The sequence below is a fragment of the Sebastes umbrosus genome, chromosome 6, assembly GCF_015220745.1.
Source record: "Sebastes umbrosus isolate fSebUmb1 chromosome 6, fSebUmb1.pri, whole genome shotgun sequence".
Lineage (NCBI taxonomy): Eukaryota > Metazoa > Chordata > Actinopteri > Perciformes > Sebastidae > Sebastes > Sebastes umbrosus.
In genome coordinates, this window is record NC_051274.1 from 6254410 (window position 1) to 6326498 (window position 72089).

Consider the following 72089-nt stretch of genomic DNA (forward strand, 5'->3'; position numbering starts at 1 on the left):
CAGAAAAAGATTGTGAACCGCTCATTTAACGAGTTAGGAGTGAGAATTTGTAGGAGTAAGGTATCTTTCCTAGCTGTGTTGCGTCCAGTTTTACTCAGGTTGCTTAGATTCTTTGGTGATTAATGACTAAGCAAAGTGAATCCTCAGAGAGCCCCCTCTCTCTCTGTGCTGAAAGAAAGGTATGAGGGCCTGAGGAATTACAGGCATGCAGCACAGACATGCACTTGTGTCCCTTTCCCCCACCCTTATCTGATTCTATTCCCCATCTATCTCCTACTGTAGGTCTATCAGTCTCACCATCCTTTCTTTTCTACTCTTTCTATGGAATTCCTTGTCTCTCTGGTCTGTCTGCCCAGCTTCTGTCAGCGAGGCCAGAATACGAAGTGTGGGGAGTGACAGAGCCCAGCTACCACAATGGCTCAGAGTGTTAGGGAAGACAGCTTTACGACTTCACCCACAACAAAAGATAGCGAGACTGGGAGGAGACGCTCACAGCAGACATGCACACTTTACACAACAACAGCCGTGGGGCATTCCAAATTGCACTGGAAACTGGCACAAATAAGGAAACCATTGCTGGTTGTAAGATGCAGTTGTGAAACCAGTCTTGATTTGAATCTGGCAGAATGGTTAATGATGCTGTCTGACATTATGATGATGAATGGTGGATTGATTGGTAAAGGTTGAGTTCACGCTGTATAATCATCCCCAACTGTCCAAAAATGTCCCAGCCAATTATCGAAATCTGTCGCTTCCCGCATCTCTAGAACGTATCAAAAGCCTATTAACATAAAGTCATGCGGTGATTCAACTGAGACCAAAAGAGGTCAATTTGTGTCAAACAGCATGCTGGAACTAGACGAACTAATGTGAAAGTAAATAAACAGGAAGCAGCAGACTGCTTGGACGTGGCATGGGAATAGAGGCCTGCTGCTTATTATGGGATAAGGCTAAAGAACGGCAGGTCAGAATGTGAATTTCTCGGAAGCCGGAAGAATTTCCCGCACACACAGCAGACTTGGGGGGGATGATGGCAGGATGCCAGGCAACCATCAGTGTCTCTGTGCATAACAGGGAAGAAGACAAATGATATATGACCATTTTCATCTTTGTTTTTATGCTGTATATTTGTTCCGACCGGTAACACCCACAGAGCAAAAACAGGACTCAACAGCACGACTCAGAGCAAGGCAGGTGCAATCAAACAGTCTTTACTTGCCAAACAGGTTTGGTACACAGGTGAGCAGTCAGATAGGGGCAACCAGAGCCGACAAGGATAAGGTGAAAAACATGGTCATGGTAAAAAAAGGGTGAGTTCAGAAAAACCAAGAACACTAGGAAATCGCTGGAACGCTTGACTCGGGGACAAAGACGAACTGGCACAGAGACAGGGGAGACTAAATACACTGGGGAGGTGAGGCCAATTAGGAGCAAGATGAGAGGTAAGTAACATCAAATAATGTTTAATATTTACAATTTGAGATCGGTGCGGCAAGGATGGACTTCCGAGCTGAACATTCCTGACATACCTCAGACCACGGGAATATCTGGAAAGATCATCTTTAGAACCATCAAAAAATCTGGGTTTTGCTGACGGTCGTCGGGAGGGGGGGGGATTGGGCCTAAAATCGTCTTTATTCTCGTGTAGTGTGTGTCCGGCATTATACTGAAGTATACAGAAAGGTCTAAGTATATTTGGCGGCTTATGCTTACTTTTTGATAGAGTAGCCTATTAGAGGGTGTGATAGTTATTTGGCGTATGGTGGATATTAATTTACTTTAAATCTTCAAGATTTGCAAGTTAATCGTTATTAATCGCATTGTCCATAGTCAATCGCGATTAATCGCAAATTAATCACACATTTTTTATCCTTTTAAAATGTAACTTAAAGGAAGATTTGTCAAGTATTTAATACTCTTATCAACGTGGGAGTGTGTAAATATGCTGCGTTATGCAAATGTATGTACATATTTATTATTGGAAATCATTTAAGAACACAAAACAATGACAAATATTGTCCAGAAACCCTCACAGGTACTGCATTTAAAATTAAAATATGCTCAAATCATGACATGTCAGTGTGTCAGTGTGCTGACTTGACTATGACTTGCCCCAAAACTGCATGTGATTATCATAAAGTGGACATGTCTGTAAAGGGGAGACTCGTGGGTACCCATAGAACCCATTTTGAGGTCAAGGGACCCCTTTCAAAATGGCCATGCAAGTTTTTCCTCGCCAAAATTTTGTGTAATTTGGAGCATTATTTACCCTCCTTCCGACAAGCTAGCATGACATGGTTGGTACCAATGGATTCCTTAGGTTTTTATAGTTTCATATGGTGCCAGTATCTTCACTTTCGCTTTAAAACTGAGCCACCTACAACCTAAAAACCACAAGTTGCGTTAAAGAAATTAGTGGCGTTAAAACGAATTTGCATTATTATCGCTTTAACTTTGACAGCCCTAGATATAATGTTATGTAATATGTTAATTATTGAGCTTAGGCAGGCAGGTAGGCGGGTTTTGTTCCCTTTGGACACAGCTAGGCCAGCCGTTCCCCCCGTTTCCAGTCTTTATGCTAAGCTAAGCTAACTGCTGGCTGTAGCTTCATATGTAATGTAAGGACACAAGAGCTATATCAATATTATCATATAACTCTCGACAAGGAAGTGAATAAGCCTATTTCCAAAAGCGTCTATATATTTCTTTAATGGATTTATGAATTGTGAATATGAAATAATATATGTCCAATAATCAATTTTTCAAAACAAAACCAAAAAAAAAGTCACAGGCATAATGTTACACTTTTGTTGTTAATTTTATTTTTGTTACAAAGGTTTTTTCCTCCAGTGTTTTAATAAGCAGCAGCCTCTTCACTGGATTTGACGTCCTTGCTCTCTGACACCACTTTGCCATCCACCAGAGTCTGAGTGACTGTCACCACTTTGGTCTCGACCTTCTTCGGATCAATTGCATCGCCGAGACTGGAAAAATTAACAAAAGAGTAAAATCAATACAGAGTTGTTCTTTGTAAGGAGTAAAACAAAATGTATTCCTAATTCATACACTTGAATTAGATCCTTTGTGTCACTATATTTGGCATCAAATATAAAGTTATGTGGTATCCACATGCTGAAATGAAGCAGTTGGAATGAAAGTCATGGGAGGAGTATTGTACTGAAGCAGATTAACTACTTTTACTTTCCATATCAAAGTTGATTCGTGTTTGCATGAAGCTAATTTGAATCAAATTTGCAAAAGCTCCCCAGAGACGAACAAAGCTGCACTATCAGTCAGCTCACAATGCAGAGCGACGAATGTTTGGCTTTCAGCAAAGGTACGATCGAGCAGTTGTTTTTTTACCATTTCACCCAAACTTTCTGCCTCCTCTCCTCATACTCACTCGAAGTCTGCCTCGCCGTCCAACAGCCTCCTGTACTCGGCGATCTCGACCTCCAGTTTCACCTTGATGTTGAGCAGGTGCTCGTACTCTCTCGTGCTGTGCTGGATGTCGTTGCGGATCTGAGTGAGCTCCTCCTGCAACCTCAGGATGATCGCGTTGTACTTCTCCACCTCCATGTTGTAACGCATCTCGATGTCGCGCAGGGTGGCCTCCAGGGACGCTTTCTGTCAAGAGGCGAAGAAAAAAGCTTGATTACGCAGTTGATCGATGAAGTAGGGAGACCAAATGTTTTTTCTGGGCTTTCTTGCCGAGTGTTAGGTAACAAGTTTGATGCCAGTCATGTCTGTAGGATAATTATGCACTAATCACTAACACTCTTACCGTACTAAGTGTAGACTGCAGTTCAATGTCCAGTGCCTGACACCTCCTCCTCGTATCAGACATCACAGTCGTGGCTTCCTTCAGAGCTGTTGTGCTCTCAGTCACTTGGCCCTGCACCTCTGTGATCTGGATACATGATACAAATACATATAGTACACATGAAAAGGTTCTTAACAAACACAGCTATGCCCTTACAAAAAAAAACTTAAAATAAGGGAGTATGCCCTCAGTTTACGTTTTATGTACTTATCTGAGATAAACTTAACAAAGCTATACTTAAATATACTTGGCTTATACTGACAAGTATACAGAAAAGTCTAAATGTACTTGGCAAGTATACAGAAGAGTCCGCGTAAACTTGTCTTATACTGAAAAGTATACAGAAAAGTATATATATAAGTATATTTGGTTAATTACTATAAGTTAACTTAAAGAAAACATACAAGTGTACTTCAAAAACTAGTAGTTTACTAGTTGTGTACTCAAAGTTTACTACTCTTACATTTAATATATTTATAGTACTTTTGCTTTCAATACTTAAGCAAATTGAATATCGGAAAATGAATGATGATTGATACTTAGGTACAGAAAATATCAGATGCTTTAAAACTTTAACTCAGGTAATATTCTAATAGGTGACTTTAACTGGTTAGATATCTGTACTTTTACTCAAGTGTGGCTTTCAGGTACTTCATCCACCAAAAGTATACTTAAAAGTATACTTTTATAAACTAAAAAGTGGGCCAATTTAGTCCCAAAAAGTATTGAAGTAGTACACTTACAAATAAACTACTAGTACATTGATATTTACTTATTACATACAGTATACTTGGGAATATATTTTAACTATACTTATGGTTACTTTGTAACTTCTTTTTTGTAAGGGTATTCAACCCAAAATGTATTTGACGAATATTGGCATTGACGAATTACCGGAGCTTCATGCCAGTTTTTGAGGTCCTCCTGGTTCTTCAGTGTTATCTTCTCATACTTAGCCCTCATCTCCTCCATGATCCTGGCCAGGTCGTGTCCTTTAGCAGCGTCGACATCTACGTGAACGTCTTGGGTGATCTGGGCACGCAATTCCTTAACATCCTGTTGAGTGGGGAAATAGTCAGGGAGTGATTTCCTGAACAAGGTTAGAGGGGTTATCCTGTTCAAAGAGGTCCTATATTTACAATAGTATTGGGAATATTGTATATGTTTTTTTCTCTTTATATCGCTCTCCCATCGTTTAGTTGGATTAGGCCAAATGCAGCTGTTTTCATACAAATAATTTCTGATCAGTGCCCCTCACCGCCATGTGGTTCCTCCTCAGAGTGATCAACTCTTCCTTCAGAGACTCAATATCGCTCTCCAGGTGCAGGCGAACAACGTTGGTGTCATCCAGAAGCTTCCTCAGTCCGGCCACATCAGCCTCCACCGTCATACGCATGGACATCTCGTACTCCATCCTAACGATACATACTGTATATCAGATATATGTTGGATGTTGGATGGAGAGCCTGTTTCATTTTTCTACGCGAACCTGAACACTCACTTGACTCTGAAGTCGTCTGAAGCCAGGCTTGCGTTGTCAACAGCGATAGCAAGATGCGAGTTGTCCTTCATCATGTCAAATATCTGAAAGAAGTGAAATCATTTTGTATATATTTCAGTGTGTGAAAGACAAAGAAACTGCAGTCACACTATTCTCCCACAGTCAATTTGATGGACTGCAAACTGTAATTTTCAGTTTGATATGTTGTAAAGATGAAGAACTGACTTTGATAACAAGCTGTCATAAAAGTCATAAAAGAACAAAGAAGTTTATCTCTCATAGCTCGACATGGAGGTAAAGATAAGAGTGAGACTACAGGTAATAAATGTTGTGAAATCAGTCAGTTGGGGAGATCCATGAACACGTTGGAGAGGATGTATGATAATATAAAAAAAAGTGCTTCAGCCTGGAATGATTTTTTCCCCCGACATTACAGTATGTGACATTTTCAAGGGAAGGAAAGTGGACAGAGGATTAAGATCTCGGTCAATAAAAAGTTCTGCATAGAGAGTTCTTTAGAAAAACTACAATTTAACAGACATTTCTGAACATTAGTTTGCTAAAGCTACCTCTCATTATGTAACACATTCTCATCCCAACTTGTTACATACCGCTGCTTTGTCACGCCCCTTGGCGTCACTTTGTTTTTGGGCATCAAAACCACTATAGTTACTCTTGGCTCGCTCGTTAAACTGTCACCACTCTTCCAGCGCACTTTCTATGTGCATTTACTGTTGTCGTAGATGGGTTTACATTTTAGTTAATGGAATGCCCGGTGCGTTTCATACCGGCGCTAAAGGGTACCTTGTCCGGCGGTAATACACACCGACGGCCGTGACAAAGCCGCGGTATTTAATGCCATCGGAATGACAACGGGATGCTATATTAGAAAAATATTTTTTGCATCAGCGTGAAATTACCATTTCCTTTACTTGGAGACAGTAAAATGTTTGTACAAACAGAACACCTAAGGAGACCAAGATTTGTCCCTGGCATTATGTTATTAAATATATGATATAAAGAAATCTTTTCTTTCTGTCTTTTTACTTTTTTTTTTCTATTAAGTGACTAAATAAGACACATCAAGTCTCATTAAAGGTATACGATTTAGGAATTTTCAAAAAAAACATGTATAGACTGATAAAAAAATAATAAAATCTCTCTCAATCATCACTTATGACCCACTAGAAGTGTGTGGTGGTGTCTGTATCTGTGTATGTAGCTTGTATTTCCTCTTTTCTTCTTATTTTGCTGTGTTCAGGACGTTTCTGTGCTTCAACAATAATGTTTTATTTCCATGACTCACTGCTTTGCTTTCACTAACACCGCTCCCTCTCTTCATTCACTCTATAGCTCGCTCGATCATTGCAGCTCTCTCTCCCCATAGAGGAGGGGGCCAACTTTGAATGTGGTGTGTTAACAAACAGCAACCAACAACTGTTACATATTATACCTTTAAGATTTCCTGATTGTTTCATTTACTCACCTTGGCCCTCAGATCCATGATGGTGGCGTTGTACTTGCCGAAGTCCTTCTCATCCAAGGGGCCTCTCTTCTCGATGGTCTCTCTGATCTTGATCTCCAGAATGCCGTTGGCTTTCTCCAGATTCCTCACCGTCTCCAGGTAGCTAGCCAGGCGGTCGTTCAGGTGCTGCATAGTTAACTTCTCGTTGGTGATGGCCAGGGTTCCAGAAGTGGACCCAGACGACGAGGATTGGTAGTCATACCCACCCCCAAAGCCGCTGCCGACCCGTGTGCCGTAGGCCGTGGAGATCCTTATCCCCCGGCCACCTGCCCCTCCGCTGACACTGTGGGCATAGGCCCTGTCCATCGGTAGAGATCTATGAATGGCCCCCGCATTGGTCGAACGGCCACCAAGAATTTGAGAACTCTGGCGTCTAATCAGGGGCTCCATTGCTGATCAATTAGAGGAAGAAGCGATGTGTCCGGGTACAGAGGAGATTGGCAGGTGAGAGTGGAGGACCGAGGCGAGTCTTCTTGTCTTATATACCACTCCGACAGGCAATATTCCTTCCTGCCACTCCTCTCCTATCTATATTACATTTTTACCTTTAGCCTTCTTGCTTAGACTTCGTCCCCAGAACACCCACTGTCAAAGGCAAAAAGGTATGCTGACATTTTCATATTGATAATGTGCAGTCAATGAGCTGTATCTATGGTAACCATGATATAAACAGCAGCTTAAAGCATAAAGCTGGCCGTGTTCAATATCATGTCAACAAATTCCATGAAAAGACTAAGAATAAGAATAAGTAACATATCCAATGCCTGATACCTTATTCCTCTGTGCCATAGAGTCCCATTATTGTCCAAAAACTACAAAAAACGCACCAGTGAGCCACACTGGGTGACATGTTCCGTCAATATACTGAACATGACCATTTTCTTTCAATTTTGAATCGATTCATGCACCGTTTTGATGCTGTAAATACTCACCAGATTACTAAATGTGAATTCATCCGCAGCTGAAAGTAGTCCCCAACAAATGCACTATTTGTTTGAATCATGTTTATTAAAAACTGCAGTGCCCAGTTATTCATTATTTCCCTTCTTTTTTTTTTTTTAAAACAAAGTGCCCCATTTCTTAAGATTTATGTCTTTATGTTATGTTTTTTGTTTTTTTTCTTTCATGGAATTTGTTGACAATAAGAGAAACATAGATTTACACCAGCCTGATCATTTAGCTGGGTATTCAGACCAATGGGTTAACAAAGGTAAGGCCATGTTGCTTCAGGTGCCCGTGAGACGATGAAAAACGAGTAATAAATACGGCTTATCAGATGCTAAAATAGATGCACGGCGGTTTATAATAGTAAGAGGGAGGGATTTTACAACTCTGGAATGTTATCGCGGTCGGCAACAATCATTTTATCCCTCATCTCTACGATCGCAGTAAGCAATAGAATTACCCTGTCCAGGTCACAAAATAATCTACCAGGAATGTGCACTTGCATGGTAACGGTTGGTCCGCTCTACATAGTGAGCCTGCATTGGCGCAACCACTCTACCAAATGTTTTTTCACAGGTTGTTAATGTTGGTCTGAACTCTGCAGTAAGATACCCTTTATGATGTTTTTGACTCTGTACAGTGATTGTAAAGGTACATGTAGCAGTGCACCTTTAAAAATGGAGAGGAGGAAAACTGCAAGCTAAAATTACCAATGGATTAAGAATGAAGGATCTAATGCTCATCATATATAGAGTGCTACAGTAATGAGTCCTTAAACCTGGCAATGAGTTAACACTTTAGCACTTCCGGTTCCCCTCGTCTGGAAGTCAATGTTGTTTTTGAATGGGTTTTTAGTTTGAAGCCTGAAAAAAGGTCTGTGGTTAACACAAGAGATTTTAATGTTTTGTTCTACGATATAAAATACGTCAGTAAATATCCCACTCGTGAATTTTGAATCTTTTACGTGTCTTAAAAAAGTGGCTAAATGAGACTACTAAACGTCATAACGACTTGTCCGCCTTTACAGCCTTGTTGTGTATACTCGCGTTCATGTGACCGTAGTTTAGTTTGTTTATAGCCTTACGTTAGCTTCACCTTCACCTTGATGATATGATATGATATGATATGATAACGTGTAAGTATCATAGAGGTGTGTTTGTCACAAAGCTTATTTTCGGCAATAATCCAAAACCCAATGGAAAAAATCCCATTGGCTTTTTGTCAAGGGATCCCAGGGCGATACCAACTTCCTGGTTGGCCTACAAAAACAGGACATCCCTGAGCACTCCATTACGTGTTTCCTACATATTTATAGTTTAGACACCAGACAGGAGTTCAGTGTGTCATACATTTCATTCCTTTCAAGAATTCATATATTGCTATCGAGAATGAATGAATGGTAAATATTCCTGTCACTGTCTGCTACCGTAATATGCTTGATTTATTCATTTTATGCCTCCCCTGTCATGTTAAGATAATATAATCTGATATATCTGATGTAAATTATTTTCAGTTTCAAACCAAACAACATGTTGACACCATGATAAATTTCTTAAAATGGACTTTATTGAAATGTCTGAACATCACAGCGCAACAGGCCGACTTAACTGGACAGAAAGAAAACCAAAGATGATGACATAAAAACATAAAAAAAAATGTTTTGCATTTATTTGGACTCTTATTACTTTGAAATATGGGATGTCTTTAATTAGTTTGTCTCTGAAAAAAAAAAAACTCTCCAATTCTGAACTTTGTAAACATCTGCAGGTCAACACACAAACATAAATAAATCAAGATGAAATAAATATTTGATGATTTAGTTTTCCTCCGATCCAGTTTTTTTCATTTCATCAACCTGTGGAACAGCTGATTATCCAGGAAGTCAAACTAATTGCAGCGTCAGCTGAGATTACGGTTAGTACTGTGTGACTAAGAAAAAAAGGAGAAAAGGTTTGGGGAAAAAAAGATCAATTTTGGCCAATCATATGTTAGTGTTATGATGCAGTGACAGTGATTGTTGGGAGTGTCGGGTGGTTGCCTCTGCTATTCAAAGGTCTTTGGTATTTGTGCTGGAGGAAACCACCTTGCCGTCCACCAGGGTCTGTGTGACAGTCATCACTTTGGTCTTCACTGTTCTCTGGTCTTCCAGAGCGTCCTGGAGCCTGAATGGAAATATGAAGAACAAATTAATTGTCAGCTAGTTTCTATTGACAGATTTAATGGTTAATTTTGCCTCTGCGGGTTTGATTTGGACAACTCTGTCATTATAGAATCATTAATCCACTCACGTGAAGTCCTCCCCGTCCAGCAGCCGTCTGTATGTGGCGATCTCGGCCTCCAGCTTCATCTTCATGTTGAGCAGGGTCTCGTACTCCTGCGTCTGCATCTGGATGTTGTTACGCAGCTGCGTGAGCTCGGCCTCCAGACCCAGGAGGATGGTGTTCAGAGACTCGATCTCCATGTTGTAACGCATCTCCGTGTCCCTCAGTGTGCCCTCCAGAGAGCCTTTCTGTGAGAATGTGAAAGAAAAGAATGGGTTAAATTTTTTTACAGTGAACCCAACTCGCCGATGACAGCTCCATAGCGAGTCACCGGAGTGTAAAGCTTGTGTCAACAAAGTCGACGTGAGAGCCTTGAAGTGAAAGTGCTGAGTTAGCCTCTGCAGCGTGTGTTGAGATAAATGAAGTGTGTGCTGACTGAATGCTTCTCACCAGGCTCCTCTGTGACTCCAGCTCGATCTCCAGGGTTTGCATCTGTCTGCGCAGGTCGTTCACCTCTGTATGTGCACCCTTCAGGGCCTCTGTGTTCTGGGTGACCTGACTTTGCACTTCTGTTATCTGAAGGAAGGATTTAGATCAACAAGATAAGCAAAACTCAACTTAAGACTCACTCATTTCAACAGGGACTTTGCAGGTGATAGTTTCTTGTTAATCGTTTACCTGAGATTCGTGCCATGCTTTGAGCTCATCCTGGTTCTTCTTTGCCATATTCTCGTACTTGGCCCTTATTTCTGCCATGATCTGAGACAGGTCCTGTCCTTTAGGAGCGTCAACATCCACACGGACTCCTGACTGGGCGATCTGGTTACGAAGCTCCATAACTTCCTAAAGAAATAAAAATGGATAGAGACATAATAACAAATCTAGAGCACTTCAATCAGTTCAAGTGGCTAGAGCAGTACTTGGAAAGAGGCCGGGGTGGATGGATTGGTCAAACAAAGACAGGACTTTCACCCCGGAGACCACTGTTCGTGTCCTGTGTGAAACCAAGTCAACGTTGACCTATTTTAAGTACGTAACGTTACTATACCGCATACGTAATGTAGCCTACTTAACTATGTAGCAATCATACTTATTTTAACCCAAACCATGATCAAACAAACACAGGACTTTCACCCCAGAGACTGCTGTTCATATCCTGTGTGAAACCAAGTCAACGTTGACTTATTATAAGTTCATAACGTTACTATGCTGCATACATAGTGTAGCCTACTTAACTACGTAGCAATCATACTTATTTTAACCCAAACCATGATCAAACAAACAAAGGACTTTCACCACAGAGACTGCTGTTCAAATCCTGTGTGAAACCAAGTCAATGATGACTTATTATAAGTACGTAACGCTACTACGTCATGTACGTAGTGTAGCCTACTTAACTACGTAACAAACATACTTATCCTTAACCCAAACCATGATCTTTTTTTAAACCTAACCAAGTAGTGTTGTTGATTGTATGTATGTAACGATCAGAAATGTACATGTGCAAAACTAACGCTAGAGGGATTCCTAGAATGTCATAGTTTGAAGCGTTGGGTCACTGACCAAGCTGCCGTATTTGACGATTTGGGAGTGAGAATGTGTTGGATAGAGCGGAGCTCAGATCCTATGGAAGCCTTGTTTTATTGAGCTGTGACCCAGCTGTGACTCCTAGCCTCTTTCAACCATAATCACATTATGGTCAGGTAAATATACAGAGGGTGCATCTAAACCATTATCTGGGGCCATAAAGACTTAATTCTTTCAGTAAACAAATGGTTGCGTGTTGGCTTGTGCACTTAAATGATAGTCATTTGAATTCTTTGGTGTTTTCTCTATTGCCAAATATGGATGGGGACCATTTTTTACGATGAGGCTTCCCACAAAATTCACATACAGATATTTCAGATTTCTTAACACACCGCCCTTTTTCCACTGACGTTTTCTCAAGCTTGTTTTCAACAACGCCCTGCAGCCTGTCAGGATGTGTCGGCTGCATGCAGTCGTGGCGTAGTGTGCAACATAGTATACTGTACGGCACCCATGGGGATGATGTTAGAGGGGATTATGGAGAGATAAGCAAATATTTATTCAGGCTTTCTGTGTGGCTGTTTGCTGAAATGATGTCCAGAGGTCTTTTAAACGTGGCTTTTGTTTGGAATTTATTAGACTTTGTTGACAGCAGCACTAAAAAAAGTCAACACTGGCGCAGCATAAATACGACCTTTGACACTCGCAGACAAAATGTACAAAACCAGAGCTTAAGTTTATGTTAAAGGCCCTGGAAACCTATTTTGTAAATCAGGTTGCTAATGTTTTTTTCTTTGGTTATTTCAGAGATTTCTACCTTTCTGTTTTTGTCCTTGCTTTTTTCACTGGTTTGAAGTCGGAAGCTGGAAAAATGTGATGTTACCATGCACCGATTAAAGCTTGGGTAGGTAACGTATTTTAGAAACCTTTTTTGTTATAATTGTTGAATTCTACATCCCAACAGCAATGAATACATGAAGAGCTCTGCCAAAAAAATAAAATAGAATCTGCTATCTGTGGCTGTTGCTTTCATTGGCAACACTGGACTGGGTTTTTCCGTTGGATAACTTTTAAAATCTAGCTTATTCTTGCTGGTTGCTCCATTGTTACCTACCCACGCTTTAAGATGAAACTCAACTTTCAAGTTGAAGTTTGGATTTGAATGCCCCCCCTTCCCAAATAGAAGTTTATTCAAGTGTGTTATTAGTATACTTATTTTAAACTTAAAGTAAGAGAGTATACTTTCAGGTGACTTTGTATGTACTGTACTTATCAGAGATACACTTAACAAAAGTACACTTAAGTATGCTTAGTTTATACAGACAAGTATACAGAAAAGTCTAAGTATACTTGGCCTATACTTGTACTTAATCTTTTGATCGAGGTATACTTAAGAAAAGTATAATTAAGTATTCTTGCCTTATAGGCCTACGGAAAGGTGTACTTGGCTTGTAGTTGTGGTTACTGTTTGATAGAGTAGCCTATTAAAGTGTGTGAGAGTTTGTCAACGAATGTTTTGATATTAATTTACTTCAATTCATCAAGATTTTGCTACGTTTTTTGGATTCTTTGTTCACCGTGCAGGCATGTGAGAAAAATGTATTATTTTTTTTTATCATCACTCATTGGCTAAGTACTATAAGTTAAAGTATACAAAGTGTACTTTCATAAACAAAAAAATGGGCTGCAAGTATATAACTATTAAACTAACAGTATACCTATTCTTTTGTAGTTTAGTTCATAGTATAGTTGCAGTACAAAAGACAACTTAGATGTAAAGTTGTGTACTCAAAATGTACTGTTCTTACACTTAAAGTACACTTAAAAGTATACTTTTATAAAATAAAAAGTGGGCCAATTTAGTCCCAAGAATTAGTACACTTACAAGTATACTAGTTCATTGATAGTAGTTTACTTACTACATAAAGTATACATCGGGGAAATATACTTGAACTTTACTTGAAGTATAGTTCCTAAAATAAATTTGAAGTATACTACTTTTTCGTAAGGGCCATCATACTCACATTTTCATGGTTCTTCTTGAGGTGGATGAGCTCCTCCTTCAGGGATTCAATCTCGCTCTCCAGGTTCATGCGGCTCATGTTGGTGTCGTCGATGAGCTTCCTCAGGCCGATGATGTCGGCTTCCACAGACTGGCGGATGGCCAGCTCAGACTCAAATCTACACAGCACAGGGCAGGACAGTAAGGTACTGTACCTTCAAAGACTGGCACAGCTGCTCACATTCACTTTGTAAATCTACTCATCAGGTCTTAACTGAATAACTCAATGACTAAAGTTACTGAATGGACCTATACTATTTTTTAATTATCTTTTTTAAGCTATCTTTCCTTCAAGGTTAAATATACATGGTCAGCATACAATATTCTATTTGCCAGCTGTGTTTGCTATGACATTTAATTGATGATACAAGTGAAACGCCTCCGCCGGCTATGATGCAAAGGTGATGATTTATGACTACAAGACAGACACCCTGTATTCATCCCACAACCCATTCAGCAGTGAAACGGGTGTGCCCGCAGCTGTCTGGCTTAGTGTTTTACAACCTCTGCGGCACGGTGGGTGGAACTTACTTCACTCTGAAGTCATCGGCCGCCAGGCGAGCGTTGTCGATGTTGAGAACCAGGCGGGCATTGTCAGTGGTGGAATCGAACACCTACAACAGGTCGACAAAAGAAAGAGGTGGTAAGAGGGCCAGCACAGACAACCAACAGAGATGGCAAAACAATGATGAACTATTCATTTAATGAGAGTCCACTAGCTTCTTTAAAATATTGTGAGAATTCTACATAAGAAAGCAATTATATTGAATCTGTTAAAACTGGTTTGAAGAACATTTTAAAATTCAGATTTGGTCAAATGACATTGGGTGTTTATTCTAGTGAGATAAGTAGTAATGTTTTTTTTTTTGGAGAAAGTGTCAATGTCTGTGTGTAAATGAGGACAGTGCCAGTGGGCCGCTTCAAACAAAAAAACAGACAGTTGCAGTATTTTTTTAGCAGTCACGGTATGGTACATAAGGGCTGGGATGGGTGGCAGGGGAGGCATCCAGGTGACAAAGTCCACCAGCCAATCAGCAGCTGCCAGGCAACGGCTGTGCTGTCGCTGCTTAGGAACAGGATCTATCCTGTCAGCAGGAACGAGGCAGGTGATTTGCATGAGGAAGGTGGTGATGTCGGTTGCGGTGGTGCTTGTGTGTGTGTGCGTGCGTGGTCATGTGAGTGCGCATGCATGTGTGTGTGTTTGCACGGGAAGTTGACTGTGCGTGCTTTACCGGACAGGGCTGGTTTAACATTGGCGGGGGAGTCTGTGTTGTTTCAGATGGGGGTGCTGAGGGTGGAGGGCACCATTATAGAGTGATTGTTGCCTCATGCCAAAAGGAAAATGAATCTATTTTGACACTGCGCTGTTTGGATGAACCTCTCAGCTGTTAGTAAAGTTGATAAGATTTTGCGAAATAGATGTTAAACTCCTTCTTCTTCTTCTCCTCTCGTTGCCTCCCCTTTTGTCCAATTTGTTTGTGGCATCATTTCAAATGAGGGTTTGCTGACGTCGATGCTGCTATCTGTGTGACTCCCACAAGGACAAAGTTTAGAAAAAGAAATGCTCTTTGTGGGCACACTTTCCCCATAATGGGAACATGGAAAAGTAACAGTTTTCCCATGCTGAACTGCCACAGTAGACACTCTGTATTTAGGTGTTTATCCAGTTGCTCCATTGGGACCAACTGGAATGTTCCATTTGGAAACTGCACATAATTTGCAAAGGAAAATGTAGCTTTGAATGAAGAGTGGCAGCAGGATGAGGAGGGTTACACAGTCCAGTACTCTTTCAGTTTTTTCTTTCTTTGGCATTCAGTGGTACAAACCCTGGAATAAATAATTTACTAATTTTCCTGGTTGTGTTCACTTTCTTTCTAAAATTCTAGTTCTAAAATCTCTCTGCACTAGTTAGCTGTGCCGGATGTATCTGTATGGGGCGTACAAGGGATGTCTGAAATGAATTGTGTTATCAGATTAATTACTTCTAAAATGCAGAACATAAAGAAACAATAAGCTCCACCTTGAACGTTTTTATTCACATTAAGTGAGTTGACTTTCCTCCTTCCGTCCCTTATCAGCTTCTATTTTATGTATACACAGTAGAAATGACTGTACTGCGTGTTCAGTCCTATTGTCCGACTAACAACACACTGTTTGTGTTACGCTAAACAAAGAGGAAATAGGTAGTTAAAGTCATGATGTATGGGCCTGCAAGTTGACCCTTTACAGCCTGTGAAGTCCCTGGATTCTTGTTTTTTTTTATTGTTTCTCTCTGCTTTCCTGTCTCTCTGACCCGTGATGCTCCAACATTCCACCGCCATACTGTTTCCGGTGCAGCCCTTGGCGCCCGGCACCCGGAGAGACGGCTAGCACTGTGCCAAGCAGTAACCCTGGGTACTGATGGAGTTTCATTTAGGTCAAGGGGCACAGAATATATTTGAATATATTTAAATACGTTTGCAGTGTAAATACCCTCAAGATATATTGGGCCTCAGACTGTTTTACAACTTTCTTGCCCAATCACACTTACACCACATCTTCTCACAACATTTATCACCTCATAACTCACCCTGGGTTTCATCCATCCACATTACCTCCCTCCCTCCCTCCATTCATTCAACCTCTCTTTTGCTCAACACTTAATAAATCAACACATGCACATCTTCTCCCCAACCTCCTCCTCACCTTCCTCCTCAGGTCATCCAGGATGGCCTGGTACTTGCTGTAGTCTCTGAAGTCAGGTCCGCTCTTCTCCAGGGCCTCCTTGATCTTAATCTCCAGCTTGTGGTTGGCCTGCTCCAGGTTCCTCACCGTCTCCAGGTAGTTGGCCAGACGGTCGTTCAGGCCCTGCATGGCGAACTTCTCATTGCCCATGATGTCGGCGCTGTTCCCGCTCACCTGGACGCTGCTGGAGAAGCCCCCTCCTCCGGAGCCCATTCCCATGCCGGCTCCCAGCCCACTGCGGGAGGAGATGCTGATGCGGGCCCCACCGGCCCCACCATGGATAGTGGGGGCCCTGTAGACGGGACCAGAGGTACGGCTCAGTGATGCACCAGGAGCCCTGCTGCTAGTGGAGGAGCGCATAGAGTATGTAGTTTGCTTGGAGGTTTTCATTGTGGCTGAGACTCAGTGAGAGAGAGAGAGTGAGTAAGAGAGAGCAGGCACGGGCTTGGTACGCAGGAATAGGAGCTCACAGACACAACGCAGGAGGAGAGGGAAAGCTGTTAAACTATATAAACCTTGTGGGCCCTCAGGTCCGCCCCTAAAACCACTCCCCCTCACCCTGAGTCACCTCCCTCTTTTCCACAGGCCTAAACCGCAAGACTGCTCACAGCATGCCTTTGTCCTTCACAGCCCTCATAAGTTGGTCAACTCTGAAGACTCAGTGGAATTCAATAACTTGGAGATTTGCAGTATTTTATGAAAATAAAACATTTTTTATCCGACATTCATGATACTAAATATTACTAGGACTTTATAAAGTCCAAGAACGTCATTTTATATTTTTATTTCAATAATTCCCCTGAAGTCAAGATATTAAAAACAAAAATACATTTCTTCTTCTATGTGTATTTCATAGTTTTTGGACAACAATGGAGTTTTGTGGCATATTATATCAGCTACACAGACAATAATTGTGGGTAGGATAAATTCATTGTCAGTTTTAATCTCTTCGGGGGGGAATTGTGTTATAATAAAAAGATAAAATAAGAGCAATCATAATCTTTTAAGATAGTTTGTTACCTGGGTATGGAGCTATACTGTGAGAATATGTTTTTTTTTTACAGATGTGCGAGGTATCCAACGGTCCCAATAACTTCCAACAGTATTAAGTTGAACAAACAAATATTTCAGATTTTGTCACCCACATTAGACTCATCAAAACACGTTATCGGTTGTGTGACATTCCCCACCCTGAAAACAGCGACATATCATCACCTTTCGAGAATGTCTCGGGATCGGTTCAGTCTAGTTTACTGGAATGATGTCATCATTGTCTTAAGTCACCGTGGGCAGGTGATATCAGGCCATGTCACACCTGGACTGTAGTCACTTAATGAAAGAAACAAAACAGATGTTCTCACACGTCATAACACAGCATTCAAAAGACATGTTCACTGTCTCTGCCTCTTTTTTTAAACTGAAAACACAGACGACATCCTGTCAAACAAAACAAAGGGGAGTATAACAGACCTAAGTCCACAAACACAGACATCTCTCCCCCGAAATTAACCCAGGCTTGACGCAGCCAGTAAAGACAAAAAAAATAAATAAAGGGTCCTTTGAGCAGTTCAAAGTATCCGCATACAACGGTTTGTGTGATATCTTACAAAAAGTTATTCCTCATTTTTCATGCATTTTCCTACAAATGTCCAGTATCAATTTCCAGTCTCAAAATAAACTTCCGTGTTCACAGGAAACAACTTGGTTAGGTTTAGGCAAGAAAACTACTTAGTTAGTTTCAGGAAAGGTTTGTGGTTTGGGTTAAAATAACTCCGGAAGTGCTGTAACTTAAGTACGGAAGTTACGTGACAAATAAAACAACTTTGACTTCTGGTTTCACACAGGACGCAAACACTGGATGTGTACCTATTCTGGCGTGGAGAGGAGTTCGTGTTGCTCTGGTTCTATCTATTTGGCGTGGAGAGGAGGACGTGTTGCTCTGGCTCTACCTGTTTGGCGTGGAGAGGAGGTTGTGTTGCTCGGGCTCTATCTGTTTGGTGACGCCGGGAAGCTGCTCGACATCCTCCTGGATCCACCTTCTCACATATGTTCACATTATATGTATTATTTTTTGTCATATGGATTGTCCATGTTGTATTTTCATTATGTTGTTACTCGCACATATGACATCTATTGCACGTCTGTCCATCCTGGAAGGGGGATCCCTCTTCTGTTGCTCTTTCTGAGGTTTCTTCCATTTCTTTCCCTGTTAAAAGTTTTTTTTTTGGTTAAGTTTTTCCTTATTCGATGAGAGGGTCGTACTGTAAAGGACAGAGGATGTCGTATCCTGTACAGATTATAAAGCCCCCTGAGGCAAATTTGTGATTTGTGATTTTGGGCTATAATAATTAAAATTGACTTAACTTGACTTGACCTCTTCTGAAGGAGACGAAGGCGTTCCATCTTCTGCCATGATTTTGAGCTGTAGTCAACTGAAGGGATGTCATAGAGGAAGTAGGGCCAAACCAATTTGTTCCATCTGCGGTGCTATGATTGACTAGTTGGCTGTCTTATCTCTCGCTGTCGGACAATCGCTGTCGTGCACGTGAAATCATGTATATATATATATATATACATGATTTATAGCTAAATGTATCAGTAAAGTGTGTAGCCTAATGTAACGGAGTAGAAGTACATATATTTTTATCACAATTGTACTTGAGTAAGAATAAAAAGTATTCTGCAAAACAACTACTCTTAGAAGTACAATTTATTTAAAAAAACAAACCACTCAAGTACATGTAAGGGAGTAAATGTAAGGTGTTACTACCCACCACTAGTTGTTATGTGTATCATCATCTCCATGTGACCATCTCCTAATCTATATACAAACATTGCAGATTATATTAAAACCAGTTGTGATGACAAGTTTTATCATTGATGCCACTATCACACTGAAAACAGTACAGCACTAGAAAGAATGTAAAGTACATGATTTGTAGTAAAAAAAAAAAAAATAGTATGGTCCTTTAAAGCCTCGATGGTTAATAAACCTGGAGTTAAATCAGATAAAGGTTTGTAAGGTGTCAGGTAGCTCCAGATCTCCAGACCTATGTGCAGTACAGTATGTTATCTATCGTACAGAGCCGGATGTGTGTCTGATTGTCCCCCTCCCATAAAGGATATGGTCAGACAAAGGAACAGTTACACAATCTCCTTAGTAGACACATAGGAACAATGACTTTTCTAAAACACTAAACATATTCCAGAAGCCCCCCCTGCAGGTTTTTAACACAAGCACATTCCACACAGGGTATAACTCTAAAGCAACTTGTTATTGGCTTGTGGTTTCTTTGTAGTTTCATGTGTGCTTTTGTTGGTCATTTAACAAAAACCATGGAAGCTTATCTGTTACCGATCCTTAAAGTTCTTAAGCAACAACAATCAAGTCTTATTTGGAAATCCACGGTATCAGCATCAACTTGTTCTCAGACATAATTCCTGCTTAATGTTTTTTCTGTTTGTCTGTAGTCATGTTCAGTCTCATTCTTGCTCAGAATTTCTCTGTTTGTTTTTCAGGAAGGAACACGCAGCAGGATATTAAAGGATAAAGAGCTCTTGATGCAAAAACAACTCCTGTACTGTCATTGAGCTGACAAACAAAAGGGATTTCTTCTAATCATAGCAATAAAGTGGCTTCATAAGAGGTTGCCTCAAAACATGTATTATAATAATAATGATACAAATGCCAATTATTAAATCCAAGCCAATTTGTAAGCTCTTTTTATACCTCTAAACAAAGAGAAAGCAATAGGGAAAGTAGGAGACAGAGAAGCAGAAATAGAAATCAAGGGGGGGAATGACAGACAAAGCAGTACAGTCGCTTTTGGCGTGGCATTTGCACGCCATGTAGTCTGTATTGACTGCAAAGTAAACAGATCTGCGTAAATATGCTACACTCAGAGCTAGTGACATCGAATAAAAAGTTAGAAAGACTGCTTATGGTGGGCAGGAGGGGAGGTGGATAGGTCCAACAAACACAGGACTTTCAAACAGGAGACCGGTGTTCATGTCCCAAGTGTTGTTGAGTTATTTTGACGTCACGATACTGACGTTTGTGACGGTGATGTGTGTTTTATAGTGACATTTGTGACATATTTTTTAGTGATGTTTGTGACGTATTTTCCGTACTTATGTTACGTTGTTTTTGCCCAACCATGATGTTTTCCTTAAACCTAACTAAGTGGTTTTGTTGCCTAAACCTAACTGTGGATGTTACTGTAGTTTTGTTGTGTGGGGTACAAATAACATGCGAAAAGCGGCGCACAAATGACACGAAAAGCATAAAATGCATCCTCATGACACACCGAATGTCCTTATAATGTCGTGCTGCTGTTTATACGCCTTCCCGTGAGATGGGGTTGGACAAAAGATAGATAAACATCAGACACCCTGAGACCAGAAGTGAGTAATCCCAAATACAGACAAAACCAGCACCGGTTACACAGGGTCTCTTTATGGTTGTAGAGTTTCAGAGTTTTTGTTTGTCTAGCAGTGGCTGTAATGACTGCAGTGTTTTGTCTGGTCCTGATGGCTGCCACGCCCGGCAGAAAACACAAAGATTAAGCTACAGAAATGAGCAGATAAAAGGTATTGAGTTTCAAACTCAGGTGTAAGATAAACGATGGAGATTACTACAGGCTTCAGTCTTGGTGCTTTCCCAACAACAAAGACATCAGCCGTTAGTTTTTAATGCTTTTATTATTTTATGTTTTTATTATTTTATGATTATTTAATGGAAGTGTTTATTTTGAATGAATAGTTCTACATTTTGTGGAAACATTAAGAGAATAACACTGATACCTCCAGAGAGACAAGAGAGTTCATGTCTGTGGTAGGTATAGAGGTGGAGCTCCAGAGAGTTTTTTATTTTTATTTTTTTTGATAGTAAAGGTTGCTGACCCCTGCCCTAGACAAACAGAAATGTAAAAACGATGTCATCTCAGTGAGGTTGCCAGGTATGGTGTCATCGTGTCTGTACACAGTCCTATATACTTAAATGTGTGCTCACCAAATCCTTTTCTAAACCAGCTGTTTCAATGAGTGGGCTTGAAGGACTTTACACACAGGGGCGTTTTTTTTGTGTGCGATTAATTCGCACCTCAATATATTTTTTCAAACTGTTGTTTGGCAGCGCTGATGCCATTTTTTCCCGGAACAAGGTTGATTTTCTGAGCTTTCAAACTGCAAATGAAGGCATCGACCAATCAAGTTGTGCGGAACGAAAGAATGAAAACAACAACACGGAGGCTCGGTAGTACCAACCAGGATGGCAAACTTTATTACTCCTTTCAACCTTGATGAAGGCAGCGCAGACCAGATCCACTCCTTCCGTTCTTACCTTTCACAATAAAAGCCATAGACATATAATATTTGCAGGCCAATATTTTGTGTGTCGTTTATTTGTCACACGTCCGTTGTATAAACACCTTTAGCCATGTTGGCATAGGCGTAATATTTGAACTTTGGATAAAGTCAGGCTAGCTGTTTCGCCCTGCTTCCTGTCATTTATGCTAATTGCTAAGCTAATCACATTCCCACTCCAGTTCATCTTAACGCACAGATATGAGATTCTCTTATCATCTCACTCTTGGAAAAATAGAGAAAAAGAGTATTTCCCAAAATTTGTTTAAGGACCTGACCTTTATTATTCCACTAGGTCTAATAACATCATGAACATGTTCCATCAAGGTGTGTGAAATACAGTAATGTTTGTCCTCTTTGTTTCATCTTGGCAGGACTTACATGTTTTCCACATAAAATCAATGGTCACAGTGTTGAGAAAACTGCAGATGTTATGACAGGTACGGTGTAAGATGTACGCTGTATTTCATAACCTTTTTACTTGAATTTCCGTACAAAATGGTACCATTATATACGAATGGTTGCAACTAACTACCATCACCTCTCAACTGACAGAGATCTTTTAATTTCTTTAACTGACTCTTGATGGGATCCTATTAGTTTAAACTTTATATATTCTGTAAAGATCTTTAAATTTGAAAGGGATACATCTCAGTTTTTGCAGACATCCTACTAAAATGTTTGATGTAAAATCTTTTGCGTGACTGTCTTTTGTCACAAGTTTTGGCAGGCAGCAACGCCTCCTAGGACTTACCTCAAAGATTCTGGCCCAATATCAAGAATTTGTGTCTGTCATTACCGTGATAGTCATCACCCACCATGAGGGTACCCCTCCCAGCTTCACTCTAATCTCTGATCCTTCAAGGGGAAGAAAACAGTTTGTTCCCGTACGTATTAACAAACTATGGATGGCTTCAAATCCCGTCACAGTGTTTTAAAGCTGTTATCGTTGTGTGATTCATTTTTAATGTGAATAAAATGAGTAAAAGATTTGATTATAAACATACTACACACTACCCATTTATTGTCTTTTTCTTTTAAAGCCTACTTTGAAGGATTGTTGGGAATAATCAGTAGTCCATTTTTATTTTCTCTTTCATTTACTGGGACAAACATTGTCTCAGCTGTCTTCGCTGCATGAACACTTAATTTTCTGTAAACTATGAAGAACAGCAGGAAACACAACTTGCAGAAGAAAAACAAAACACTTTAGTCCTTGAGCCAGGACCCAAAATTTGGGCCACCACTACCATCTTGGGGTAATAATTCTCTAAGTGATTTTTGGCAAGGTATACACCCCTAGTGCTAGAAAATATGTGATAGCATTGCAGCGGACCAGATCTCGGCAGAATAAGACCAGAATGGGGTAAAATAAGACCAGATCTGGGTAGAATAATACCAGATCTGGGTCGAATAAGACCATATATGGGTAGAATAGGACCATATCTGGGTAGAATAGGACCATATCTGGGTATAATAAGACCAGATCTGGGTCGAATAAGACCAGATCTGGGTAGCATAAGACAAGATCTGGGTAGACTAATACCAGATCTGGGTAGAATAGGACCATATCTGGGTAGAATAAGACCATATATGGGTAGAATAGGACCATATATGGGTATAATAAGACCAGATCTGGGTATAATAAGACCAAATCCTTGGTAGAATAATACCAGATCTGGGTAGAATAAGACCAGAATGGGGTAGAATAAGACAAGATCTGGGTAGACTAATACCATATCTGGGTATAATAAGACCAGATCTGGGTAGAATAAGACCAAATCTGGGTAGAATAAGACCAGATCTGGGTAGAATAAGACCAGAATGGGGTAGAATAAGACAATATCTGGGTAGACTAATACCATATCTGGGTAGAATAAGACCAGAATGGGGTAGAATAAGACAAGATCTGGGTCAAATAAGACCAGAATTGGGTTGAATAAGACCAGCTATGGGTTGAATAAGACCAGATCTGGGTAGAAAAGGACCAGATCTAAGTAGAATAAGACCATATCTGGGTAGAATAATACCAGATCATGGGTAGAATAGGACCATATCTGGGTAGAATAAGAACAGATCTGGGTAGAATAAGACCATATATGGGTAGAATAGGACCATATCAGGGTAGAATAGGACCATATCTGGGTATAATAAGACCAGATCTGGGTCGAATAAGACCAGATCTGGGTAGCATAAGACAAGATCTGGGTAAACTAATACCAGATCTGGGTAGAATAGGACCATATCTGGGTAGAATAAGACCATATATGGGTAGAATAGGACCATATCTGGGTAGAATAGGACCATATCTGGGTATAATAAGACCAGATCTTGGTAGAATAAGACCAAATCTGGGTAGAATAATACCAGATCTGGGTAGAATAAGACCAGAATGGGGTAGAATAAGACAAGATCTGGGTAGACTAATACCATATCTGGGTATAATAAGACCAGATCTGGGTAGAATAAGACCAAATCTGGGTAGAATAAGACCAGATCTGGGTAGAATAAGACCAGAATGGGGTAGAATAAGACAAGATCTGGGTCAAATAAGACCAGAATTGGGTTGAATAAGACCAGCTGTGGGTTGAATAAGACCAGATCTGGGTAGAAAAGGACCAGATCTAAGTAGAATAAGACCATATCTGGGTAGAATAATACCAGATCATGGGTAGAATAGGACCATATCTGGGTAGAATAAGAACAGATCTGGGTAGAATAAGACCAGATCTGGGTAGAATAGGATCATATCTGGGTAGAATAGGACCATATCTGGGTAGAATAGGACCATATCTGGGTAGAATAATACCAGATCATGGGTAGAATAGGACCATATCTGGGTAGAATAGGACCATATCTGGGTAGAATAATACCAGATCTGGGTAGAATAGGATCATATCTGGGTAGAATAAGACCAGATCAAATCAATCGCAAATTTTTGGAGTAATCCTGCTAACAGACAGACAGACAGACAGACAGACAGACGAACCAACAAACCAACAAACCAACGGCAGTGAAAAAAAAAATTGAGGGCTTGATATGAAAAATGAATGTTTAATTTAATATCTGTTTTGTAGATACAAGGATTTCCATATGGAAGTGCACCTTTAAGACAAATAAAAACCTCCATATGCACGCCAGGCTGTGTGTGTGTAGTGCTGGGCATGGGAGGGGTAATGCTAAGCCTCTGTTTACTCTACGCCACCACCCCTTATCAGCCTTGTGTAATAATGCCATCGACCGTGATGGACGCTAAGTCTGGGAAGTCACAAGACAGTCACACCTGCAGCACGTCAAATGTTCTGCCAGGCAATACTCTCACTTTTGCTCGATATGTGGGCGGGTAAAAAGGGTCAGATGTGTACATCTATATATGGTATTTATGCCGTCAGTGTGAAAACCACCTGGGAAGTCCTCGTTTTTTTCTGTTTGGACAGTGCTCTGTTTGGTTACAAGGGTTGTGTTTGTTGTTAATGTGTGAGTTTCATGAGTTTGTCTTTTGATGATCGTCCGATTGTGTTGAAACTGTTTTTTACTGGAATAAAGAACCAATCTTCGGCCGGCTCGAGCTGTTCATCGAGACTGTAAAGTTCTTGTTCGGCCGGACCATCCTTGCTCTGTTCTGACCTCGGGGGTCAGAACACCCACGGAAAGTGCTAAATCAGAGCCACCGTGACAGAAGCAGAGGCTGAACGCTGAGAAGACTCATTTACGGGCCTGGCCGAGGGATCGTCCAGTAACTGACCTCGAGGTCACATATTGACCGAGCCCTTGGCTATTTATCACTCATTCAGTAGGAGGACAAACCACCATAGATGATTCCATTGGAACTCCCATTAAAACTCCTACTGACACAAGGGCCTTCAGTCACAACTTACTCAGTGTAAAGATATCATCCGACAACATTGTATCTATGTGACACTTCTGGCTGAATGTGAGAATATGCAGCGCTGTCCGTGCAACTCGTGATGCCATTGTGAGATCACGAAGGAGCTCATAATGACTCACTGGGGTCACACAGATGGGAAACACTTGTGTGCAGACAATTTACAGGTGTGTGGAACATTCCTACCAGGTGCAGTGGCCCACTGCAGACACTGACGCTGAATCACTCATTTGATATGAGACAATCTGGTATCGGGAAATGTTCGTGTTCCTGAGTGTGTGTGAGAAAATGAAAAGCGCAGATATAATGTCAGAGGGTGTTTTTTTCTTCTGGACTTGTAAAACCAAAACAATGTGTACTGATTAAAGGAATTGCCTGCTGCTCCAAGATTCCAGGAAGCCAGACATGTAATTGTTCAGTTCTGCAGGGGGGCGGATGATGCAGCAGGTGGCCAAGACGAGGCAGAAGAACTTTAAAGAGGGGTTTTAATCAAAGGTATGTGTTTGAAGAGGCTGCAAATGGAAAGAGATGTTTTTGTGAAGTGAAATATGAGTAAAGTATGACAGTAAACCCACATTAGCACATTGGTGACACAGGTAGGGGCGGAGCCAGAGGGGAAGTGGCTCCCTGGTGACCCCCCCCCCCCCCACCAGAGACAGAAGGTGGTAGTTGGCATGTTGTATCATGGATGGATTACTGAACAGGCCAACCGGGTGCAGGCCCAGGGCTCTGTATGATGTGACTGTTAACATTTCATGTTGGAAAGTCAATCAAACGATCACAAAGTATACTAAACACGCAAAGCGACTACTAAGGTATACAAAACAACCACAAAGAAATATAAAACAAATACAAAGAGATGCAAAACAACGATAAAGACACGCACCTCAAAGAGATAAAAAACCTGCACAAACAATGCAAAAGAACTCAAAAGAGACACAAAACAATCACAAAGAGATGCAAAACAACATTTAAGAGACACAAAACAACCACAAAGAGATGCGAAAGAACCTCAAAGAGGTGCAAAATAACCTCAAAGAGACACAAAACAACCTCAAAGAGACACAAAACAACCACAAAGAGATGCAAAACAACATCAAAGAGACAAAAACAACCACAAAGAGATGCAAAAAAACATCAAAGAGACACAAAACAACCACAAAGAGATGCAAAACAATCTCAAAGAGGTGCAAAACAACCTCAAAGAGACACAAAACAACCACAAAGAGATGCAAAACAACCCCAAAGAGACACAAACCAACCACAAAGAGATGCAAAAAAAACACAAAGGCATGCAAAACAACCCCAAATGGACACAAACCAACCACAAAGAGATACAAAACAACCACAAAGAGATGCAAAACAACCACAAAGAGACATAAAACAACCTCATAGAGACACAAAACAACCACAGAAAGATGCAAATCAACCACAAAGAGATACAAAACAACCACAAAGAGATGCAAAAAAAACACAAAGGCATGCAAAATTCCCACAAAGACACACAAAACGACTACACAGAGATGCAAAACAACTACAAAGAGATGCAAAACAAGTGGTCAGTCTGGGTGTCGGTATGTAGAAGTGGTGGGGGGGGCTTTTTTCTTATAATCTGTTACAAATAGCAGCTATTTATTGGTATGAAGGCAGAAAGATTTTGGCATCATTGGGCAAAAATTCCATAATAACCTTTCAGAATATTGTAATTCAAGTGTTCTGAGAGAAAGCTAGACTTGTGCACCTCCTCATGGCTCTGTTTTCAGGCTTTAAAAAATCTAGACGGGAGACTTTGACCAATCAGAGGTCATTTCAGAAAGAGAGAGCGTTCCTAGTGGCTGTGCTCCGGCTGGTGGGCGGTGCTTGGTATTTCCTCCACAGATCTCAACATGGCTGTCGGGTCACAAACTTTCTCATTTTACGGCTAAACAGTACACTACAAGATGATTCTGAGAACACATCTAATAAATCCAGGTGGAGAGTCGGGGCTTGTGCAGCGTGTTTGAAGGTTCGATGAGTTCAGGGCAGATACCGGGTGGAGTGGAGTGATTAAGATCTCAAGGATGGGAGTGTGTTGAGCTGGGAAGTTATTCTTCAGAGGGAGACTGATTCATGTGGAGGACACTGGATGGGGAGGTTAATTTATGTAACTGTAAAGGGAGGAAGAGTTGTGAATAGGAGCTTTATATTTTCCTTGGAGACGGACTTGTAAGGATGATGCAGGAAAGGCTTGGGGAGGGTGTGTCAACTCTGAGAAAGCACTAGAGGGTGGAGGTTAGTTCAGTAGGCTATAGATGATCATTATATGATCATTTAAGGAGTAACATTTTCAAAACAGGGCATAGCCAGGATGTGATACATAGGACTTCATTTTAATTTTCTGAAATGAAACTCAGGAGGCTGGCAGTAAGCTAGCAAATGTAATCTCTTGCTTTCTTTCTTTCATGCACATACACAGTAGTGAATAGCCACACTGTCTAAATCACTTTCTTTTTCACTCTCAGTTTCTTTCTTTCACACACTCAGACATTCTTAGCCACCGTGTCTCCTCCTCTTCTCCATCGCAACCCACATTCCCGCTCAGTAATTGCTCCCAGAATCCCTCCCCTCTGACGCAGAGAGCTATGATGGGAAAGAAAGTTCCAAACTGGGTTCTTAACCACGTTACCACGGCGACGAGAAACAAAATTCGCCGAGTTCATTTTGGGAAATTGCTACGCTCAGCTAAAAACAGTTATTTTTACGACCGCGCCGGGCACGCACGGTGGGCCTGCATAGACGCTTCTTGGCAAATCCCCCCCCGGTGGAGTCGACACACCACATTTCACAAACGTGTGCAAGAACACACTGCAGTAGCCAGGGTCCAGGTTTTCAGAGCTGTTCCCTGCTCCCCTCGGTGTCTGAGCTTGCTGTGCTGGATGCTTTCAGACACAATGGGCTCATTTGAGTGGACAGGCACAGTGTGAAAAATGTTCTGCAAAGTGGTCTCAGTCCTAGTCAAGGATGAAAAGAATGAAAAGAAGGGGGCGTGAAAGAATGAACACTGTCTGGTCTCGAAGAATGTTCAAACGGGCCAAGTTTGACTCTCAGAAGAATCAGCCATTGATTGAGATGTGTGTGAGAATCAAGTGTTCCTGTTTACCGTGCAGGCTTGAAGCCAATTACATGGTTTTGCTGGACAGTTTTATCCTATGTAAATGATGTGTTTAAAGTCTAAGACTATGTAACTTTTGCAAAAAGAAATAACACATTCATCCTCTTACAAATGCAAAGTTGAATTTATAAGCAATAAAACGCACAATAGTGAATCATGTTACTATTCTAACTCAGTGTACCCCAAAATAACTTTCAAAGGGCCCTCAAAGCTCTTAAAAAAATATACAGCTCAACTCTATAGGCCTATTATTTACAGTGTACTTCTACGTCAGAGGGAAATATTGTTGTAGACTACTACATTCAGAGAAATGTTACTGGTTATGTTGCAGATTCAGATTTGACTCACAAAATATAACAGTTAACAAATATGATGCATTATTATTCATTAAACTATCTGTTCAAGGAGGAACTTTCATTTCTAATATGGTATTAGAAATGAAAGTTCCTCCTTGAACAGACATTAAAGGTCCCATATCGTGCTCATTTTCAGGTTCATACTTGAATTTTGTGTTTATACTAAACATGTTTACATGCTGTATTGTAAAAAAAAACTTTATTTTCCTCATACTGTCGGTCTGAATATATCTGTATTTACCCTCTATCTGAAACGCTCTGTTTTAGTGCATTACAACGGAATTGCGTTGCCAGGCAACGGTTTGGGTCCATGTTTACTTCCTGTCAGCTGATGTCCTTCACATACACTGCAATAGGAAATAAACTGGGACACATTTAGAATGTTTACGTTTAAAACAAACCGTGTAATGGTCTAAATATTGTATATTTGTGACATCACAAATGGACAGAAAACGGCTTGTTTCAAACGCACAATTTCTGAATACGGGCTGTGTGTATTTCTCCGTATATTGAGCGTTTTGATAGTTCAAATATCAGTATTTATATAACACTTAAACCTGCTTTATAATATAAAATACATGAAAAAAAAAAAGTTCGGGACTGTTTTCCCGCTGTGTCTTTGTTCTACTCCCACCCGCACATGCACATATTCTGTCCATAAATCTGTCAATATCGCATAGGGATATTTGTGTTTTGATAAAACAGCGGCCCCGCTGGTGCATCAGTATCAGTTCAGGCGGAGAGCGGCACTGCAGCACAGGAGACAGCGAGAGGCTTCCAGAACAAAAACCTGCAAAATGATGATAAATTCAGATCAAGTTCTGTGAGTATCTGATGAGGGAAAAGCTACTATAATTAGAAAAACACCACAGTAACTGTAGAACCTGCGTGTTGTGTCAACGTGGTGTTTGTGAACAAAACGTCACTCTCTGCTTTTCCGTTTTGTCCGCTTCACGTTACTGGGAAACAAAACAATACGTTGACGCGTGATCTTTGGTGGATTATGTATTTGACGAATTACAGGAGATGCTTGGACAGATTCAGAAAAGATGGTGAATCTAATTTCGTCGGTGCATTTGGTCAGTAATTAGAGCTGCAATGTTATCTTCCTTGTTTTTGTAACAGAGTTCTGCTGATACGGACACCAGCTCAGAGCGGGACTGTGCTGGACTGTCTGCAGAGCCCTGAAGCCCTGCACCCCCCCCCCCCCCCCCCCCCCCCCCCGCTGCTGAAGAGCGCTGTGTGCTTATTCATTCAATGTTTATTAATATTGAACATACTGCATGTTCAAATTGCACCAAATTTTAAAAAAGCACTCCATGGGGTGCCCAGCAATACACCTGCCAAGTGTGAAGTAGATCGGATGAGCGGTTCTCGAGATATGCGAGGGACACACCCACATACAGACAGATATTCTTTGCTTTATACGGTAGTTAGATTAGCCACCATAAGATATGGGTCATACCAGACCAAGAAAGGTGTATTGAGCTAAGAGTGTACGCATTATTGCTTATGAATTTAATTTTTCATTTGGAAGAGGTAGAATGTGCAATATTCTGCAAAAGTTACAAAACGTTAGCCTTTCTTTGTTTAGAAATTAATTGAAATATTACTGCTCGAAGTTAATATCAGCCATTACTACCAGTGAAGCTAATCTGTTACATACTTTGAGATAAACAGGTTTAGCCTTCCCTTACGAAAAGTAGTATACTTCAAGATTATTTTATGAAGTATACTTAAGTAAAGTTAAAGTATATTTCCCCGTAGTATACTTTATGTAGTAAGTACTACTATGAACTATACTACAAGTGATACTGTTAGTTTAATAGTTATACACATGTAGCCCACTTTTTAGTTTAAAGAAGTACACTTTAAAGTACTCTCAGTTTAATAGTTTTTATACTGCAAGTATACTCGTATATACTTGAAAATTCTTGATGAATTGAAGTAAGTTAATATAAAAACGTTCGTTGACAAACTCTCACACACTTTAACAGGCCTACTCTATCAAAAGGTAACCACAACTACAAGCCAAGTATACCTTTCTGTAGGCCTATAAGGCAAGAATACTTAATTATACTTTTCTTAAGTATATCTCGATGAAAAGATGAAGTATAAGCCCAGTATACTTAGACTTTACTGTATACTTGTCAGTATAAGCCAAGTATACTTAGCTTTTGCAGACAGGTATACATACAAGTCTAAGTATACTTAAGTATATCTCTGATAAGTACATAAAAAGTAAACTGAAAGTATACTCTCTTATTTTAAATTTAAAATAAGTATACTAACTGCACACTTGAATAAACTTCTATTTGGTAAGGGTTGTTTACCCTTGTTTTTATCAGCTCTCAGAGCCTATAGATAAATCTGTCCCATCTGTTCACAGCTTTTTGCAATCTGTGTGTATTTTAAGTTCAGCGGCTGACTCATTCCCCCCACGTAATAACCTCCTCGCTGACCAGGCGCCGCCTCGTTGATTGTACAGTAAATGGAAGTTGCAGTGACGGAGGCCACTTCGGGGAAATCCCTCTAAAAAAGGGGTGTCGCTGTACCAAGGAAACCCTCTACGTCCCCTCCTCCTCCTCCTCCTCATCCTCCTCCTCTTCAGACGGCCATATGAAACCCTCCTTCTACAGCTTTCCACTCCTCGTCTGTCAGTCTTTCCATCCTTTTTTTTCCCATGCCACGCAGATGTGGCCACACATGGTTTTAATTCATTCCAAATGGCGGGAAAAGTATTGCTCTCTTCTCCTTCACAATAACTCTTCCTGTGGCCTTTTGTCACTTCACGTGCACGTAGACATGCACACTTACACACACAGATAGACGGTGAGAGGAAAAGGGGGGGCAGTGGAAAGAAACCAAACTAGATTGAAAGAGAGGAAGAGCCAATTGGGGGAGTTGATAAATATTGCATATGTTCACTAGTTGCAGCATGTGAGTATGAAAATGCAAAATGACAATCTGAAGCCTCCTCAGCGGCCCTCGGGTGGGTGGGGCTGATGTCTGGACATAGAGGAATTTGTGTGTCTGGCGGCCATATGTTGGCATGTCGGAAAGTCAACCAGTGGGCAATTCACTGACCTTTTGAGTGTGGAAACGCTTTGTGGCTCAATAAAATATGATCACGTCATTGAATCCTGAATATTTAGTGTGAAATGATGGAAAGGGGGATGCTTTAATCATCATCATTTTCTTTAAAGTTGAACTGAAATTTGAATTTCCCTCACTTTTTTTGTGTAAGGAAATATAACCCATAATGATACTGCAGCTGCAGGGGGGAGGGGTGTTTCCATGGTGACAGACATTTAAGAGCCGGCGTTGTGCTACTGACTGGAGAAAGTCATAACCCCGTAGCCTGTAAGTTGATAGAAAACGTTTTTCCCACAGTGTTGGTTCCGTTTTTGAATTGAAGACATCTGTTCCTTTATAACATTAAACGTTTGGAAAGTCCCATGCCCCTTAAAGCAGCAGGAGGCGAGATTGGAGCAAATATGATTAAAAAAAGTTTTTTTTTTTAAACGGTCGATATATCCTGATAGTAGAGTGCATGAGACGGGTACTCTGCTCTTAAAGGCATCTGCAAGATTTCCCAGACCGGAGGAAAACAAGTCAGTCAGAGCTGATCTGGAGTCTGCGTCCAGCTGCCGTCTATGAGAGCCAGCTGTCAATCACTCGCAAACTCCGACCAAACGGTTAAACTAGGCAGCGCTGATTAAATATGAATCAATTTTCTGTTACTGTAATGCCTATTTCTTGCAAAATGTTTTCAGAAACATCTTGTTAGCTGTTAAATGAAAAAGTTTGTGACACAGCAGCCATGTTGAGAAAGAAATACCAAGCACCGCCCACAAGCCGGAGCACAGCCAATAGGAACGCTCTCTCTCTGAAATGATCTGTGATTGGTCAAAGTCTCTAGATTTTTTAAAGCCTGAAAACAGAGCCATGAGGAGGTGCAGAAGTCTCTCAGAACACTTGAATTACAATATGCTGAAAGGTTATTATGGAACTTTTGCCCGATGATGCCAAAAAAGGTCTGCCTACTGAAGCTTTTACATGACGTAACAGAAAGAGTCCGATGTTATTAGGCTGTAAATAAATAAAAAGACCACAAATCTATCTTCTTATCTTGCTGGTTTCTTATTCTGTCACTAAGGAGACAGAACAAGGTTGATATTATTCATCATTACAATACATTATTAGTTCTGTGGTATTAGCCTATAAAAAATATAGATGCATTTCTGGGGGGTTCAGTGACCCCTCTCAACTAATGCAAACTCCGCCTGCGGCCAAAATAACTAGGACTGCCCCCTAAGTCGATTAGTCGACCTATTCGGTTGTTTTGGTCTTAGATTTCTGTAGTCAATAAGTATTTTTTTTTTATGATTTTTCATGCTGAATGACTTATTTCCAAGAAACTTATGTGCACATCTCTGGTAAACACACAATTTAAAGTAACGTTCCTGTGTGGTACTTTGTAGAGAAACTGTGGAGTGGAGTTTTACAGATCTGTGAATGATCTGTGTCTGGGTCCTGTGTGCCTCGAGCTCACATGCTCTTGACAGTCTCTTGTTCATTGTGTTGAGTACATTCAGTGCTATGTGAATTTTTGTGTGCGTATCTGTGTGTATATGCATACAGTACATACTGTATGCATATACAGTACATATATGTATTTAAGTGTCTCTAATTGGCTGGGTGCTTGTGAGTATCCCAGTTTGTGCTCATATGTGCTTGGCGTATCATCATGCATATACAAACATGTTATTGTGCATGCACCACTTGTGTTAACATTTTTGGCGTGCATGTGCACTTGTGTGTCTTATTTCTAATTGCATGTGTAACTTCTGGGTGTGGAGCTATTGTCATCTTGTCTCTTTCCTCTTGACCTTTGACCTGGGAGTGGCAGATGATGACCAGAGTCTGAGTGGGAGAATGCAGAAGTTAAACAGATTTGGACCTCCCTCCTCCATTTCCCTCCTGAAACTGTCTCACTTCCTCCCATGCTTGAAACTCTCGCTTTTTTTTTTAGGATCTCTTTTTTTTCTCGTCAGTTGTTGTATATTTAACTGTACCAACCCGGTCTTCTTATGTGTGTCCTCTTTCTTCTGCTAGTTATAATTCTGACCTCTTATCCGTCCTTGGTCTCATTTGCCTCTGACCTACTATCTGCTGTCTGCTAAGATGTTCTCCTTCTCTCCCATCCAGCTATAACTACGCATTAAATTCTGCTGTTGTATTCTGTCTCTGCTCCCTTTTTTTCTTCCCATGGCCGTCTGTCTCCTAACCACCACCCGTCTGTTACTCCCTCTCTCCCTCCCCCGTCATCCCAACCAGATCTCATGTTCAGTATTGTGAGTCCTCTAATCATTTCCTGGCTCTTTTTGTTTTCTTTTTCTCTCTTTCCCTCCCCCTCTCCTTCCATCTCCTCTTGACCTTCCAGCTGCAGAGCTGTGCTCGCGATCCTTCTCAGCACGCCTGTCTCCCCCCACAGGAATGTGCTATTTGTACATAAACAGTACTGATAAGAACGTGTCTGCACAAGGACAACTTTTCTGTCCAGTAACACAATACTATCAGGGGAGCTGTGGAGGAAGGAAGACAAGATTAGTCATTTAATTCTAGGTTTGAGTTCAGTAGGGGGGAATTCCTGATTGTCAATGGGTCAGTGATGCACTCAGTGTGAAGGCCCCAAACATTCTGTAGGGGTTTACAATGATCATCATGTGGTTACTATTTTAAGAAGAACTGCTTAATGAAAGTTAATGAAGCATCTGACTGGTATTAGTTCAAAGCATTTTTTACAATTCATTTTGGCACAAGATATATAAACAGTTAAATCACTTGGTCAAAGTAACACAATACTGGATTAATATAACCAAGTACCAAGCTGGAAGTTGGAACCTATACTGAGGAGTAATCTATGTTGTACCATTATACATATATTAGGGCTGTCAATCAATTAAAATATTTAATCACGATTAATCTCAAATTAATGACACATTTTTTTATCTGTTCAAAATGTACCTTAAAGGGAGATTTGTCAAGTATTTGATACTCTTATCAACATGGTTGCAAATGTATGCATATATTTATTATTGGAAATCATTTAACAACACAAAACAATGACAAATATTGTTAAATATTGAAACCTTCACAGGTACTGCATTTAGCATAAAAAATATGCTCAAATCTTACATGGCAAACTGCAGCCCAACAGGCGACCACAGCTGTCAGTGTGTCAGTGTGCTGACTTGACTATGACTTGTTCCAAACTGAATGTGTTTATCATAAAGTGGGCATGTCTGTAAAGGGTAGAACCCATTTTCATTCACATATCTTGAGGTCAGAGGTCAAGAGACCCCTTTGAAAATGGCCATGACAGTTTTTTATCACCAAAATTTAGCACAAATTCACTGTGACTTACATGAAACGCGTAACTGAAATGTCCTATTAAGAGATGAAAAGAAGAAAGAAGAAATAGCGGCAGATGAAAACATGAGGAGACTTTAATGTTTACCAAATGAATACATGAAACAAACATAAATGCTATATTTCTATCAAATGTTCTACATTGCTAGTTGTACAAAATCCAGTTATTATTAACAATCAGTAACAAGTAACAATATATAGCTAGAGTGTAACAGTTCACAACCATAACAAATTTATTTTGGGTAAATCAGCAAAGAGTAATACAAAAAAATAACACCAACACTGCGTCAGAACAACTCCTTGTCATGTACTGTATCCATGGGTACCGGGTAAATTTAATGCAGTATTGCTAAACTGACCCTATTTGGGTCAAAATAGCAAATTGGGTCAATGTTAACCCAGTGATTTTTGGTGTGTAGCAATTTTGTTCTTGCATAATTATTGCAACAGTGACATACAAACTTAAAGCAGGTTTCCAAGAAATGATGTCAGTCAGTTGACAGTCAGTTGTTTGCTTTGTCGGTACTCTGTAGAGACAACACATAACCCTCCCCCGTCAATTATTGACCAATGGTTTACTCGAAAATGATAAGAGACAGAGTCAGAGTGAGCGGCAGCTGGATGTAACTACTTAGTCATGGATGCCTGCGTCAATCATCCATGAAACGACAGGTGGGGACGCACCGGTTTCCATGGAAACAGGACGTAGCTGCTGACTCATTGACCAAAATGGATAAACCTTCAACTTCCCTTCAAAATAGGAAATGTCGCCCATTACCACAAACATCCCGCCTATTCTCTTAACATCCCCAGGATCTCGTTCCTCCGAGGCACAAATCTCCAAAGTAAGTCATTACATAAGGGTGTCGGATTACATGCAAACATGCAGCCAGGCTGCACAATGGCTGCATTTTCTTTTTGCCACTGTGCTGAACAGACAGCTGGCCATGGCCATACTAGGAAATAATGAATGAACAGCAGTTATGACTGAAATCTGCAACATTTGCAAGTGTGCTATTAGTTTAAAGTTAAAATAAGGGAGTCTGCTTTCCGTTTACTTTTTATGTACTTATCAGAGATACACTTCTACTACACAAAATTATACTTAAGTATACTATATACAACAAGTATATAGAAGAGTCTATGTGTACTTGGCAAGTATACAGAAAGGTCTAAGTATATTTGGCTTATATTGAAAAGTTTACAGAAAAAAAAGTAAATTTGGCTAAGTACTATACGTTCACTTAAAGAAAACTTACAAGTATACTTGCAGTAAAAAATATTAAACTGGTAGTGTATGGAGAGTATACTTTAAAATGTACTTTCATAAACTAAAAAGTGGGCTACAAGTAAACTATAAGTTCACTTGTAGTATAGTTCATATTATAATTGCAGTACAAAATACAACTTGGATGTAAACTAGTAGTGTACTAAAAGTTTACTACATTTACAATTAAGTATACCTAAGTATACTCGAATACTTCTTGCGACTAAATTGGCCCACTTCTTAGTTGATATACTTTTATCAACTAAAAAGTGGGCCAATTTAGTCCCAAGAAGTATTCAAGTAGTACACATACAAGTATACTACTAGTGCACTGATATTGGTATACTTATTACATAAAATATACTAAGGAATATACTTGAATTATACTAAAGTATAAGTATATTTGGCTAAGTACTATACGTTCACTTAAAGAAAACTTACAAGTATACTTGCAGTAAAAACTATTAAACTAGTAGTTTATGGAGAGTATACTTTAAAGTATACTTTCATAAACTAAAAAGTGGGCTACAAGTATATAACTAGTAAACTAACAGTATACCTATAAGTTCACTTGTAGTATAGTTCATATTATAATTGCAGTGCAAAATACAACTTGGATGTAAACTAGTTGTGTACTCAAAGTTTACTACACTTACATTTAAAGAATACTTAAAAGTATACTTTTATCAACTAAAAAGTGGGCCAATTTAGTCCCAAGAAGTATTGAAGTAGTACACTTACAAGTATACTACTAGTACATTGATATTGGTATACTTATTACATAAAGTATATTTGGGATTATACTTGAACTATACTTAAGTTTACTTCATTAAATAAACTTGAAGTATACTTCTTTTCTTGTAAGGCACAGCAGAGGGGGGCAGTATAGAGCAGGTGTTAAGGGTAAAGGCAGGCAAAGGCAGGTAATGGCAGCAGGGTTAGTGTCAGGTGAGGCACTATCACTACTATCCAGACCTTTGCACTCCCCCCCTCAGTGTAGGTTTGACCAGTTGCTGTCCTTTGTTGTGTAATGTTGCCTTTCTGATGTGGGTTAGTTTTGGGTGATTGAATCTGTGTGTGTGTGTGTAAGGGAGAGAGAGAGAGAGAGAGAGACATTTAGTGGAGGACGGAAAGTAGGTTTGTGGGAATTTGAAAGTATGGGCGTGGGTGTACATGCGGGTGTATGTGTTCTCGGAATCAGTTCTCTTATCGGCGGCAGGGGAGCCAGAAACATTAAAGGTGTTGTGACTGCTTTCCTAAACAATGCCTTATAGAGAAAATAAACCGTGCATTCCAACATGCTGGTGAAAAAAAGTGTCCAACTGTTATCTCCACTCAGCACACTGACTGGGTAGGAAATAACAGGTCTGCACGCTGCACCCCTCCCTGCTCCGGTGTTACCTTCCCCTCACTCTGCTATTTCATTTTACCTCTTTACATCTCTTTGTCTCGCTCTCCTTCTCCCCCCTTTGACTTCATTTGTCTTTCCTTTGTCCAGAGAACTAGTGCAGGTGTTGAGGTAGTAACAGCTCTGCCTTTGTGCGTACCTATCAGCGGGACCTTTCCTCCCCCCTCTGAGGCTACAACCCCCGTGGTTAAACCTGTCTACCTGGTTTACCTTTTCTTCCAACATGCTTGTGCAGTGGATTGAAACAGCACTTGGCTGCTGCTGGCACGTGGCTGTGATCATTTCATTTTTGTAGTAGTTTTGGTGACACGAGGCGCAAGCGCAATCCTGGAACAGGCTGAATATCCTGTCAGACAGAGACGGCAACAGTAGGTGGAGTCGACGGAGGTGGAGTTAGTATTAACAGATGACATTGGCTCCTCTCGTCGTCTTTAAAAGCTGCAGAAAGTTAAACGGACCGTGAAGCGAGTTGAGGCCGACTTCTCTGCGGGGAAAACTGGAGGAAGTCACGACACAAAAAAACGCTATATGATAAATATTAAAGTATTACATGCCAAATATCTGTTTAAGGACTAAATTGTCAAAACTGAGTTAAATTTTAATTTTAGAGGACTCAAAATTTTACATATATAATCATTTCCAATATATGTAAATATACATAAACAGCATTATCCACTAAAAGAATCACAACATCTTTGTATAATATTTCTTATTATCAATGTCAATGGGCTGTCAATCAAGTCAAATATTTAATCTCGATTAATCACATGATTGTCCATGATTAATTGCGATTAATCGCAAATTAATTGCAAATTTTGTATCTGTTAAAAATGTACCTTAAGGCTGCAGTAGGCAGTATATTTTTGGCATCGTTGGGCAAAAACTCCATCATAACCTTTCAGCATGTTGTAATTCAAGTGTTCTGAGAGAAATCTAGACTTCTGCACCTCCTCATGGCACTGTTTTTCAGGCTTTAAAAAATCTAGCCCGTGACGGGAGACTTTGACCAATCACAGGTCATTTCATTGAGAAAGCATTCCTATTGTCTGTGCTCCGGTCATGTGACCGGAACTTGACGTTCCTTGGTGACGTCACAAACTTTCTCATTTTACAGCTAAACAGTGCAGTACAAGATGATTCTGAAAACATTTGAGGTAAGAAATAGGCTTAACGTAACGTAACGTAACGTAACGTAACGTAACGTAACGTAACACAATATTGATAAATAAACTTGAATTATACTACTTTTTCGTAAGAGGGTTGACAATGTAAACAATTAATATTTCCAAACAACAACAACAGCAGCATCATCTGCAGAACACTGATGGAAGATAAAACACTGTTACACCTCCCAGCTCCTATAATCAGTGAGGGAACTTAGTCTTAACAAACCCTGATATTTTTTTAAGATAAGGTTGAAATGTAAAGTTGTGAAAAGCACCTTTCTGTGTTCATGGCTGGGTGTGATAGCGTGACCACACGGACCAGGTGTAGACCTGTATCAATAATTGACGCCGTCAGCAGAGGGACCACAAAAGGTGTTGAAGTATCAGCAGCAGTCATGTGATAGTTTACACAGCACTCTCACACGGAAGGTTGCATGCGCACAGGCATGCAAAGACTCATTCAAACACCGGACAAACACAGTGTTCATCCATTTCATTAACCATCAATTCAATTCAATTTCATATGCTTTATTGGCATGAATGTGGACAATATTGCCAAAGCGTCAAGTAATAATGAGATTATAAAAGACAAAGAGCAAAGTACCAATTCATAAAATCAAGAAAACATCAGAAATAGCATTAAAGGAACTCTATGTAAGAATCAGAAATTGCTTGTTAACAGCAACAACTGTGGCCGTTAAGTCAACGAAAGTCAGCGTCCTGTTGCTCGCGCTTGTGTTCGCTCTACATTGACATGAACGAGCATTGATCAACTCAGTGAGGCGACACACGTCAGCTAAAACCACAATATCACTGTCAGTAATGTTAGCTGACCAGACGAAGGTCTCTCCATGAATCAATGCTGATCCTAGTGTTGGCTCCCGACCGTGGTCAGAAGGAACAGGGGAGACACCGGAGTTTTGGTCAGAGACGATAACGTTACTCGCTGCGGAGCCCCGTCTATTCACTCAGCAGCAGGAAACGACACAGGAAACCTCTGTTGGTTCCTGCATGGGACACTGACCCGCGATGATTTATAAGAGTGTAAGTGTAAGAAGTTACAAACAGTACCTTTAATAACTAACCCTTCTTCTGTGTGTGTGTGTGTGTGTGTGTTTAAGCTGTGTGTGTTAATTAAAATTAATGCACGGCTGTAATCAATCTTTAAAATGTAACTTTAAGAATATATTTTATATAATTAAAGACTTTATTGTACTTTACATTTTGTTGCTAATACTGCAGTCCTTGATATTAGTGCATGCAGCCAAGTAACGTCTGATTTGCGGGTAATACATTATTTGTTCTCACTTAAAGTCCATCCATCCATCCATCCATCCATCCATTCATCCATCCATCCATCTCAGTGATGCAAGTCCCCTCTTGGCAATTTCTTTAAAAACATATAAAAAGCACATTTGCAGTACTATTCTGGGAAAAGACCTTAATATAAAAAAAATGTGCAAATACCATGAATGAAATGAAATTGATGCAAATTGTAATGAAGGCAAATCGACTGCTCATGGGGATTCCCTTGATCTTTAGAATTTGAATGTGATGTCCCTTACTTGATGAAACAGGATATGAAGGCAAACTGGCAAGTTATATAATTTTGTTACATAATGAAATCCAGCCTCTTGAGCTGACTCATGAATCATGTTTGCCTTGCGTTGCTCCTCAAACCCTAACTGCATGTGGTGATGTTGACTCTAACAACCCCCCCAAACTAAATTCCACTCCCCTTCCATCGCATCACTCAACAAATTAACCCAGCATCAACATGTAATCCTGTGGAGAGAGCAAATGTGTACACTCATCTAGCCTTCTGTTATTACTCAGTAATAATGTAATACATACAGTATATGTGAATTTGGCCACATTTTATTAACATCAAAATAAAAGGTTATTGTACCGGCGGTCCCCGGGTACAACAGCGGTGTACAGAGCTTCAGAGAGCCGGGGATGAGAGCGAGCGAGCGGGTATCAGCTCCGTGCAAAGCACCGAAACAAAAACATAGACACATCTCCGACAGTATGATAAGAATGCACTTTGCGTGCTTAGTCTGTAAATTATGTAGCCTATAGATAAGATGTATTTTAATAAATACAGTAGAGCACAGAGGCTGTTTCCTGCTGTGAGGCAGACGAGGGCTCCCGTCTGCCTGCCTGTTCACATGAGGAGCACAGACACCCCGCGGATCCCATCAGTTGAGTAGGCGGTCATTGATGTGGCCCAGGACACATTCACACTGCTAAAAGAATGTGGCCATATGTGGCCCAGACCACCTCTGAATGCAAGCTCTGAATGCATGCTCCCAATGCGTCCTCAATGCGTCTGGAGTGCGTTAACACCTGTACTCAGAGCTGTCCACTTGTGATCCGATCAATGAGGACGCATCTTAATACCAGGTCTGAACAGGGCCTTTTACTTTTGACACACCCAAACTCACACATTTTAGTACATTGGACTAACAGGACTGAGAAGTTGAGTGATCAAATTTACTTATCTCGGTTGGACTACTTTGGTCAAGTGCACTTTTTGTCTGCATGCATGCATTCTTCAGAGTTTACATTTGTATGCACATGTGGTTTCAGGTGCCACAGAGGTTATAAGAATGGGACGACAGACTTCAAAGACGATTCCCCTCCTCGTTCAAACAATAGGTTAGATAATACCCATAGTTCAGCAAAGCGGGTTTCCCCTCCGAATGCCCCCCCACCTATGTGTTCACACAGACGCACACATAACACACTGCGACCACTCCCTGAGGGGCCCTCTCCTTGTGGTTCAGGTCACTCCTAATTCACTCCAAATGTTTGGCTGAATTATTGAACCGGGTGTGGTAGTTCAATGGAAGTAAGCAGTTATGCAATAAATGATAAGATAAAGAAATACAATAGAATAGAACAGAAATTTGGTAGGTATTTGATTACCTTATATTTATATAAGGTATTTGACTGGTATCTGACTTTACTTAATATTACAAAAAGAAATGATTAGAGCTTCAGTGGGCAGATATTTTTTGGCATCATTGGGCAAAAATTCCATAATAACCTTTCAGCCTATTGTAATTCAAGTGTTCTGAGAGAAAACTAGACTTCTGCACCTCCTCATGTCTCTGTTTTCAGGCTTTAGAAAATCTAGCCCGTGACAGGAGACTCTGGCCAATCGCAGATCATTTCAGAGAGAGAGCGTTTCTATTGGCTGTGCTCTGGCTGGTGGGCGGTGCTTGGTGTTTCCTCAACTGTTATCAACATGGCTGCTATAATTTTTTTTTTTTCGGATTACCTGTCTCATGCACTACTGTCAGGATATAGTGAACATTTTATAATGACTTTTTTTTATCATATTTGCTCCATTTCTACCCACTGCAGCTTTAACAGTAAGAAAATAACCATAAGTTATTCATGACGTACACCTCATTATTCTAAATGTCTTAAAACAAGACCAGATTTCACATTCCAGGACTAACTGTCAGTAACTGTACGTTTCATCCTGGGCCAACCTGGATGTGAGTGCAGCACAGCAGCACACAGACCTTTACCAGCAAACACATGCATCCAAAAATGATTCAACATCCACCTTTTCAATTTTTCCTTTGCTTTATTTAAAGTCACCCGAGGCTTTGCGTCCAAAGCTTTGACCCTGAAGATGAAAGGTCAAACAGCAAACAAGTCTGCTAAGTTAAAATACCTCCTTTCCAGCCAGCTTCTGAGAGCAACATTATGGGTTGTGGATAGAAGACAAGTGTGGAATTGGACACCTCACATTCTTCCCCGAAGCCCATAAATCTGGCTCTCCCTCCACACTGAAGCTCTTGTTTGGCTCCGACTCTCTTTTTTTATTGCGCTTTCACTTCATTCCACTCCCACTGCTTATCCCATAATCCGTGCTTGTATTCCCAACCTTATTGTTTGCATGAGACAGTTTGTGAAGGCTCTCTCTCTCTTTCTGGTGCCTTGTAGTTTTCTTTCTCTTTATGGCGCTCTGTAGCACCCCCTATTGCCTTGCTAAAACCTCTTGTCTTTAAAGGAATAGGCTGATATTTTTGGGAAATATGCATTCCTTTTTTTTGTGGAGGGTTGGATGAGAAAATCTATAAAACTCTCATATCTGTCTGATAAATGTGAAGCTACAGCCAGAGGACTGTTAGATTGGCTTAACGTAAAGACTGAAAGCAGGGGTTTAGGCAACAAAACTACAACCTTTTTAGGTTTAGGCAAAAAAACTGGTTTAGGCAATAAAACTCCAACTTCTTTAGGTTTAGGAAAAACCCCCACTTAAGTTTAGGGACAAATATTGTGTTTTGGGTTAAACTAATGACAAACACAAAGACAACTACACATTGTTGGTTTCACACCGGATGCAAACTCTGGTCTCCTGGGTGAAAACCCTGTGTTTTCCCCGACCTCTACCCCTTCTGGAGTTTCACACGGTCTATACTACAGCACCTGACTTTTGCTTCTGCTCCTGTCATAATAAATGCGGTCGCTAGAGGTCGTTGTTGTGTTCTTTTATACCTTCTTTCGGTGATCTACCACGTGAATAGATGATAAAACCTACTAGTGGCTGTATCAGGCCCCTACTGACCCACATCTTTGAGGCTTATAGCGACTGATAGTGCCTATTTAATAGCCTGACAACAGTCTAATCGGCTGGGTACTGGCAAGCACAATTCTTTAGCTTCGGACAGAGCGAGGCTAGCGTCATCCGAAAAGGGCTGTTATGTTATTTATTTATGCTAGTTACATTGTTACGTTACTTTGTCACATCATTATTTTAACACAAGCCATGATAATTTTTCAACCTTGACCAAGTAGCTAGATTTGTTGCCTAAACCTAACCATTTGTTTCACAACGTTAACCATGTGGCATTGTGCATTTCTGCACGCGTGATACAAGGCTGATATGACACATATTTCTGAAACGTATTTTTGGTTCAGAAATGTTGACATTAAACGTATCCTCCTTTAATTTTCTTTGTATTTCACAAAATGCATGTACAGTAAAATGATGGGAAGATCATTGTTTTTGCTAAATTATTGTCATGTAACGTAACTTTTGCTTAACTTCTTTACTTCTTCAGCCCTCCTCCAAACTCACCTACACCGCCCATCCTGTTGCCATGCCACCCTCCTGCAACCCCCCCTTCCTTTCCCTATCTGCACGGCTCCACAGTCTCTCCCTTCCATCCCTAATGACTTTCTCTACCTTTCCTTGTCTGCCTTTGCTCCGTTTGCCCATTTTAGCGCATTCCAATCCTCTGCCATCATACCTGCTTTTCACACAGGCCCTGCAGTCCACCAGTTTTCTTCTCTGCAGTAAACCAAGTTTTGGACAAAGACTCTTTGGTGTTACTCTGGACTCTTTGCCCGCTGTTCCCAGCTACTGAACAGAGTGAAAAAGCATAAAAAGTGGATGGAACTGCCAGTAAACTTGGTTTATTGGCGCATTTAGCAGATTTTGCGCATGCTCATTTATCCCATCATGCATATTCTATTGCTTGCGATTGTTTCGCTTGCGGGCACATTTTCGTGGCTTTGACCAGCGCCAAAGTCACACACAGTAGCCCTTTATGAGTCACTCGTGGTCAGAACAGGAAGCAGAAATCCAGATTTGAGGGATAGATTTTGAGATGCTCAGATGATTTTTTTTGTACCACTTCTTTTTTTTTTTTTTCCTAACCGAGGAGTAGCCATGAGGGAGTGAGTCACGTCAGCTTTATTTCCCTTTTCGGGAGTGCCTGCACCATTATGTTCCTCTCTTTATTGTTCTCCTCTCACCGTGCCAGTCTACATCTTTGCTTACTTTGGAAGGTGTTAAAAGCCTAATTGCATAACCACATCTCCAGTTATGATTTTGGGGATGAATGTAGCGTGTGAGTTGCCAATATCCAAGCTTTTTATGCCTGAGAAATTGGTAATGTTTTGCAAATACTGGCTGAATTGTGATGTTTGAACAATCATGCCTTTAACCTAACAAGAACCATAAGTGCTAATAGCACTTAAACACAGTGAACACCTCAAAGGCCAAATACCGACTGTTTGATCCAGCTAGTGATCCAAAACCACAAAAAAATACAGGTTATCAGTGTTACTTATCTTACTGTACCGGAGCCACACCTAGTAGGAGTACAACGGCATTAGCCTTAGGATTAGCCTTTACCCCTCTGTTTATGTTAATTCTCTGATCTCTTTTGTTGCACCAGATGGCATATATAATGTATCACAGAGTGAAATTCAATCACCTGTATCCAAAGAATCACAGGGAATTCAGCTCTGATCATGATCTTCCAATTTTACAAGCCTTCACCATACATTAAAGGTCCCATATCATGCTCATTTTCAGGTTCATACTTGTATTTTGTGTTTCTAATAGAACATGTTTACATGCTGTAATGTTCAAAAGACCTTTATTTTCCTCATACTGTCTGCTTGAATATACCTGTATTTACCCTCTGTCTGAAACGCTCCGTTTTAGAGCATTTCAAAGGAATTGCAACGAAATTGTGTTGCTAGGCAACAGCTTGGGTCCATGTTTACTTCCTGTCATGTTACACTACAACAGGAAATAAACTGGGACACATTCAGAATGTTTATGTTTAAAACCGTGTAATGGTCTGAAAAATTGTATATTTGTGACATCACAAATGGACAGAAATCCTAACGGCTTGTTTCAAACGCACAATTTCTGAATACGGGCTGTGTGTATTTCTCCGCATATTAAGCGTTTTGATAGTTTAACAGTATTTATAAAGCACTTAAACCTGCTTTATAATAGAAAAGACATGAAAATCGCACTTTTTACAATATGGTACCTTTAAGAAGTAGAGGCGCTGCTGGATGAACAGAAATATTTATGAAATATCACTTCAGGAACAGTAGAAAATTGTATTGTAACATATTGAACTATTGAAGGGTAAGGTCATTTTGTAGTCAATATGGGTTTGTAAGCATAGAACAAATGTGGATCAGGCTATAGTTATAGATTGAGGAATTCATCATGTGTAGACCTACATAAGAAAGTATTAGGTCTGCCTTGACTTAGTAGTCACATTATTTATCTTTGTTTTAATCACTTATGTTTACCTCTCATCTCCCCTTCCCTCCCCTTCTTTCCCTTTCTTTTCCCCATCCCCCTTTTTTCCTTTTTTTCTCCTCTCTATTGATGATGTGTCATTTCTTTGTTTTTCGACCAATAGGCTTGCACATTGATGGAGAACCACCCTCCCACTCTAATGATAGTAGTGTAACAGAATATAGGTGTGTAATCTACTGCTGTGTGCTGACAGTGACCCTGATGAAGACCTATGTTGGTCCCAACGCGTAGGTCATTTTAAACAATTATTGCCATGTAAAATAAAGGCATTTTAATTTTGTTCAAACACTACAGTGTGCATTGGATTATTTTTGAGGGAGACTTGCATTTTGTACTTTCTGGAGACCATATTCCACCCATGCAATGAGCCCTCCACAAGTCACAAGATTGAATCTTCACCATACATTAGTTTGCCACACAGCTGCGATGCATTCCTCACACTGCAGCAAACAAACAAAACCATCCTCAAAGTCATGTAACATGTTTGGATTGAAATAATTGGGTGCATGCTGCTGCTGACTTTGAAGCACATTTCCAAAATTAACTCTCTCTTGTTGTCTTGCGCCTCATTCCATTTCCAAAGTGGAGCTTTGTGCTTTTATGGTGAACAGACTGAGAGCTGTACTTGACCTTTCTGGCATTGTTCTCATAACTCTTGATATCCTCGTCTCTCTCAGTGAGGAGGATTTGTAAGAAAGTATGCCTCTGCAACCCAGCACTCAACCTAGATTTAGGGGACTACGCACAGTCTTCATATCCTTATCATCACAACAGAACGTCTCACCAGTTTGTGTTCTCCATACTCCATACTTTTCTAAATCATTAGAAAACTTAAAATATGTTTGTGCTGTCACACATTCACTGGCATCAGAGTAGAGGTGTGGTTTACTCAAAAGGAAAAGAAAGTTTTAGTGGCTTTGAAAACTGATAATATCATTTGGCCTATTTGCTTACCACTCTCATGTCTGTCACAAAATATGAAGCAAATTAACATGTTCTATCTTGTTTAGAGTCTTGTCACCACCATGACGTTGCAACGCAACCAGCGGAGCTTCCAGGAAGTCACGGCACCAACCCATAAAACCCCAACTTGTTGTTTTAACACTGTGGTTTTTGTACTGATTAAACAATTAAGACATCATATGTTAATTAATCAGCTTCAGAGATGCTGGTTGACAAACTTTTAAAACTGGACAGAGCTGATTCCCTGTGCTTCCAGGCGTTGGGCAAAGTTAAGCTAGCTGTTCTTTTAAAAGCTCCAAAATGAGCTTCATGTATGCATATGTTTATTTGGTGTGAAACGTGCCGGGCGTTCCATTAACTACAATGTAAACCCCTCCGTGGCAACTGTAAACGCTCCGAGAAAGTGCGCCGAGAGTGTGGTGACTTCGTCTAAAGAGCAAAAAGACGAGTGGGAGGGTAGGTGGATGGGTCCAACAAACACAAGGCTTTCACCCAGGAGACCGCTCTTCGCGTCCCGTGCATCACGTTACAATCAGCTGTCCGTTCGAGTCCCGGGTTCACAACGTTCAGTGTCACTTCCGCTGTACAAACGTACCAGTTTTAAGCCCAACAATGTAGTTCTTTCCTAAACCTAACTATAGTGGTTTTATTGCCTAAACCTAAAGTGACATCAAGGGGCATGACAAAGCGTCGGTAGTGATGAGTTGGGATGAGAATGTGTCGGATATTTCAAATAGTACCACCACTGGTGTCTTCTGTACATTAAACGTTATATACAGTATATATATCATCTCACCCACTACCATAATACATACTCAATACCACAATGCAAAGTATGAAAGATAAAATATGGTCCAAATTATTATGTAATTGTGTTCTTGTCCACGCCCTGAAAAGGGTTAGGCAAAATCTGGCCTTTTTTAACATTAGGCAACAAAACTACTTTTTGTCGCATTAGGTTTAAGAACACGGGACACAAACACAGGTCTCCTGGGTGAAAGTCCCTACACAGACTTTGATCAACATGTATCTCTGTTGAACTTGACGATTCGTTTGTCGACCAGAACAAAGGATTCTAATTGACATTTCATTGACATTGTTAAGATATTGTGGTAATTTCACGTATTTCTGTGAGATCAGGCTGCTTTTTCTGCACCCTGGGCATGGAATGAGCTACAAAATATCATTACCTTGGAAGTACTCCCTTCTTTGAAAACCTTTTCAAGGTCTTTTACTAACTGCTTTGAAGGAAACATGTTGCAGTTTTACATAATCCTTGACTCAGGGGGAATGTGTGTGGGATATCGCTGGCATGGCCTGTATTGTGTTGCCTTTATGTGTTGTATGTGTTCTAACGTGTGAAATTCTTTAATGTGAAACTGCTGCCGTCTTGACCAGGACTCCCTCGAAGAAGACATCTTGTATCTCACTGGGAACTTCCCGGCTAAACACAGGAAAAATCAAATAAAATCAAATAAAATGCCACCCACATTAAGTGGCCTCCATTTTGTCTTTCTACCCAAATTACCCCACATTAAAACAAGATGAAGAGGGCCTCACACAGCAGTCAAACATTAGAGTAGGCCCAACTTAAACACTGCAATCAGGCTTGTACTTTTGTTTGAGTTTAAATACAGACACACCCAGCTGCATACAAAGCAAGCAAGACCCAAGAGGTATACCTCAAGTTTATTTTATGAAATAAATTTAAGCAAAGTTCAAGTATAATCCAAAGTATACTTTATGCAATAAGTATGCTAATATTAATGTACTAGTAGTGTACTTGTAAGTGTTCTACTTCAATACTTCTTAGGACTAAATTGGCCCACTTTTTAGTTTATAAAAGTATAATTGTAAGTATACTTTAAATTTAAGAGTAGTAAGCTTTGAGTACACAACTAGTTTACATACAAGTTGTATTTTAAGTTAGTTTAATAGTTTTATACTTGTGTCACACTTTTTAGTTTATGAAAGTACACTTTAAGGTATACTCTCAGTAAACTACTACTTTAATAGTTTTTAGTATACTTGTAAGTTGTCTTTAAGTGAACTTATAGAACTTAGCCAAATTTACTTTTCTGTAAACTTTTCAATATAAACCAAGTATACTTGGACATTTCTGTATACTTGCCAAGTACACTTAGACTTTTCTGTATACTTGTCGGTATAAACCAAGTATACTTACTTACAAGTGTATATCTGATAGGTACATAAAAAGTAAACTGAAAGTAGACTCTCTTATTTTAAGTTTAAACGAAGTATACTAATAGCACATTTGAATAAACTTCTTTCTTTGTAAGGGACATGAATATGTATACTTGTATACTGTGGGTTGCTATAGAAAAATGGTTTGCTTGAAGAGAAGATAAGAGGAAAAAGTGAAAACCCCCTTTGACATGTTTTTGTTTTTTGTATTTGCATCCTGTTCACTAATACAGCCCACCTTTGACGGACCCACCTATCGCTTCCAAGATCACACAGTGATAAAAACTGTGTGAAAAGTGAGATTGCACACAGCCTCCTACACTCTGCACTAGTACTAATCTACTGTCTGCTGGCCGAAGGCTGTCTGCAGTATAATGTTGCACAAAAATACCTCGCTGTTAGCGGCATATCCTTGTCTCACAGAGCTTGTTCTGATGCTAATCCCTTTCTTTGTACCATACATGCTGTTTAGACTTGCTGAATGGCATATTGTATTACTAAGGTCCAATAAGGCTACAACACTACTACCAGTTCACAAGAGGAATAGATTAAATATAAATCCCATAGACCTCTGTGATTCCTATTTCAAAGTGAAATATGCTGATGTACATAATAGTAATGTGGAGAAGTTTGAGGCAGGAGGCGAAACACTTTGTTAGTTACACAAGGAGGTGAAGATATAGTAGACGGAGGTGGGAGGAATGTCACTGTTTACGTGTCCAAAGATTTGATCTGCATCTGTCTTGATGGCAGCAGATTATGACCAAAGCTCATGGTTTCCAGGGAGGAAGCTGTAACGCCACAAACTAATAAATCTTTCTGTTGAACACTTGATAATGAGGTCTTTTGTGAATGTCTCAAAGGGCAGCTTAAAGGAAGTGATTTACAACCGTACTAGAGTGAACGTCTACATTGCTAACTGTTCGAGTGTTGGCTTGTGTTTGACGGTCCCAGTGAATACGGGTGCATGCATGTTAAACTTAATTTTTAATGAATGTCCCATTGAGACCTCGACAGCAGCAGCATGAGCATATCTCCATAACCCATTATACATAGTAGGCTATACTAGATAAATTGTATATTTAATGTTTTTGTTCTGTTTTGAAAGGAGAAACAAGCTCTGTTCTGAGAAACCAATTTGAAATTTCAGCCATGCTAGCAGCCTGGCTCAAGGGATGGCAGTGTCGGTCATTTGGTCGGTTGGTTGGTCCACCACTTTGGCGAAGACTGAAATATCTCAACGGCTATTGAATGACTTGCCATGAAATGTTGTATAGACATTCATGTTCCCCAGAGGATGAAACCTACTGACTTTGACCCACGACCTTTCCTCTATAGTGCCACCATGAGGTTGACATTTTTAGTTTTTAGCCATAATAGCAGTGTGGCTCCAGGGATAGCGATGTCAGTTGTTGGCTGGTTGGTTAGTAGGTAGGTTGGTCCAACACTTTGGCCAAAACTAATATGTCTTGTCAACTGTTGGATGTATTGTCATAACATTTGGTAGAGATATCCATATATGGTGTCCAGGGGATAAATTTGATTAACTTTGATGATTCCCTGACTTTTCATCTGCGCCATCATCAAGTCAAACTTTTAATTTGAGCAGTACTTTGACATGGTATAACGAACCTCCACATCTAATGACATTCCATGTTTAGTGCTAATTAGCAAATGTTAGCATGCTTATGTGCTAAAGTAAGAGGGTGAACATGGTAAATATTGTATTATACCTGCTCTGCATCAGCATATTAGCATTATCATTGCAAGCATGTTAACTTTCTAGCATGTCAGTAGACTCTTAGTTGTGTTACTTTTTGAGCGAGGTGTTCAATGTGATTTTTGTATAAAAAAATACATATTTACAATGCTGTACTGTATCAATTACATCTCCATGGAGGGCATGGATGGGAGTAGGTTCTGTGCCCTTGTGAACTGCATCCATTTTTGTCTTTTTGGTGTTTGGAACAAGCTTTTTACCAATGACAGATGTCTGGATTTAATTAAAAACAGACAGCAATCTGGAGAAGGTCTGGTTTGCAGTAGAGCTGATGGCGTACAACAGTGTGTCATCAGCATAAAAATAGAGTTGGGAAATAAATGTTATTCATGTTTTGAGTAAATAGCAAGGGACCTACTGCTGATCCCTGTGGGACACCTTTGTCAACCATCTGGGGACGTGATTTCAAACCATCAGCTACGACCGCTTGAAACTATTCTAGAAAGATATGATTTGAACAAGCTGTAAGCAGAACGCACATGGCTGTGTTCCAAAACGCGTGCTGTCTTTGCCAATGTTGCATTGTGGCATGCAGAAAAGAACGTTGAGTGTGGTGGAGTGTGTTTGTGTGGGGGAACACTGAGTGGATTCAAGACAGTCTGCATGGGATGGCTAGCAAGTTAGCAACGGCTGCTGAATTGGACAGAATTAACTAAAAAAAAGTGTGACTTAAAAATGCTGTTAGCTGTGACTTTAGTCTTACCTGGCTGTGTCATTATGTCATTATACATTATGTCTCTCCCTCCTCACTGCACAAAACAAATTTTATCTGTAGACATGTCCGTGTAGCTAGACATTACCGCCATAAAGACGGGATAAGGATTGTTTTTTAGGAGTGGATGCAGATATGTTTGTGTGTTTTACAGATTTAACCTCACACGTGTAATTACAGATAGGCCACACACATCATTTATCCAAACTCCAGGCACTTGCAGAGGAAGTGAAACAAACAGACACAAGTACACACACTATCCTCATAAAGCAACATAATATATTATGTCTATTGCCCAAATTCCCACATAGGCTACTCCTCTTCCCCCTTATAGGTTTCACCAAACCTCTAAAACATTTTGTCATTCAGCTATGACATGAGGATGAGCTAAAGTTAGGCTTTTATCACTGTGATAAATACCACTTGTTGAGGTAAGTGTCACTTATCCCTACTAGGTTCTAAAATCCTCCTCTGACATTCCCACTGCAACCCAAAACACTCCCTTTTCCAGGCTTGACTCCAGTATTTTTCCTGTTACTTTTATTTTCCGTGCCCTTTCTCAGCACCACTGAGCCTTTTGGATGTAAGGTAGTGGTATTTGAAACACACTGCTAGTATTGTTCTGGGGCTCCATGGGGGTGATCGCGTCTCAGTTTATGATGCTTAGGAGGGCTGCACTTTTAACTACTTAAGTCTGACTTATTATAGGTTGTACAACAAAGTAGACAGCGAGGGAGGGAGAAGGATTTCTTGTTTCGAGACTTGTTTCACTCCATGTATTGTTTATTATTGTGTAAATCTATGTATCTATCTATCTGCCTATTTTTGCCATATAAACATAGAAAACGTTATTTGAACAAGCAGCCCGGTGGGTCTCATACCGACAATAAAGGGTGCCTTGTGCGTCGATATCGAACGCCGGAGGCCGTGACAAAGCATCGGTATTTGACGCCCTGGGAATGAGAATGGGTTGGGCTAATACTGTTAGCTCTGTCAGCACTGTTCCCATTGTTGGCCGGACCGCAGAGGGCCAGCCCTACAAATGCAAAAGTCTGTCACTGAGTGAGTGAGTGACTGACTGACTGAGTGATGAAGTTACATGATTGGTCGGCCAAGTGTTGGAGTTTCCTCATTGGCCGTTACTCTTTCAAAATGAAAAGGCGGACAACAGTCTGCAAATGAGCCCGTCCAGCGTAACACGTCCGGCTCGTGAAATTTGGACCAAGCTGTCAAACTAGGTGATCTAGTTCTAAAATGAACTAAGATTCAACAGCGGCATAGCCTGTTTTGTTTTCAGAAGTAGATTTTGCTTGATTGTTTAGACGGAATAACGTTTACAAGGAGGCCGCCATGTTGTTTCCTGTTTGAAATGGCGGAGGAAAACCAGGGACCAATCAGGTGCATTCATTGATAGGGTACGTCACCACTTGAACGACCAGTTGAGTGGAGCAGCGTGTCCCCTAGCGTCCTCGCCGGACCATACATGGTCCAGACATATACTCGGTTTTGACCGTGTCTCGTTTTCATTGTCAATGCTTTTAGCACCGTTAGCTGCGAGCCGATGGCTCAGCTGCCACCATGTTGAGAGCCGTGTTGAGGCAATAGAAATGCTCCTAATCTTGCATTTCGCACCTTTAAACACATGTCTAAAAACTGCCTCCACTATAAGCCCTTGTAGAGAATGACTTCATACTGCTTAAAGTATTAATCAGCCTTTCGATGAGTTACATACCACTCAACTATCCCTTCCTTAGCATATTTGAAGCACTTCTGTTTTCTCTTAAACATGAAAAGAAACCATAGACAAACCACATGCCCAGACAGAGAAGAATACACAAGACATTCTGTCTCATTGAAACGTTACAGCCTGAGGGACACCACATAATGGCTTTTGACTATTGTCTGACGCGGTACAAATAAAAATCTTCATGTCTGACCTACAAATCTGTTTATTTAATTTTAGCAATTGAAACCTTACACAAGCTAAAACAAGGCAGACTTTGTATTGTAAGCAGCACTTTGATTGGAGACAGATTCGACACACACTAATTTCTGTACTTGCACTCAGGTAACAAAAAAAAAAAGACACACTCTAAATTGGCACAAAAGCATCACACAAATTCATTGACTTCCTTTTTCCGTTTAAAGCCTCAGCCAGTGTTTATTTGTCTTTGCATTGTTCTACAGCCTGGAGGGACTGTTTGGGTTATCACGTAGTCACTCCAAAAAAAGTGCCAAGAGAACACTCAGGCTTAGAGTATGAGCCTCCGTGCATCGACACAAATCTGTTATACATGAGTCTGTGAATGAGTCTCTCTGTCCAGTCTCTTGCCAGGAAGAGAGGCAACTTCAAATCTCCAGTGACTCAAGCATGCTGCAGTGTTTCCACACACGACTACACTCCGTACAGTGCGGAATTACACGTTGTACGGTTCCATGTGTCCCGGTATCCATGGCAACCATACTCAAAACGTAAACGCTACACATAAAGTCTTTGTTTTACAAATCAGGAAATGATGCTATTCAAACAAAAGAGGAAGGAGAAAGCAGGAGACACAATAAGGAACCCCACTTTTTGTGTGCACTGGCAAACTGGGCGCCGGTATGCTTGTGAGACATGCTGCAGTGTTTCCACACATCGTCTACACTCCATACAGCGCAGAATTACACATTGTATGGCTCCATGTATCTCCGTGTCCATGGCAACCACACTCAAACTATTTCCATATGCATCTGGCAAAGTCATCATTTGCTCTGAGGTAAACCCCGTTGCCATGGCGACAGTGGGTGTGGCTAGGGGTAGAGTGACATGGGCGGTGGGCGGAGGGAAAACTGTTACAGTTGGGATCATACAGGGACACGCATAGAGGAACATAAGAGGAACATGTGGTGTATGTGTGTTTGTGTGTGTTGATAGAAACAGAGAAGACGGATAAAATGCATATCTAATTCATCTTAATAAGAGGAAAAAGTCCCCACAAACAGTAACACCACACACACGCTACGCATACAGTCTTTGTTTCATAAATCAGGAAATGCTGCTGTTCAAAAAGAGAGTAAGGAGAGAGCAGGAGACAGTTAATCTAATAAAGAACCCAACTTTTGGTGGGCTCTGGTGAACTGGGCGCAGGGCCACTGAGCTGAGTAGGACCAGGTTTTTCCATGGAACATGTTCCTTTTCTTCCCGCCTCCTCTTTTCCCGCACGTTTTTTTCTATTTTATTTGTTCAAACTGCTGTGAGGGAGTTATAAATATCAGGCAGGAGTTGTTACTGTAGTAGAAAAAGGAATATCACGGAGGGTTGATCACTCGTGCATTAATGTCTTCTAAAATAGTAATCAAATAGGTAAATAGTTCAGGGCCCATTCAGAGTTGTAGAATTTACTTCATTTGACAGTGAAACGGTCTCCTACACATTGCACATACTTGGTTTGCTAAGCCCATCCTGCTTAAGCTGGGCATACACTGTACGAGTTTAGCCCGTTTCTGGCCCGAATTGTGAGCCGCACGACTCATTTTAGAGTCTGACTAAATTTCAGCTTCGTCGGTGCAGTGTACGGGGTTGAACCCAAGCCCCCAGCAAGAGCGCTGGTCGTTGATCCCAGCTTTCGTAGTGGCAAAACGGCGGTACTACAACTTCCGTGTCCGTCACGTGATGCCATTGGGCCCAAAAAGACTTTTCCCCACAGAGTTACATTGGGAAAGAGATGTCTGTAACTCAGCGGAAATTTCTTTGAGGTAAATAAACTCCCCAATATGAACACTCTAATAGCCCTTATTTAAATCATTAGGTCCTAAAAGTTGGAAAACGCACTAATAGCTGAATACAGAGTTATTTCCCTTCCTCCGTTCATGTGACTGAGACCCAGACCGTGACGACAGTGCAAGGCGCGTCAACGGCGTGACGTTGGGATGCCGTGAAAGAGCCATGTGACCGAGCAGACGCTACTGCGCATGTCCGATGTGCCGAATGGATGTGGAAGATCGCCGGAAGATCCGGGTACTTTTCCAGACGGTAGTCGAGCCATTTTGGCTTCATGCGCCACTGAGCTACTTTCATAGTAATGAACGGGGCCCCGCCTCTAACGCTGTATCCAGTTCTCTTAATACATCCATGAGGGGACCGAGGACCGGTTAACTCCTCCCGACCGGCTGAATCTTTATTGACAACTGTCAACAGCTAGAACGGCCCGCAAGGGCCGGCGGGCTGTGTATTTTTTTTCTATTTTAGATGTACAGTGTGAGCACTCAGGTCGTGGCTGACGATCGGACCATACTCGTACAGTATGAGTAGGAAGTACACAACAACATTTCTAAAATCGTACATTGTATGCCCAGCTTTAGTTAGTGTCGTTACGCCTGTCAAGCTTTCGGTTCTCGCACGACACATAGTTTATAATAGTGGCAGCAGATTTACCACACAAAAATGTGATGCAATTTTTGATACAATGCCAAGAGCAGCCAAGAGACCTCTTTTTTTGGAAAGCCATATTTTGAAAACTGTTTATTTTAGATACAAATTGATTATTCCCAAGGATGCCCCTCATCCTGAAAAATATGTATTCACACATTTTGTTGGAGACATTAATGTAATTCCCTCACTTTAAAGACGCCTCAAGTAAAAACTGACTCAATTCACCCCACTCTCCCCTATCACTCTAACTATAACCCCATGCACCACTTTTCCAGAAATGCCAACACGTTCTTATCCCAACTCGTTACATACTGACGCTTTTCAGACCCCTCAGCATCACTTTTCAGTCGCAGTAAACGCGTGCTTAATGTTGTGAATTAAACAAAACACTTGCTTAGGTTAAGACAACAAAACCTCTTAGTTAGGTTTAGGAAAAAAACAACATGGCTGGGTTTTTACAGTGCAAATGTGACTTGACGTTGTGAACATGGGACACAAACGAACAGTTGATTGTAAAGTGAAAGTGAAATGTTACGCATGGGACACGAACAGCGTTCTCCTGGATGAAAGCCTTGTGTTTGTTGGTTTTGTTCACTTTTTAAACTACGTCACCACAGCACTTTCCCTGAGCGTTTACTGTCACCACGGATGGGTTTACATTGTAGTTAATAGAAAGCCCGGTGCGTCTCATACCGCCGCTAAAGGGTGCCTTGTGAATCGGCATCACGCGGCGCCGGTTGTGACAAAGCCTCGGTTTTTGGGAATGAGAACAGGCTGGATGTTATCTTTCCATGACAGTGTTCACCAGCCTCGTGTGAGGTTCCTAGAGGCAACTTTCCAATCTAATATTTATCTAGAAAATCCCACAGAACCTGCTGTTCCAGAGGAAAGCTAAGTGAAACAGGTTTGTCTATCTGAGAGGGAGGGTTGTTCTATCGCTACCAGGGCCTTAAAACAAAAAAGGTTGTTCAGTGTGCAGGGTGATTATCCTGTGTATCCTGCCAGGAAGGGCTGCTGGATAGCTTTAAGTTATTGTTGAACTAAAGACACACTGCAATGAAACCACCCAGTAACAATAACCAGCCCAGTCGCCAGGAAAAACTGTTGGCATTGTACGTTCCTGCGAACCACAGATTGGTATATAGCTCGACCGTGATTGAAAGTTGCGTGGTATGAAAGATAAGTGGTATAATAATGAGTATAACAAGCGAGAGAATCCACTGATGGGTCAAACAAACATAGGACTTTCAGGAGACCGCTGTTTGTGTCCCGTGTAAAACCTAAAGTAAATTTTACACTTGTTATGTTACGTTGTTACGCTTGTTACGTAAGACTTTAAGGTAGTTACGTTGTTATGGTTGTTACGTTACGTTATTATTTTGACACAAACGTTTATTATCACTATTTCACAATGTTAACCACGTGTCATTGTGCGTTTCTGCAAGCGTGATGTGAGGCTGATATGAAACGTATTTAGGAAACACATTTTATGGTTCAGAAACATTTGACGTTCAACGTAATGTTGGTTTGCAGAAACGTACAATGCCAACATTTTGTCTGGGGACTGGGTTGCGACAACATCAAATCTAGTGATGACATTCCTGATGCTTGTGTCAAGAGAAGCCCAACATAGCTCATGACAATGACCCATTTTAGTTAACGACTACGATTTTGACAAATATTGTATGATGATGACTAACACGACAAACATTCCTCCGCCCTGTGTGTCTTTTACAGTCGAGTGGAGCACAGGGGTGAGAGAGAGTTACACGCATCAACACACACGCCCTCAATACCTTGCCCACACACACACACACACCCACACACACATACACTACAGTAGCTGGGACACACTCTGACACGCCTTGTGACAGCTTTGTGCAGACTCAAAAAAGTAGTAAACTTCAAGTTTATTTTATGAAGTATACATACAGTAAATAAAGTTCAAGTATATATTTACTTTATGTAGTAAGTATACTAATATCAATGTACTAGTAGTATACTTGTAAGTGTACTACTTTAATACTTCTTGGGACGAAATTGGCCCACTTTTTAGTTTATAAAAGTATACTTTAAAGTACACTTCAAGTGTAAGAATAATAAACATTGAGTGCGCAACTAGTTTACACCTAAGTTTTACTTTGTACTTCAACTATACTATACTGCAAGTATACTTGTATATACTTGTAGCACACTTTTTAGTTAATAAAAGTGCACCTTAAAGTATACTTTCAGTAAACGTCTAGTTTAATAGTTTTTATACTGCAAGTTTACTTGTATATACTTGTAGCCTACTTTATAGTTTATGAAAGTGAACTTAAAAGTATACCCCCCGTGAACTACTTGTTCAATAGTTTTTATACTGCAAGTATACTTGTATATACTTGTAGCCCATTTATGAAAGTGCACTTTAAAGTATACTCTCAGTAAACTTCTAGTTTAATCGTTTTTATACTGCAAGTACTCTTGTAGCCCACTTTTTAACAGAGATTCCAGTCTGAATAAGAATACTTAATTATACTTTTCTTAAGTATATCTCGATGAAAAAGCACAAGTAGGACTTTAAACCAAATATACTTAGATTTTTCCGTATAATTCTCATTATGAGCCAAGTATACTTAAGTATACTTTTGTTACGTATATCTCTGATAAGTACATAAAAAGTAAACTGAAAGCATACTCTCTTATTTTAAGTTTAAAAGAGGTATACTAATAGCACACTTGAATGAACTTATTTTTGGTAAGTAGGAGCCAACAGCAGTGTAGGTCCTCTGAGATGTTTATGGAGAGTTACATCACACCCAGTGTAAAGGTCCATCTCTGTTCACACTCACTTCTAAAGTCCCGCTAACCGCCGCTCAGCCCCGGTCAAACAAGAACTAACAGTGGCCTGTTTAGCTTGTGATTTGCCAGCAGATATCAACCTCAGGCTGTTAATGCTGTAATGACAGTATAGGTGACAATCACTGCAAGCATGAGACTGGTCCTGATGAAGGCTTCATTACTACTGATTGAGGTGAATGGAATGAATGGCAGGCGTACTGTGAAACGGTCACCACCCTTTGCAGAGTAAATAACTAAACTCAAAAATTTGATTAGTGTACCTCTTCACACTGTTGTTATAGTATGTAAATATAGTGTTACTCAGGTTGTCCAAATATGATTGGAAGCCTGTTTTAGCACTGTAACAAGAAGCTGGATGAAACAGAGGCGCCAAGAAATGTAATGAATGCATAGTATTGAGTAACTTGATTGAGCTTGATTGATCTCAATACTGACATCTCACATTGTCATTTATCTCCTGAGCACAGAGTAAGACCACACAAATACCAATGTGACAAATCACATTTAATGATTGATTGTGATTGCAACTGATTAAATCTTTTTTCAGATGTCATGTGATGGTTTCTTGACTTAAGAGCGGTGTTGAAACCAGGGTCCGTATTTACCAAACTTTTTCGAATTACGCTTAATAAACACATTTATTTGCTACTTACGACAAAGTGTAGGAGTAGAATTCAGGATCAGCTCTCATGTGATCACATGTTGGCTCTGAGCAGGAATAGCCAATCAGAGACTAGGATTTACCCAACATCCGCCATTTAATGTTCATTCTTTTAAAAAAAAAAAATCCTTACACTTTACTCAAGTGAAGAATGTTCTTCTTCTAAAAAAAAGAAAAGTATTGATGCAAATCCTTAATACCCCCAGTAACAGCTAGCATGTGAAATTAACAGCAATCTAATGTATGTAAATATATATATAATTTATTTATAATATAAATATATTATAAATACATGAATAAATAAATAAATAAATAGGGATTAAATAATGAGAAACTGTCTGAAATGGAAAGAAAAAGAACACCAAACTGGAGCAGTAAGAACTTCTACTGCTGGTGGACGAAGTGCGTTAGAGAAAACATGCAATAAGGGAAATTAAGTACAACACTGTCAAGTGCAGAAAATAAATATGCAAGGACATTATTGCAAGCTGAATCAATATTTGAGTTTTATTCTTGTTGTTTGCAGCCCTGATAAATCCAAAAAAGTGGTGTAACATCCTATCAAATGTTGAAATGAAATGGAAATCTGAATTACACACATTGCTTATAATAACATACAATGAACAATAGGATAAAAAAGGTGTGTGATCACCTCGGTTTCTGAACTGTAGTAATGTTGGATGTATTTCTTCTTTTATCTTTCATGACTCTGTTTTCAGGCTTTAAAAAATCTAGTGATGTGACGGAAGACTTTGACCAATCACAGGTCATTTCATTGAGAGAGCGTTCCTATTGGCTGTGCTCCGGTCATGTGACCGGAACTTGGCGTTCCTTCACCAGATTTCACAATGGCGGCTGCGTCACAAACTTTCTCATTTTACAGCTAAACCGTGCAGTAAAAGATCATTCAGAAAACATTTGAGGAGAGAAATAGGCATTAACGTAACATAATATTGATTCATATTTGATCAGCACTGCCTACTTTGACCGTTTTATAAAAATAACTTTTTTGAATCATATTTGCTCCAATCTCGCCTACTTCAGCTTTAAGTTATTTCGATTGGCCAGAGCAATGAGAGTCATACGATCAACCAAAGCATATTGTATAATTCATGGTGGCATTAACTGAAATTCAATCAACTTCCAAGCGCTCTGAGAAAGATCTGTTCTTCTTTCTGTGGGTTTTGGATTAACATCCCACATGATTCAAAACCTGGTGATTTCACCATGATATCACTGCAGTCATGTGCATTTCACAAAGCAAAGCGGGGATTGCCCTTTGCTGCTGTTTATTTCTGTTACTTACTGGATTTTTCCTATGTGGCGAAAGCTCAAACTCAGATTCATAACATCATATCAATATTGCCACATGCTCTTTTTTAGTCAGTCAGTCAGTCATTCCGTCCGAGCTGTGCAACTCTGTGCACTGCAATCGCAAATGCCTTGCTCCAGGGCTGGCATCCATTTTGGCTGAATGGAGGATTGGAGTCTATTTTATTTGGGTGTGTTTGGGTGCTTTATTATCATGGTAATAGTGAGGCCAAGAGCCACTGGTGGGAAAGGAAGGAGGTTAGAGAAGATGGTGGAGAAAGGATATGGTGGTGGAGGGGGTTGGATTGGTAGTGCCAAGGCTCATGACTCATTGTGGTGAGGGACTGGAGGAGGAAATAAATGGGGGAGGAGAGGAATGCAGGGCCGGTATTGGTGGAAGGACAGTGGAAGGTTGAGCCGCCATGTATGCTGCCATAGTTACACACTGCTGCATGATGGGAAACATGGTTCTGTTGCACTGCAGGCAGGAACGATTGGAGCAATAGCGGCTGTGTTATCAGCGGTATAGGAATTCTTTAACAATGTTTACACAGTGAGAAGTTCTCTAGGGAATAAGCATCAGTTATGAATTATGGACAGGTGTTTATTGGTACTAATAATACATCACAACTCTGTAATCTGAGGTGCATGTCGTGTAGACAGACATGAGCAAAAAGTTGTATATTAGCATTAAATACACTTTGTGTTCATTGTTTTTTAAAAGCCTCAGGCTCAGTGGCGTTGACCTAACATACCTCATATTTGAGAGTAATGAAAGCCAGCTGGTTAGTGCAGTTCACCTGGTTTGCAGATAAAAAACTGTACATGTGGTATGTGTTATGTTCAGAACCAGACATGGTGGTGCATTCAGGTTGCCTGCAGCAGCCGAGGAATTTTGAGCCCTAAAGCATCCAAAACTGTTAAACTTCCTCCAAAATGTGTTACTGGAGGATACCGCTGTGGTAACGAGTGTATACTCCAGTTTTAAAGACGCTCGAAAATTGAAATATACACATTAACTGTTGGGGATTTTCCAAGTGCTTCTCAGCATCATAAACTGTTTTATTTGGTGTTTTTTAGGGCTGTACAAGTGACAAATTAACGCAAACTTGTTTTAACGCCACCAATTTCTTTAACGCATTTTTCTGGGGTTGTAGTGGGCTCAGTTTTAAAGCTAGAGTGAATATATTGGCATCATATAAAACTAGAAAACCTGAGGAATCCATTGGTTATACTATCTTGTCGCGAAAAAGATTAAATAACGCTCCAAACCTATGCCAAATTTTGGTGATGAAAAACCGTCATGGCCATTGAAAATAGGTTCTATGGGTACCCACGAGCCTCCCCTTTACAGACATGCCCACTTTATGATAATCACATGCAGTTTGGGGCAAGTCATAGTCAAGTCAGCACACTGACACACTGACAGCTGTTGTTTCCTGTTGGGCTGCAGTTTGACATGTTATGATTAGTATTTAGATCAGATCCTGATGAGCAGGTTGGCACCTTGCATGGCAGCCTCTGCCATTAGTGTATGAATGGGTGAATGTTGGCATGTAGTGTAAAGCGCTTTGAGTGATCAGAAGACTAGAAAAGCGCTATATAAATGCAAGCTCATTTACCATTTATGATTTGAGCATATGTTTTTATGCTAAATGCAGTACCTGTGAGGGTTTCTGGACAATATTTGTCATTGTTTTGTGTTGTTAAGTGATTTCCAATAATAAATATATACATACATTTGCATAAAGCAAGCATATTTGCCCACTCTCATGTTGATAACTTGACAGATTTCCCTTTAGGGTACATTTTGCAATTAATTTGCGATTAATCGCGAATAACTATGGACACTCATGCGATTAAATATTTTAATCCAGCCCTAGTGTTTTTAGGAGAGCCAGCAGAATTTGTCTTGAGTGGCATTGCTTTCAATTGAGTTTGATGGTGAATGCTAGCACATCTAGCAAACGGTGCTATATGGCTTACAGTATGACATCCAGCTGTTTTTCCCTGCAGTGTTTATGACCAATCAGATGCTCTGGGTTAAGGCAGTAGTTCAAAAGTTTGGGATATACGCTTGTTCGCTTTCTTGCTGAGAGTTGGATGAGAAGATTGATACTATTAAATACGATGCAACAGCGAGCAGCCGGTGAGCTAAGCTTAGCATTAAGACTGGAAAGCTCGCTAATTAACACATTATGTAAACATAATAAACCCATGATGCAACACGTTCTCACTCCCAGCTCGTCAAATAACGGCAGCTATGACGCCGTACGTACCCCTTTAGCGTCAGTTTTGTATGTGTCAATCTCCGCTCATTATAGGCCTACGCTGTCTTTCAAAGTAAGCCTCCGTTTTCACAGGAAACTTGGTTAGGTTTAGGGAAAGATCATTGTTTTGGGTTAGTTACATATATAATGGCACGTAACGTAACCTATAACGTAGTTAAGAAGATTACATCCATGTAACTTAGAGATGACTTTGTGGTTTTACGCTGTGTTATGTAAGGGATAATGTACAGCGAGCCGGTCATTGTTGTGCAATAAACCCCGACAGGACCCGCGATGGACCCCGACGTGGGGTTTATGTCACAACAATGACCCGTTTGTTGTACATTATACTGCTTGTTACACAGCTACTTACTTAAGAAATCAATGATTTGACACAAAAACGATCCTCCAGAGTCCGACATCCGAACTGCACCCATAGCAACGGTCTGTTATACATAGCAACGGTCTGCTAATAACAGACTGTAGAGCACTGTGATTGACCAATCAGAATTGAGTATTCAACAACGCCGTGCAATAAGAGCTGTGCAGTGACTTTGTGTGTAGTTCAGTATGTAAAACAGCTGAGGGATGTGAGGGCAATGAAATGCAATGAAAAATGTAGGAATAAAATATAATATCAGATGAAAAAAAAGTAGAATTTAGTAAAGTGGTAGACAGGAGTACTGTAATAGTAAAATGTATAAACTGTAATGTAAACAGGTTGTGCAATAATGAAGTAAATGTGAATTATGTAATTGGAAATTAATTGGAAATAATTACACGGAACGAGTGATGGTGAATACTCAACACTCAAACTGATAGAAAGGATGGTGAATGGGAAGAAAGTGTTGCCAAATTGTTGTTTGTTCCAAGAGATAATCAGCCGTACCCTCCCTCCCTTACCACGGAATTATAAACACATCTTAATTTTACAGATATAAACCAGCATCGATGTGTAAGAACTCCTAGGCCCAGTTCTTAACCCACCAACCAACCCCACCCCCACACAAACTGCACTTTTTCTGATACATAGCTGCTCCTGGATATAGATGTTTTTCTATGATTTAACCAGACCTGTTGAATCAGCTGTGGTGAGATTGAGTAGTTTTACCTGGAGACACACACACACACACAGGAGATCAAAGCAAAGAAACAGAACCACTCGACAATCCTCTCCAAGGACCAGGTTTTCTCTAACAACACAGAGAAGCCCTGTAGTGAGACCAGGTAATGGTTTAGAGTGACCGGACAATGTGTCATAGGAGTGTAATGTTACAGCCCTGCCTCCGTCTCGCACCCAGACTCGCAGCCAATGGCAGCTCACCACAGTCCCCTCCCACAGCCACAGGCTTTAAAACTCCTCAGTAGTTTCTTCTCTTTTCTATCCACTTTGGTCTCTCCCCTCTGCCTGCCTTCCTGCCTGCCTGCCTGACCTGCTAAACCGTGCCAGTCTGACCTTCCCAGACTCATTTCATCCAAAAGAAAGAAAACCTCCAGATTTCAGAATGAGTTTTAAGAGCAGCTACGCTGTGAAGAGTTCCACTGGCCCACGGAGCTTCAGCAGCAGTTCCTACACATCAGGATCAGGCGGTATCACCTCCCGTAAGAGCTACAGTACCAAGAGTTCATATGGATCAGGCAACAGGGGCTTTGGAGGTGGTGGCATCACCAGTTCCAGTGCCTATGGCCTGAGCTCAAGCATGGGTGGTGGCGGAGGAGGCATGGGCATGGGCATGGGCTACGGTGGTGGCGCTGGAGGCATGAGCATGGGCTTCAGTGGTGGTGCTGGAGGCATGGGCATGGGCTACGGTGGTGGCATGGGTGTTCAGGCCCCAATCACCGCCGTTACTGTGAACAGGAGCCTTCTGGCCCCCCTGAACCTTGAGATTGACCCCAACATCCAAGTTGTCCGCACCCAGGAGAAGGAGCAGATCAAGACCCTCAACAACCGCTTTGCTTCCTTTATTGACAAGGTAAGAGCTTGTAATAGTGGGTAGATACAGATGTGTGTGTGTGTGTGTGTGTGTGTGTGTGTCAAAATATCTGGTTCTCGCTGGTCTTTGCCTTATTCTTCTTTTCATTCAGACAGAAACTGCTTTGGGTGTGTGGAAAGCTCAGTCACAGTGTAGTCAAAAAGCTGAATGTTTCCTGACAGTGCTGTGACATAGTTATCAAATATTTGATATGGAGGTCCATATGTTTGCCACATGTCTTGTAATGCTGATTTCCTCACTTTTTGCTGCACGGAGAATGTTGATTTATTCCCCTCTCGGATCTCGTCACCTCCCACAAATGCAGTCAAGGCAGAAAAAAGAAGTGCTGTAGCTCAAAGTTAGGGTTAGGCTGTCTATCTTTTGGCTCAGCCTGTCCTTTTATAGTGATGAAAAACAGACTTGAAGAATGGAGAGAGAGAGAAAGACAAATAGAGAGAGAGAGAGAGAGAGAGAGAGAAAGAGAGAGAAAGAAAGCTAAGGGTGTGTCAGGGCAGAGCTCAGGGCTTGTGATACGAGTTACCTTGGGAATGATCCCTCCCTTAGCTGGGGTGTGGCTCTTTGTGCTGCCCTGGTGGCCCCCACCCCTCCCAAACACACACACACACACACACACACACACACATGCACACACACACATGCACGCACGCACAGTCAGTACTGAGTGCCATTGTTACTTTAAAGACAAAACCTTCTTTCACAGTGACACATTTTAAAAGGAGTGTCCATTGGGATTACATTGACTTTTCATCATTTAAATCAGCATTTAAACCCAGCATGTAATCCTCAAGAGTGTATCTGTCCTCTGAGGCCTCAGCAGTGGGTTAATATTTAAAACGGTTTCATGTTCTGGTCAATGCCAGCTGACTGGCCACATGTCAACTCCCCTTCTCCCAGCGCAATGATTAAAAGAAGATAAAGTGCATTCTTCAACACCAAAAGCAGATAAACTTCCACCCTTCTATCATCTCGTTATCTTGTGGCGTCAGTCCATTTGAAGGCACTTCATTATCTGTACTTACTCCAATTCTAACGAAGAAGCTCTTGGTTAGATCTCACCTTTCAGAGTGCAGTGTTTCAGAGCAAGGTCCATGAGTCACTACCTTGCTTTTTACTGTTCAGAAATATGCAAACTCCCCACCTTCCATTTCTCCCCTCCTCCTCCTCTCTTCATCGCCCTCACTTCCCCCTCTCCCCCTCCCCTCTCTACTCTCCCATCATCACATCTATAACACAGTTAAATATTTACCTTCCTGCTTCTGCCTGCGGATGGAACTTCGCTTCAACCCCCTTTCTCTCTCTGCGTTTGTCTTCTTTGACTGCGAATTTTGCTGTACAAAAACAGGAAGACCTGCGGGAGAAGGGTTAACTAGCCCTATTCCTCCATCAGTGTTTTTTTTTTCCAACCTCGTCTTGTTCTCCCTCCCCACTACCTCCTGTCAGGATGCACGTAGTACGTCAGGCCTTCCTTTGGAAAAAGTACTGCCAGTCTGGAAATGCAGCCAACAGCAGCTTGCAAAACTCCAAAGTTAGATAAGAACAACAAAGACTATAGACGGCGAATAGGAGGCATGGCGAGGTTGACCCTGATGATTGAGTATTATGTTTTTTTTTACTTCGGTTACATGATACTTTTAAAGGGAATTTTGAGATAATTCATAACTGAGGACAAGGAATCCGTCTTCACATATTCGTTACAGTAAACATGTAAGTCGCTGATTATTTTGTAAAAGCTTTTTGATTGGTTTGGCTTACTCGTAACCCTTCTACCCTTCTTTCTCTACACATCAGGTTCGCTTCCTGGAGCAGCAGAACAAGATGCTGGAGACCAAGTGGAACCTGCTGCAGGGACAGACCACCACCCGCTCCAACATCGACGCCATGTTCGAGGCCTACATCGGCAACCTGCGCAGACAGCTCGACAGCCTGGGCAACGACAAGATGAAGCTGGAGGCCGACCTGCACAACATGCAGGGCCTGGTGGAGGACTTCAAGAACAAGTGAGTGTGGAAGGAAGGAGGCAATGAGGGCTAAAAATGATCTGAGTATGCGGTGTCGGGCTCGTTCTGACCCATAAAGAGGCGTATGGTTTATCTAGGATTCATCTTTTTCATAGATTGCACCGGACGATTTTCAAAACGCCTAGAAATTTCATTCATACACAAAATACAGCTGGATTTTTTTCTTACATCACGACCAATGTACAATACTTCAAGTCCAATTTGTGCTTCAATACTAGCCTTGCAGCACATTGAGTTAATCTCTTTGTGGACTACTCCCTACATCTGTCCATTGTCTTGCGTCATACACAAACTCTCGGGAATTACAGCACTGAGGAAGCATGTTTCGAACACCCATTACGTTACATGTGACTGGAGGTTTTACAGAGTTGTCTAGAGGACATAAGCACTAATGCGTGCATGCTGACACGCACATGCACAGGTACAATAGTGCCACCACATATTCGTCAGTTGTCCACAGACAAATGAAGCATATCAGCTGAGTTCAGAGGAGCCCCGAGGGAGAAATATCAGTAACACCTCTCACGCTTGGCCCTGACCCAACTGACTATGTGCAAGGCAAATGTCCCAAAGGAGTTCAAGAGTTAGGGATGGACTACTTGCACCTCCTAGTGTTACACTGGTGTACACACGCTCAAAACTGAACAGGAGCATGAGATGAGACTCTTCATGAATACTCCAAATCTAACCATGGACTGTGTTTGTTTTCCTCTCAGGTATGAAGATGAGATCAACAAGCGCACCGAGTGTGAGAATGACTTTGTCCTCATCAAGAAGGTCAGCATCAGCATTTACTCAACTTGTCTTTGAGTTGCAAATTGTATTATTTCTTTTAGCACCTGGAGAAAGAGTCCTTTTTGATGTCTCACACTAACAAGCATTGTTATTTGTTCCAGGATGTCGACGAGGCCTACATGAATAAGGTTGAGCTGGAGGCCAAGCTGGAGAGTCTGACAGATGAGATCAACTTCCTCAGGTCGATCTATGAGGAGGTACGGCACAAAATTCGTCTCAGTCGCACTCTTGTGCCATCCCTGGAAGTACATCAGCTGGATGGGTTTCCTCAATGAGGCGGGGTTTACTAATCTCCCTCCTTGTGCTCCTTCAGGAACTTCATGAACTCCAGAGCCAGATCAAGGACACTTCAGTCATTGTGGAGATGGACAACAGCCGTAACCTGGACATGGACTCCATTGTGGCGGAGGTCAAGGCACAGTACGAGGACATTGCCAACCGCAGCCGCGCCGAGGCAGAGACATGGTACAAGAGCAAGGTGATTGAGAAGTCCTTTTGAACTCTTCTTATGTTCATGTTTCTGTCATTTCTTTATCTAGAAAGGTACATATGGTGTGTGCAAACCCTACTTGCCATGAGTATAGGTTCAATTTATGTTGAAAGAAATGTCATCAGTTTATGAGTCAGCACATGCAGTGTTCTGATCAATAGGGTTTCCAGTTTGTAATGTCTTTTTTGTTTATTTAGTATGAGGAGATGCAGACATCCGCCAGCAGATACGGAGATGACCTCAGGTCTACCAAGACAGAGATCTCAGACCTCAACCGCATGATCCAGCGACTGACATCAGAGATTGATGCTGTCAAGGGACAGGTATAGGAAAATGTTTTTTTTGCCACCGTGGTACACCATTCTGGGCCATTACATATAGTTTTGTTATTGTCATTTAACAATCGAGACAGCGGACAAAGTCTTACTTTTTGGGCTCATTTGTCTTCTCCTAGCGTGCCAACCTGGAGGCCCAGATCGCTGAGGCTGAGGAGCGCGGTGAGATGGCAGTGAAGGACGCCAAGTCCCGCATTAGGGACCTGGAAGACGCCCTGCAGAGAGCCAAACAGGACATGGCCCGCCAGATCAGAGAATACCAGGACCTGATGAATGTCAAGCTGGCTCTGGACATTGAGATTGCCACCTACAGGAAGCTGCTGGAAGGAGAGGAGGACAGGCTGGCGACTGGCATCAAGTCTATCAACATCTCCCAACAGAGCTGTAAGTCATCTTCACCGACCTCGCCTCCGTTATCTTTGTAACGACTGAAGTCTCAACAAATGGTCTTCATTGATTGGATTTTGTTCGGATTCCACACTTTTCCACGTTTAACTGTTTTTTCTCCTGCCTCCCTTGTCTCAACAGCAAGCTACAGTGGATTTCCCATGGACAGCATGAAGAGCAGTTACTCAAGCGGCTACTCCAGCGGTTTTAGCAGCGGCGGATATGGAGGTGGATACGGAGGCGGATATGGCGGTAGCATGGGCGGCGGTAGCATGGGCGGTGGCGGCGGCACTAGCTTCAGCAGCGGCAGCACCGGCGGCGGCAGTTACAGCACCACCACCCAGAGCAAGAAGAATGTTGTTATCAAGATGATCGAGACCAAGGACGGCAGAGTGGTGTCTGAGTCCTCTGAGGTCATTGAGGATTGAGCAGTCTAGTTAAGAGGTGTCTGATATTATCTCCTCTTCCTTTCTGGTAGTTTTATACTTACAGTTCACCCCCCTTCCCCCAAACTATGAAGTAAAATGCTTGCCAGCCACTCTCGAATGGAGCCTAAACATGTTTTCCATGAAGCAATAAATGATCCTAACACTATCAAAGATCTAAAAAGGGACCAAAATATATTTTGTATGTCTGATGTCTGACTGTCTGTACTAAAAAAGGTAGTTTTATCTCAAGAAGTGAGATAAAAACTGGGCAAATTGCAACTATGAGAAACAAAATATATATGTATAACACTCCCTTGAAATCTATGCAACAGCTATTCCATACACGAGGGGCTGTTCCCTTCAAAACAGTGTTGCATAGACAGTGGTGTTGTCAAAGGAATGTGAAAGTACTTAGACAGTGCTTCAGCATTGTTGGTCAACTAATGTCTTAAAATTGCCTGCTGCAGTAGGTAGTGCATGTCTTCCCTGTGCGTGTCCTATAACTGAAAGTGATCGACCCCTTAGGAGGCTGCCCACATCATACTGTTGTCCTGAGGTGCTGTTTTTGCTACCAAACCAAATAAAAAATGTGTTTACTGAAGGAAATATTATGTATTTGTTTTAATTTTTTGATGCTGATGACTCAGAGAAAGAAATACTGTACATGTAGGAATAGTAAATTAACTTACATTCCAACAAATCTGACAGGACTAATTCAAAGTATGTATAAGCAGTCTAGAATCTGTAATCTGGGACAGTTCTTAGTCATCAAATCATGAGGTAAATGATCAATTACATTTACACTATAGGGCTGTCAAAGCGTTAATAACGCGTTAACGCAATCGATCATCCGGAGGTTATACCGGGCTCAGTTTTAAAGCTAGGGTGAAGATACTGGTGTCATATGAAAGGAATCCATTGGTACCAACCATGTCATCGCAAATTAGGTTTAATAATGCGCCCAAGTTGCGCTAAATTTTGGGGAGGAAAAACTGTCATGGCCACTTTCAAAGGGGTCCCTTGACATCTGACCTCAAGATATGTGAATGAAAATGGGTTCTATGGGTACCCACGAGTCTCCCCTTTACAGACATGCCCACTTTATGATAATCACATGCAGTTTGGGCAGGTCATAGTCAAGTCAGCACACTGACACACTGACAGCTGTTGTTGCCTGTTGGGCTGCAGTTTGCCGTGTTATGATTTGAGCATATTTGTTATGCTAAATGCAGTACCTGTGAGGGTTTCTGGACAGTATTTGTCATTGTTTTGTGTTGCTAATTGATTTCCAATAATACATATATACATACATTTGCATAAAGCAGCATATTTGCCCACTCCCATGTTGATAAGAGTATTAAATACAATACAATACAAATCTCTCTTTAAAGTGGCAGTAGGCAGAATATTTTTGGCATCATTGGGCAAAAATTCCATAATAACCTTTCAGCATATTGGAATTCAAGTGTTCTGAGAGAAAACTAGACTAATGCACCTCCTCATGGCTGTTTTCAGGCTTTCAAAAATCTAGCCCGTGATGGAGACTTTGACCAATCACAAGTCATTTAAGAAAGAGAGCGTTCCTATTGGCTGTGCTCCGGTCATGTGAATGGTACTTGGTGTTCCTTCAAGCCATCTCAACCTGATCTCAACATGGCTGCCGGGTCACAAACTTTCTCATTTTACAGCTAAACAGTACACTACAAGATGATTCTGAAAACATTTGAGGAGAGAAATAGGCGTTATAGTAACAGAATATTGATTCATATTTGATCAGCGCTGCCTAGTTTGACCGTTTGGTCGGAGTTCGTGAGTGTTTGACAGCCGGCTCTCATAGGCGGCAGCTGGACGGCAGACCTCAGATCAGCTCTGATGGTTGTTTTCCTCCGGTCTGTGAAATCTTGCAGATGCCGTTAGGAGCACCGGAGGACACAGAGGCACATGATTTTTTTTTCAGATTACCTGTCTCATGACCTACAGTCAGG

The 72089-nt window shown here is 40.9% G+C and overlaps 3 protein-coding genes across 3 annotated transcripts; 1 reads left to right on the top strand and 2 right to left on the bottom strand.

The window, feature by feature from the left end:
• Nucleotides 1-2844: 2844 nt before the first annotated feature.
• On the bottom strand, nt 2845-7280 carry LOC119489301 (keratin, type I cytoskeletal 18-like). The gene is made up of 7 exons (XM_037771540.1): nt 6811-7280; nt 5325-5407; nt 5082-5238; nt 4718-4879; nt 3785-3910; nt 3404-3627; nt 2845-2984 (listed from the first exon to the last, which is right to left on the bottom strand). The coding sequence occupies exons 1-7, from the start codon at nt 7237-7239 to the stop codon at nt 2855-2857; spliced, it is 1311 nt and encodes a 436-aa protein (XP_037627468.1). The 5' UTR covers nt 7240-7280; the 3' UTR covers nt 2845-2854.
• Nucleotides 7281-9338: 2058 nt separating this feature from the next.
• krt18a.1 (keratin 18a, tandem duplicate 1) lies at nt 9339-16860 on the bottom strand. The gene is made up of 7 exons (XM_037774128.1): nt 16330-16860; nt 14176-14258; nt 13607-13763; nt 10734-10898; nt 10506-10631; nt 10083-10303; nt 9339-9956 (listed from the first exon to the last, which is right to left on the bottom strand). Exons 1-7 carry the CDS (start codon nt 16756-16758, stop codon nt 9842-9844), a joined length of 1296 nt encoding a protein of 431 aa, XP_037630056.1. The 5' UTR covers nt 16759-16860; the 3' UTR covers nt 9339-9841.
• A 48166-nt stretch (nt 16861-65026) lies between these two features.
• Nucleotides 65027-70710, top strand: krt8 (keratin 8). Its single transcript, XM_037774127.1, has 8 exons — nt 65027-65630; nt 67440-67648; nt 68386-68446; nt 68566-68661; nt 68778-68942; nt 69152-69277; nt 69409-69673; nt 69818-70710. Exons 1-8 carry the CDS (start codon nt 65163-65165, stop codon nt 70102-70104), a joined length of 1677 nt encoding a protein of 558 aa, XP_037630055.1. The 5' UTR covers nt 65027-65162; the 3' UTR covers nt 70105-70710.
• The last annotated feature ends 1379 nt before the right edge of the window (nt 70711-72089 follow it).

Bases quoted from the DNA above. Each gene is read 5' to 3' on its own strand.
- LOC119489301 (XM_037771540.1), bottom strand. From the start codon at position 7,239: ATGGAGCCCCTGATTAGACGCCAGAGTTCTCAAATTCTTGGTGGCCGT. The intron at 5,239-5,324 runs GTGAGTGTTCAG...ATGTATCGTTAG, and splicing joins TCAGACGACTTCAGAGTCAA to GATGGAGTACGAGATGTCCA. The intron at 4,880-5,081 runs GTGAGGGGCACT...CCCACTCAACAG, and splicing joins TGAGGAGGAACCACATGGCG to GATGTTAAGGAATTGCGTGC.
- krt8 (XM_037774127.1), top strand. From the start codon at position 65,163: ATGAGTTTTAAGAGCAGCTACGCTGTGAAGAGTTCCACTGGCCCACGG. The intron at 68,447-68,565 runs GTCAGCATCAGC...TATTTGTTCCAG, and splicing joins ACTTTGTCCTCATCAAGAAG to GATGTCGACGAGGCCTACAT. The intron at 69,278-69,408 runs GTATAGGAAAAT...GTCTTCTCCTAG, and splicing joins TTGATGCTGTCAAGGGACAG to CGTGCCAACCTGGAGGCCCA.
- krt18a.1 (XM_037774128.1), bottom strand. From the start codon at position 16,758: ATGAAAACCTCCAAGCAAACTACATACTCTATGCGCTCCTCCACTAGC. The intron at 10,899-13,606 runs GTGAGTATGATG...TTATTTCTTTAG, and splicing joins TCAAGAAGAACCATGAAAAT to GAAGTTATGGAGCTTCGTAA. The intron at 10,304-10,505 runs GTGAGAAGCATT...ACATTCTCACAG, and splicing joins TGGAGTCACAGAGGAGCCTG to AAAGGCTCTCTGGAGGGCAC.